The 64944-nt window shown below is 38.2% G+C and overlaps 2 protein-coding genes across 2 annotated transcripts; both read right to left on the reverse strand.

Annotated features, from left to right (window-relative positions):
* Positions 1-14317: 14317 nt before the first annotated feature.
* On the reverse strand, positions 14318-59717 carry POC1B (POC1 centriolar protein B). The gene is made up of 12 exons (XM_084205338.1): positions 59599-59717; positions 59273-59357; positions 51257-51428; positions 50304-50483; positions 48914-49021; positions 47941-48056; positions 47445-47578; positions 46624-46692; positions 43512-43664; positions 35926-36012; positions 16436-16615; positions 14318-15246 (listed from the first exon to the last, which is right to left on the reverse strand). Exons 1-12 carry the CDS (start codon positions 59710-59712, stop codon positions 15145-15147), a joined length of 1500 nt encoding a protein of 499 aa, XP_084061464.1. The 5' UTR covers positions 59713-59717; the 3' UTR covers positions 14318-15144.
* On the reverse strand, positions 54239-58802 carry GALNT4 (polypeptide N-acetylgalactosaminyltransferase 4; the record flags this gene model as incomplete). The annotated part of the gene is made up of 1 exon (XM_084205337.1): positions 54239-58802. One exon carries the CDS (start codon positions 58800-58802, stop codon positions 57051-57053), a length of 1752 nt encoding a protein of 583 aa, XP_084061463.1. The 3' UTR covers positions 54239-57050.
* Positions 59718-64944: the final 5227 nt, after the last annotated feature.

Consider the following 64944-nt stretch of genomic DNA (forward strand, 5'->3'; position numbering starts at 1 on the left):
GGAAAAATACTGAGCTGGACAAGCAGGGCAAGCAAGGAGGAGACATTGAAGACTTTTCTTTAAAGATCCCAACTATGGCAAAGTGCCTGGAAGCAAGCTTCCTGAGAGCAAACTGTTGCACTTAAAATGCTGTGCTACGATAGGGAGTCGATGATTATTGACTTTACAGGATTATTGACTTTACAGGTGAATGACCGAAGTACCAGTGTGAGAAAATGAGCTCTCGGTTTGCCATTTGTTAAGCTTTCATGTGTTGAGCAACAGGAATGCAAAACCTCTTTCAGTGTGGCGACAAAAGGCATCAGAGAAGTAGGAGTACTCATCTGAATTAAAAATCAACTTTTGCTATGCTGGTGTTCCTGGCAGGTTACACCTGCTTCCCACCCCATGCCTTGCTGCCACTCTGTCTGGAGCAACGTGCTCTTAACAATAGCTGGTGGCTGGAAGGTACAGCGTGTGCTGCATGCTCATTTCCCCTTCCTCCCACCCTGATTGTTATTGCAGCAGTCGGGAGCAAGAAGGGCTCTTTAACACCATTAAGCTGTGAGAAACCGTGACAGTGAGGATCTGACTTCATGCAACATGAAGTTGAAGAAAAATATTTAAATAGAGAAGATGCCTTCCTGTAAGAACTTTGTACTGTGAAGTGTGTGTATACACAAAAACACTCACATGCACATGCATCCAGGAGGAGGTGTGTGCCCGTGGGGGGAAATCCTGCCTGCACCACTCAGTGAACAAATTCCCACTGCCCTTGGCAGAGCAAAGCTTCAGCAGCTCTGTGTGCCTGTGGTGGGACGTGGTGCAAGCACTCAGGCAGGCACACTGCGAGCACCTCCCTCCCTGCACACTGGGGATGGCACCTGGGCCAAATAGGTAGAATAGTTTTTCAGGGTCAATTAGAAAGGCTAACAAGCCTTTGGATAACCCTGACGCTAGATTCACTGATTTAATCCAGTTTATTTTACCCTTGGGTCTGCCTTTGGGGAGGCAGAAATTCAAGAAACCTACATCTGACTGCATAGTGGTTACTGTCTTGAAAACTACTATTTTAAGGTTGATTATAATTCTGTTCCAGTGAATTTTTTTCATCTGTTTTGAATTTGTGCAGCTCTAAGCATATTTCAGTGATAATATAGATGGAAATTTAAGATACCAGCATAATGAATATAAATCTGGGTTTCCTTAGGTACTATTTGGAGATCCAGTAAAAGCAATTTAGGGCACCAAGGCTTAAAGACCTGCTTTAGAATGTTCAGCTACAGTGTGCCAAAACTTCAGTGGCTATTTTCACCTCAATCCCTGAGTGCAGTGAGCCAGCCACCTGATTTTAGCAACAGAAAATGAGTGTTCATAACAATCATTTTCTAATAGCTGGATTCTCTTTTTGGTTTTGGCCTTCTCTTGCAGCACAAGTATCACTAACCAGCATCACCATGAGTGACCAGCCCTTATCTGCCACCTTCATGCTGCCTGCCCACTCCAGCTCTCAGAGTTTTTGGGGCTCCCAAAATCAGAGCTGTGATTCCTGCAGGAGAGCATTATGTATCCATGTCTGGGACCAGATCTGGGGCAGTATGCCAAGCTCTTTTGTGAATTTGGCCTCAACTGTAATTACCATGACTGATGGCTGCCCGCTGCTGAAAATCTGCTGCAGTGTTACGGGCCCTGAACATTCGGACAATCCCAAAATAAAGGCCAGCCAGTCAGTGCAGTGCTGCCTTGGTTTGAGACATGAAGGACAGCAGAACAGGGGCCAGAGCTGCTTGTAAAGGAAAGCAAAAATGTGTTCAGAGTAAGAGACACTCCTTGTTCAAGATTCCAAATATCTGGTGAAACCAAACCAAAACAGGAGCATTACTGAAAAATGTCAAGCATACTATTTTTGTTTAACAAGTATGAAGTACCAAATCACTTCCACAATAATCTGTGGTTCCTTGAAGACTAGCATGTCCTCAGTTTCTGTGGAAGAGCTTTGAACCAAGAATCTTCCAGTTGCTCTAGACAAACACTTCCATGTGGAGCTGTGTTCCATTGGCCATGCTCTGCATTTCACCAGGAACGTTGCTGGGAACTTTGCAAGCTGATGAAGAAGAAAAAATGCAGAACTGCTTTGGAGCTCTTAGTGAGAGAAATTCATTACAATTTAATGTGTTTTTTTTCCCATTCATTTTAAAGATGTGCATGAACTACTTCCAAATGTCATTATCATCTGGTTTTTATTTTTTTTTCATATTCTAGACACTCTCCCCTTGGCACACCCTATATAGGGAATTTTGTACAGGATAACATATAAAGGACTGTGGTAACCACTCTGTAAATTGCAGACATTGCCACAGTACCTACAAATTATATTCTATCAAATTTACCTTCAAACAGTAATGCCAGCTGCCCCCAAGCATGTCTGGATGACCCCACATGTGTCAGCAATACACTGCAATGACACACGTGTTCCCACACAGCCCATCCCTGCACTGGCAGCACAGATTTCTTTGTTCAGAGTCATATTATGCATTTGTTTGTTATTCATGCTTCTGCTCCCCCAGCTTTCCTTTGATGTAAATTTAATACAATTTTTTTCCTTTTTTTTTTCCCTGTCATTATTTGCAACAGAAACTCTGGGACAATAGCAGCATCAAATATTGGATATATGGAAAAACATGGGGTAGTGTGTTATACTTTTTCTGCAAGTCTAAGCCATAATAAAAAATACACATTTCTCAAAAGGAAAATAATAGGCTTGACATTTTTCCAGGAGCTACAGAATTAGAGTTTGAGTCAGGCTGTGATGCCATGGCACTGAGGCAGAGTCTACTGCAGAGCCCTTGTGTCGGGGGTGCCAGGAGGAGACTGATTGCCTACAACACCGTTAGAGACATTTTATTTGAAGAGGGCATTGGCTTGTAAGTCCCTTGCAAATCCATACTGTGCCATACACAGTTTTGGAAAATGAATGGAAAGACTTATGTGAAGGTTGAGAAAGATGCTTAGCCTTAAGCTTTGCATTCCTCTTTAAAAGTTTCTGAGCAACACTTTCACCCATTATTAGCTTTCAGAGCATATGAAGATCCTGCTACTCTGAGTTTAACCTTTAAACGAAATTTCTGTGATCGCTGGCCCTGGTTCCCAAAGCGACCATGAGAAATGAACAGGACAGATGGTAGCAGCCTTCCCCAGTGGATGCTACAGAATATTTCTGTAATGATTTAAAGCCATGTTAAACAATAGCTTGTTCACATTCAAATGCAGAGCATCCCAAGATGCTTCATGAGACAGGGGAAAGAGCTGAAATTGCTTTTGTGGTGATGCTGGGCACAATTAAAGGCTTATGTCTGAATCTTACATCTATCAAACTGCTGCACAACAAGGGGAACAGCTCCCTAAGTAGCTTTTAACAAAACACTAAATATACTATCATAACAATAAAACCTAACTATCCAGTTGCTGGTGAATTATGTACATGTGGTACTGCGTCCATCGTGTCTCCTCTCCCCCCTTTAATCCATCCCTTCCTGCTACTGGAAAACAGCAAAGGTCCTCCAAGGAGCAGCTGAAAAGTTTAATAAAAATAAGTCAGAGCTGCCTAATCTGTGTTTGTGATCTGGCTGCACTTTTTCTGAAAATCATGATTGTTCCTTTGGCAAAGTTCAGCGCAAAGTGAGAGCTTTTAGTGTGGCCCCAGAAGAGGGGAGAAAACAGCCAGTTGCTGTCTTCTCTTTTGACATGGCAAATCAAGGCAAATGTGTGAAGCTATTAGAGCCCCACTGCAGAGCAGGAAGAGGAAAACAAATGACACCACACCATATGCCCCTAATCCCAATTAAAAGGCATTCAAACTCATTTCTCTTCTCCTCAGCTTACCTTTTCCACACCAGTGAACAAGCATGTTTGACAACAGAGTGTGGGAATTTCTAGTTCACTGAGCAGGTTTCCTTTCTCTTTGCTCCTGCATCTACCTGAGGCTGCAGCTCCAAACCCTCACCATGTGCTTTAAAGCAAACCCTGTCCCCCCTCACCACACAGCCAGGCATGCACACATTGCCAGGGACTCCAAGGGAGCAAATTGGGAAGCAACAGACACAGCTTGAGGTTAAACATTCTCAGCGGCCATGCTGGGCTTTGTAGGAAATCAAATCTTTTAGGCTCCCTGATGATGCTGTGCTTAGCTCAGCACTTTTCCCAGGTATGGAGCTTCCTGTGCTTGAGCATTGCAGCAGGAGAAGCACTGAGGAGGGGAGCAGGACCTTCTGCCTTCAGCAGGCACGGAGAAGCAGGCACAGCAGCCAAGGTGAAACCTTCTCAGTACCCCTGGTGAAGAAGGGGCCAGGGGGAAAATGCTGCAGGGTGCTTAGAAGACTGGAAAATACCTTGGAGTCAGTGGGGAAGTGAATACATGAGAGGAAGGCAGCATGAGCTACTTATTAGAGACTGAATGGATAGAGACGGGAGAGAATGTTAGTGCGGCGAATCAATCTGCAAGCACCACAATTATTTTGAAAAATGCAAAGGGATGCACTTGCCATTGTAAATTCAAATAGGAAGAGCAACAAATAAACATGGTCTATGATTCATAAAACCATTGTTAGATAGCAGAATCCTTTTCTCAGGCAGGAGAACAGGCAACTTCATCTGCAGCTTTTCTCATTTTTACTTTTCACAAGGTCCTTCCTTGTCTTCTTCATCTTCCCATTGACATAAAAGCTATTGACTGGATCTATAAGCACAGCATTGCTTTTCATTGTCTCTTGATTTAAACTTTGTTGCTTTCTTCCTTGTAGGGTATCTCAGATCTCGATGAGAATTCAAAACACTTCCTTATAGCATTGCAGTCTCCAGGTTTTGGGTTTTACATCCCCCTCCTTGCCAGCCTTTTCAGAGCACCATCCCACTGCTTCCTACACAGAGTACAGCTGCCAGGCTGATGATACAGATGCAGAGATAAAATTCTATTCTCAAAAGTTGGCTTAGTAAAATGATTTAAGCATACAGTTCCAGATAATTTTCTCTGTATGTATTTTCTTTATGCTTTTAGATTCATGGCATTGATCTTTGCCTCTTGAACAGGTAAAGAAATCAACAACACAAGCAGGGTGTTAACCTCCATGCTTGCTCATGCCACAGGGAAAATGAGCAGTTGGAGAAAACTCTAAGCAAGTGGCTCAATAGTTGTTTAGTTGAGCAAGAGGCTGCTCTGCAAAGTGCAAGGAAACAGGACCTAATGGTCCAGAGCCATTTCTTCCCTTTGCCCCAAGCCTGACTTCTCCCAACACTAACATCTCCTCAGTCCTTCTCCAGACTTCTCAGTGTCTTGTCCAGTCCCAATCCATTCTGTGTTTCTCAGATCTGCTCTGTCATCTCCTTACCCCAGTCTCATCTCCATCCTGAGCTAGTCCCACTGTAGTTGCAGTTGGTTTTGCCTGACTCATTTGCTGGGACAGCTTTCAGTGAGCTGCCTGCCTGTGTCCTCAGAAGAAATGTCTCCTGCACCAGTTATTCCCCATCAGCTGTCTTTATGCTTTCTGATGCCAGAGAGGCTCCAGCAAAGGTCTAAAGGGGGAGGTCATGTATTATCTTATTCTTTAAAAAGGCAGAGAATTTCTAGAAAAATTCATCCTGAAATGGATACCTAGCATGGAAAATTTCATTCAAATTTTGTGAAATGTATGCAAACAGCCTCTTGCAAGAAGGAATGCAGGAAAGGATGGCTATTTGTGGCACACCAAGTCTGTGACTGAAGTAATTATATGAGCTCTTGTCCACTGCTTTCCTAACCGGGAATAAGACCTTGCAAATGAGTGAAGTGATTCTCTATGTCAAGCCATATTAACACTGTATGAACTGCAATATTTATTTAAAATCCTCTTACAATGTCCTGATTCAAACTGGATTCCGTAGCTGTTGCAAACAAGGCCATTATTATACAGCTTGTTGTACCATGACAGCTGGCAGAAGCGAGCTTGGTAATTCATATGCAACTTTGAAAATGTGGCTACACTTCTGTCACCCACCAGAACTTCTTAATGGCTGCTTGGACAGGCTTCTACTGAACAGGATTGGTGCTGATGCTTCAGGCCAATGGAAAGAAACATGTGAACACGAGGTGGGTTTCTCCTGGCATATGCTGAGGTTATGCCCATGGCCACTTTTTGCTGTGTGACTGTGAAGACCATGCTGACTCTGTTATGTGAGGAACCACAAGAGAAATCTGCAAGAAGGCACAACATTTTGAGGTGGTGTCATGATATTCAGGGTTTGTCAGGCCCATTGTTTATATAGCATTAATACCAAATTGACGCTTTTGGGAAACTCCACCCATGAGCGATCCAGAAAATTTCCTGATATGCCCATCAAGACTTCAGCCAAGTGCACTAATTGAAGGTAGCAAAATAATTTTTCAGAGGAAAAGGACGGGAGAGAAGAGAGGGTGAAAACACAGAGCAGAAGAGATAAGCAAAGAACTGATGGGCTACGGAGGAATGGACAATACAGGCATGAAAAATGTTAGTGCAGAGAGAGGCAAAGCTTGTTGGCCCATTTGTGAAGACTGCACAACCATATTATCAGAGGCTGCATTTAAGCAAAATGGGGTTCATCTTTCTCCTCTCCCTATCTCTCTCTCTGCCCGCATTCAGGCTCTGCTGGCATTGTCTCTTCCTCTCACACCCTGAAAACTTGAAGCCTCTTCTCCTTGGAAGTTTCAAGGTCTGGCAGGACTTACAACATTGCCTAGAAAATTACACTGGAGCACATAACTTTCTTTCCCAATTCTTTCTATAGCTCCTGGTCATGCTCTGACAGCAATACAAGGCTGATCTTGTTGAGCCTGTTGAGCAATCCACTTTTGGGTGTAATGGGTCACTGATTGAGAAACTAAGAGGTCTGGAAAAAATTATACACTCTAATGCTTAAAGAGAATATCAAAATGATGCTTGCAGCTGGATTTTGTTGTTTGGTAACACCAAGACCAAGCCAACTTCAGAGGTTAAATCACCAGATCTTCTTGATATTAACCAAATGCTTCTCCTCAGTCAAATGCTTTTCAAAGCCAAGGCAACCCAGGTACACAGACACAATCAACATACTGGTGCTTATGAACTGAAGTTAAAAAACAGGTATAGGATGTTGTTAGAGGTTAAGAGTTTGGAGTACAAAGGCAGCTAAAAGTGACTGCCTATGACACGAGCCCTGAGGTGGAAGGGAAGTTATCTGCCTTCCACAGCTCGCTTCGCCCATTGAGCCCCCAGGATCCCAACACATGCCTGCACAAGGCCCTGTGCCCAGATAACCCCACACTGAAGAGAAGGAATGAAACATCTGACACCCCCAGGTGATTCAGACTGAAGTGCAGAGAAATATCTCTGGCTCCAAGGGAAGACGGAGCAGATAAATCAGGGAGCGGCAGCCAAACCACCAGCAGCTAGCCACCAGGGTGGCTTTCAAGAATATATCTGTGTCCCAAGAAACCACCTCACATCCACAATTCCAGCAGCCAGAGTGACCAGAAGACAGCCAGCCTCTGTCCCAGAAACTGGCCTGGAAGGAGTGAGTGAAGGAGATGGTGCTGAAGGGCACTGCTATCATGAAGAAACCACAAGGAAAGTGGGCATTTTAGAAAATAGAAGAGACAATATTGGCACTGGGAAATCTCCTGAAAATGCTCAGAAATTAAGCTCAGTATGATATGGAAAATATTTCTCTTCCAAGGCAATTTAACTGGAGCAGTTTCTCAGGAAGGGAGGAAAATGTGCCCTGGGTCTCCCACATAATAAAACATGGGACTGGGCTATGCAAGATCCTTACTTATCAAAATGTCTAATTCAAGACAATCAGAAAAAGCCAAGCAGAGCTGAGCCAACGTGTATTTCTGTCAAGACCTTTTCCCTCTAATTAAAAAAAAAAAAACAGTCAAAAAATAAGTAAAAGAAGTCAGGAAGAATGGCAGGTTCAGTCCAGAGCCATCCTGGAGCCTGGAGAGCTGCCAGGCAAGCTGGCAGGAAGTCAGGCGGGCTTGTGATGGAAACCTGCCCTGTGTTTCATCGGAAGTGCATTCAAACAGAGACACTTCTGCAAAACATTTTGCTTACGACAAATTGGCATTCTCTGACAAAAACCTGGGCTGACAGAAACCTCCCAGCCCCTGCTCCCGATGGCATAATCGTTCCTTACATAGAAAAAAAAAAAAGAAGGGGAAAGAAACTGGGTGTGTCATAGCTAACGTTAACAGGCTACATTATACATCGTTTTGTAAGTGACTCCTTATATGGAGTAAATCTTAAAAATGAGCTCTTGAACATTTCAGTCTGATCTTCCACAAGAGTTGAAGGCTCAGCTTTGTTACCCTACAATGTACACAAATGCAGAAGTAACGGTGAGTTTTGGGTGAAGATTAGGCAATTTTAGTGTATCCATCATCTTTCCTTTCTGAATAGCATTTTTCAGATATTACAGGTTGTTAGTTATTAATTCCTCCTTGTTCCTACCAAGTCCATTAGATGGGAATATATCGGTAACTTTTCCCCCAAACACAGATTCTGTAACAAGGGCAGAACTCTCTCACTTTGAAATTACTAACTAGAGCATTTAGAGAAAAGAGAGGAATGTAGCAAATATATACACAACTTGGGCTACCTGGATGATTGACAGCATTTTTCTTCTTCAAATAAAAAAAGACAAGATGAGGCATACGTCTTCTTTTATGGTTCTGAGTGATACTGGAAGCCTCTCTTGGTCTAGCATCTCTTCCAAAGGAGAACCCAAAAGGTGTAGGAGAAGGTCTGCATACAAACTGGGGAGCTGGTCCTACATTCTCTTCATTTACCTGAGAACCAGAGCCAGATCTGGGAGGCTGTAATTCAGAAGCTGTGAAATAAATAGCAAAGTGCCCTTTTAAATTAATCAGAAGCTCAAGTTAAGTGGCTGTATTTGGTTTTCATGTACCTTTAAAGGAAACAGACACCAGCTGCAATTCAAACTTTCTTTCTTTGCCCCCCAGTTATGTGAACACAGTGCACAAGATTAAGACATTTCCAGCATGTAAACTCAATCATGTGAGAAGTCCCACTGATTTCAGGCAGCGACTTCCTATTGAGTCAGCAAAGCACTTCTGCCTGCCTGTGATTTTAAGATGACTAATCTCCCTGGCTGCGCCCGCGCTGGCGGGGAGGTGCATCGGCAGGATGTCCTGCGGCCCTGGCCCCCAGCAGACGCCCTGGCTGTGTCCTGCCTCTGGTCTGGGACAAGATCAGTGTGACCACGAGTCCCCACACGCTCTGCTTTCGTCCCTGTGTCCAGAGCCAGCAAGAAGTGCACTGTGCTTTGTGAGAGCCTGCAGCCGGGCTGACAGGGATGCTCGAGGGGGCGTCACTGCCAAAAGTGCAGCTTTGTGCTTAGTCTTACCCACATGCTGAAACTCTTTGGTAATTTGGAGTGGTACTATATCAGCCCTGGCTAGAAGGAGACTTTCACAACTTCTCTAATGAACCTCTCACAGTCTTTAAATAATGCAGCTATTTATAGGCTAGGTCTATAGTGAACAGATCACAGACGCTGCACAAAAGCTCACAGTGTTTCAACAATGAAGCTGCAGAGAAACATCAGAGCAGATTGAAATCACTCAGTATGGTTACATACAATCAAATATAATCTATGTTTTGCATGATTAGACTCACTGCTTAACTGAAAAATTAATGGCATTTTAACACATTTAGATAATTTTCTTAGAAGTGAGAGCTGTTTTTGGGAAGTACAAGAATTTTCAAGTCTTAGACTAAGGGCTAAACCCTGCTCTTGCTCAAAACATCAAATTTTAGGTGTGGCATCACTGAAGTTTAACAGAATACCCCCAAGTAGTCAGAGCAGAAATTGGACATTGTCAGAAATCATCAACCATGTCATCTTTCTCTTTCAAATTACTCCTTTTAAGCTTTAGCAAATATCCCGGCTCTTGCAATCCCAGCATGTATCATGAAATGAAAATATTAATTAAAAACTGTTCAACCAATACACTCATGAGAAAGCATTGCTGCTCTTCTTTTTATCACCCAAGCCCATTTCATCTTAAATGTTTCTGAGATGTGCAAGATGAAGATAGCACAAAGCAGCAGAACTTTGTGCATATGGCTCACCTGAATCTTTCTTAGAAAAAATCAGAGAAAGAATTTTACTGCTTTGACCTTCCCGGGCTTTTGTTTCTCTGACACTTGTTCATGAAGTCCCAGTAAACAGCAGATTTACACAAACATGCTTTGCTTATGAATGTTACAAATCTTTTCCCTAATTCTAAGGGAGAATTGACATTCAATGCAGGTGTTGGAGTAAGCACTGCAGGCCTTTGGCTTTCACTACTGCGGTCAGAAGAGGGTTTAGTGACACCCTTTAGCATAGAGACTCCCAGCTCTTGCTACCTTCTCTGAGCTAGGGTTTTATCTCTCTAAAAGGAGCAGGGATTTCCTCTGGGGATTAGGAGGAGATAAAACCCCAAGACAGAGCTACTATCTCATTACATTACAAAGCACAAATGGATGAAAAAGACAGTCAGTGATTGTCTTTCCTTTTTCTCTTTTGGCAACTGATTCCTCTTTAGTGGCTCTGAAGAGAAATAAGATCCCTCTTTTTTACCCTGGTCTGTAAGGACACAGGCCATAGATGGACTTACAAACCTAACTGCTACTGAGAGCTGCAGAACTCTATATTTATATGGCATTGAGACTCTCAGTATTTCTTCTCAGTCCATTCCTACTTCTGCAAGTGCACTGAGCAGGTCCTTGCTACAGGCATGGGAACATGAGATAACCCCAGCCACCAGCAGTATCAGTACCCTCATTAATGCCAATGGGCCATCTTGAACCAGATTTTCCTGCACTGGTTTAGACTGTTGATACACCCCAGGCAGAGGAATTTCACATCCAGCCCTCCTCAGACTTTTGAAGGATGAGGTTAGGCTAGGCACGTGGATCCAAACCAAAGTTCCTGTTGCAGTGGACTTGTATGAGTAGCCTAGAAATTCCCAGAGACCCCTGAACAGAACTATTAAACCATCCAACAGCAGCTCTTTTGACACATCCAGATAGTTTTTTTTTCCCACCTGCTTCATTAACTTTTGCTTCTGAACTGTGGGAAAATGAAGCAAGGCAAGACAAAGACCTTGACCTGATTGTGTAGCTTCATGGAAGGAAATGCATTAGCGAAAAAGACAATCTTTCTGCTTTAAGTTTTATTTACAACTACACTGGTGGTACCTTGTCTAGAACTCCTGTCTTAAAAAGAAACAATCTAGAAAGGATGACACATTTTGTCTCATGTAAGGTACCAGTGCTCACCAGTAAAATTTGACAATATCAATAAACAAAGATTTTATTTTCATATTATTAAGATGTTCAGTTGTAGATACAATATTAAGTTATAAATATGCTCTATGACAGAAAATAAAAGCAGCTTATCACTCACTGACTAGTTTAGAAACTCTTTTTTTCCGCTGGATTTAAAATTTCTGGTGAAATTGGTGAGGAATGCGCTCAGCACTTCCTGTTAGCTGAGTCAATTGAAATTGCACCTGTTCTTGGATGCAAGTCCTAACAAATGCAACCCATATACATTGTAAAGAAAAGGACTTGTATGCACTTTTTCCAATTAACATCTGCCTTTTGGCAAGTCATTAACCTATTTTCTCACAAAGAAACAGCTTCAATTGTATTATGCATCCGAAGCGTGCAAAAGTCCCCGAGGGGGTACTCTGACAAAAACATACTGTTCCTGGATCCAATGTGAACATACATATTCATCAATTGTTTGGGGCAATCAGTACAGAATTTCTGATTTTTACAAGTCTTACAAGGTAAACAGGTTACATAAAGCTATGTCCCTGGAAATAGCCACATCCTGGCCACTGTCGCTCAGTAGAAAGATCAAGAGTGATTTTGTGCTGTAATATGGCAATTAAAATAATTCAGCAACACTGTAAAAAAAACTTCTAGGAAGAAAAAAGAACATCGTTTACCCTAAAACTAATATTGCATATTTATTTATGTATTTAAAGAGACATAAATAAAAATGGTAAGTTGTATTTTTCAAATCCCTCATTCTTTATGGATCTGTTCAGGACATCCCAAAATGGCAATGAGAACCTATTCCACCAATATTTTTCCAGCTAAAAGATTATATGATCAAAATTTAAAACTACAGATTTAGATTCCTCACCATGAAGATGATAATGAAAAAATTAATTATTATCTTACGTGTGTAAAAGCAAGAAACAACAATCCCCCAAAGACAAGGGAATTGTTCAGATGCATTCACCTCCGGGAACTGATTTTCCAAAACCCTAAATTTATAAAAAATATATCAATATCAAAAAGTGAATGCTGAAGTAACAATTGGTAGCATTTCTTTCAATTAGGAAGAGCATTTTTAGTTTGAAATGTCTGCAATGAGCTGCTGAGCTGCTGCACAGCACTCTTGACACTTGAGGAATTTGAAGTTGGGTTTCTCCAGAGACAGTCTCCCAGCAACAACTACTGCTGCCACCACCTTCTCTCTCTCAAACCTTGGGGATTTACTACACGTCATTCTTTTTAATAAGTAATTGAGCCATTTTTGCAGTAGCAGGCTGAAAGCTGGAAGCAGTCTTGCTCCAGCAGGGGGGCCTATTTATATTTAGTATCACAGGGATAATTCAGCCTGAGGGAAACTGTACTGCATCAGGTACATTGTTCAGCTTGTTTAGAACAAGTTTGGTCTATCAGTACTTCAATGCAGTCTCCAATACTAATATAATTCTCATAAAGATCCATGCAATTATTTTTTTTTACATAGTGCAAAAGCACAACTAAGACTAAACAGCAGTCATTTTCCTCTACTTTTATAAATCAAATTACTCAAGTCACCAGTTACTTGACAGAGTACAAACCCTAGAGTAAATGCTCCTGAGAGTTTAACAGCCTTGGCAGGTGCTTTCAAAGGAAGTATTTATGTTCCAAAACTTTATTAGAAATTTTATGGATGAAGAGAATAAGATAACTAGCCCAAATGAATGCTTTTTGAAAAGAAACATCATAGATGGTTGTGGCTGTGTTTTAGGAAAGACATCACAGCTTGAGGAAAATACATCCATCCTCTTTTCAACCAGCCATGACCAGACATCCTCCCAAGTGTTATCATGTTGAGTTTCGGGATCAACAGACCACCTGACAGAATGACAAGAACATATCTTAATTTGGGAATGTTATGCTGGTTCACCAGATGCACAAACAATGGAGGAATAAACCGGATTAAGTTGTAAATGCTCCAGATATTAGGTACTGAAAAGGTAGAGGGATTCATGACAGGAGCTAAGGCAGAAGGGAAAATTTCAGCAGAGATTTTATTTAAAAATATGGAAGTAAAAGAAATATCCAAATCTTATTGATAAATAATCCTGAAAAAAAACTTAAAAGAAAAATCTGCAGATATAAGACATATATATATAGTCCACCAAGAAAACAAGAAATCAGCAAAAATTTTAATAGCTACATGGTTTTGTGTCTTCTAATGAAGACAAGAAAAGGCAAAAACCACAAGAGTATTTGCAAATTCATAAAGTGAAGTACATTTCATCCAAAAGACAGCATTTACATAACTTTGTTATATAGTAGTATAAACAATTGCATCATCAATTGTCTGGAATATATACGACCATTCTTTGACAAAAAAAATCTGCGGTTAGGATGCTGCCTAGAAACAGTTGCATCCAAAAATTTTTTAAGAGACTGCTTCTTAGCCATAACCCGTAGAGATGAAGACTGAGCTGCAAGTATGGAGTACCTGCTGGTAAAAATCAGAGTTAACAAAGGAAGTGAGGTGATGTTTGGCTATTTGAAGATGGTTGCTGAGAGAGCAAATAAGTTACACAAGAAAAATGGACAGGACATTTCTGTGGCCTGAGCTGCAGTCATATTTACACAGTGAGCTTGTCTACTAAAATTGAACTCTGCTGATGTTAATGAGGTTCAGCCTGGGAAATGGGCTTTATCTATATACAGTCAGTTGCAGAATTGGATTAAAGTGCTTCTCCATTTCAAGTGTCCTATTTTTCAGCATACATGTAAACTTACAGAAATGCATGATTACCTAGTTTTGACTGTGGATTTACAACAGGTGTTCTGCAATTGCCATTAAAAAAAAAAACAGACAAAGAAAATAAATATTTTCCATTAAAAAATAAGACCCAAAATCATTATCTAAGAATTGCATTTTTATTAAAAATAAAACCCAAATCATCATACACAGCAGAGTTTTTCCTGACTTATGTCTGCATTCACAATGCATTACTTGATTAGGTACATTCACAGCATGCAAAGCTTGAGCACACGTGGACATTCTTATGGGATAAGAATCTTTTGTATTTATGACCTAGATTTTGCATATTTTTCTGTTTGGTTCAAATATATTCTTCAGAAGTATAAAGCTGATTTTTGTTTTTGTAAATATGAAAAGTGAATTTTGATGAGGATACAATAAGCAGAAGTGTTCAAGTGCATCAAAACTCATGTTTTGCAGCTGGATTCACATAGATGCAATTATAGCTTGAAAGTTTAAATGACTTCATTTCTGCATTTGTAGCTAAAAGTTTTCACACTACATCTTCTTGCAATCATTACTAAAATGTTTATAAGATATAGAATAGCACACTACTTTTTGGTACAACACTTGAGAATATGTAAGGGACAAAGAACACCTCTGGCCTTTTTGTATTATGTCTTACTTAATTTAGGTGTTTAAGTAATGTTTTCTTAGCACAAAGAACATTGATTTCACAATCATTGACTGAGTTTAAAAATCTGCACAGTGGTAATCTGCACAATAACTGCTATCCATCTAAAAATACATAGTTAGTGGCTTAGTTATATTCAAAGTTCTTATTAGGTTGAAATAAGAGTTCTGGAATGGTCAATGGAAATTATTTAGAAAGTACTAGTTTTGATTGGGTTACACTTCATTGAATAGATAACCAGAATACCTGCTTGCTACCAATGTTTGATTGTTTTGTTTTAAATGTCTTCCATTTTTATTACTTTGATTTGATGTTTCCGCTTATAGCAAAATCCAGTGAAGAAACATTCCTTGTGATTTTACGAAACATACTCATCAACAGTTCATTTTTGTATTTTATTAGTTCCATTTTCCGTTAACTAACATTTTTTGCTGATCTTTTAGGCATTCTTTCAATTTATCTTCTGTACAAGTAAGACGTTCTTCCAGGATTGAAATGGTCTGCATGAAGAAGAGAATAATTTCAATTGGGTTTATATTATTCACACAGTATTGTAAAAGTGTGCAATATAAGAAAAGTAATTTTAACTCAACATGAAAAAATACTATAAGATGGCTTCTCCTTAGCTATTCCACTATTTACAACTGTATTTAAAAAATATGGCTTTGCCTCCATGGAGATTGTCTAAAGGCTTTTGTTCTCACAAAACATTTTCACTGAGAAAGAGAAATACATGTATAATGCAAAGTACTCTGAAATACTATGTGAAAGTTGCATCCATATTCCAATAGAAAAACAGCCATCACTGTGACCACAAATGGTATCTTTCAAAAAACTAAAAGAAACTTTTAAGGCATCCGCAAGAAAAGGAAGTGAGAAAAAATATACTATTAAAAGGCATTTATTCTCCATGATATTATCTTCAGCAGAAGAAGTAGGTTTTTGGATCCAGGCTGGCAGTTTCTTTTACAACTTACTACAAAAATAATTACCAACCCATGACTTGACTCCATACTTCCCAAAACCTGTTTCTTCCTACTTAACATATACATTGCAAAAGAACACAGAAAAAAAAACCCTTAACTGCTCCAATTTGAAGTGATTTAATGTCAATATATTACAGACTACAAAGAACTATCTGAAAACATAAGCTAAATCTGGATTAAAAAGATGTATTGAGCATTTGCAAACAAGTGACAGAGTCACTGACTGAGACCAAGTATTTGTGCAGTTTCATTGGCACAAGGACTTACTGCACTGATTCCTGCCTAAGCCAACACCTCACACCCTAAGCTGGGAACGGGATTTAATGGTACATTTCCAATTTACTTTGCTCATCCCCTGCTAGTGCATGATTGTTCCAGCTGGAATGTCTGCTAAAAAACTGGCTTCTGACAAAACTACCCTGATCTTACTACTGAAAAACAGCTAATCTCTTCAGCCAGAGTTAAAATACAGCAACAATCTTTATGATTATGTACAAGGAAGCTCTCACTTTGGCAAACACAATACATACAATCAATATTTTCTGAAAGGAAAACACCAAAACAGTCACCTGACTATACAGCTATTCAGAATAACCCCATAGTCTTTAATGTTCTGATTTATGAACATGACTCCAGGCTACTCTTGCCCTTTGATAGCACTGTCATTTTGCACTGCAAGTGTCACCTGTTATTGCATACTTACTAGAGTTAACATCTCCAGCTGCCCCACAATGTGGTCCAAAGCACAGTCCACGGAGGAGGAGACGCCTCTGTGCTGTCCCACACTAAGCGCAGCTGACCCACTCTCATTCTCTGCCTTCCTTTTGGAACTTATTGCGGAGGAAGCAGGGGGACTCGGCAGTTCTTCACTTTTGCCAACACCCTTGAATACAGAAACATCATTTGAAGATTAAGCTGCCTTTGTCTTCACTTAAGTGGAACCACGTCATAAGATAGACAGGACAGCCAAAAGTCAGGCTTTTAATTTAAAAAAAAACAAAAATCTACACACACATATATATGCATACACAAGAGGACCCTCAGATTTGCTTTTTGTACCAGGTCCAATTCATAACACTTCAATTTGTTCTGACCTAAGAGAGGATTTGAGCTGTGATAGATGAGGCAAAAAGGGAAATCTTAGCAGTCTTTAGGTACATATGATTGAAGATCTATGTGCTGTTCCACTAGGGCTTGAATTAAAACTTGAATAAATACAGTTAATGAGGGACACTTTCTTTAAAAAGATAGCTCTGGTTGACAAAGAAATTCACTCAGAGTAGCCATACAGATGAAAAATCCATACGTGACTAGACAACCACAAGCGCTTCTTTCAACTTCATGGTATGAAACCTTTGTTTAGTATGAACTAACCTCTTATTTCAGCTTTAAAAAAAAGTAGTTTTCAGTTGTTTGTTCAGTGATGGTACTTTTTGAAAAATTGATTCCTTCAGAAAATGAGAGAAGGAAACAACAGAGAAGATCCACACAATGCAACGTTGAGAGAAAAAACTTTGATGTGCAAACTTTGCTTCAGGCTTGGTGAGAGAGCATGATCTTCCCCAACAATTTGGTTTTGTCTGTGCCTTGAAGTTCTTAATGGTATTTTGAGTCAGGAAAAGTTAAATCATCACTAATTCATTAGAAAGTCCTTCACAACAACTTTACCTGAATAATTAATGATTATTGAGATTTCTCTGAAAACTTCTTATATCTTCAGACAACTTTAGTTTACTAATACACTAAAATAAGTTGTGGTAGCTAAGTTTTACTATTTCTAATTACATTTGATATATCTACATTTACAAAATAAACCTTCATAATTGTTCCAATAAACTATTTCTCTGGAATTTATTGACGGCCCTTGAAAATATCCATTAGCTATGCAAAGGGGAAATTTCAGTCTCACCTTATGTATTTAAAATACACAATATTTATAATGTGCCCAAAATATATTTATGTTGTAAGGCTGAACAGATTTTCAAAACAGAGGGTATTAAAATCATTATCAAACATTAAAAGAAACAAACTCCTAAGTCTCTAAAATACTCTAGTAGAATGTAAATTGCTAGGCAGAATTATTAGCAGATGTTTACAAGATCACCTAGGTATGCTGATGAGTTTCTGTGAAGAATGAATTACATGTTGTTGACCCTGCCTTTAAATCACATAGGATCAGAGACCAATGGATTAAATATTGCCATGATGACAATGTAACTATTTTAAATTTAAGTAATACTAAGTCCTATCAATATTATTGTGAACTTATACTGCTGCATTATCCACAATAACATTCCTGTTATTCAGTACCATCCTGCACAGGCCTGTGTGGTGGGAAACAGCTGAAAGCAGAGACTGTGGTGAGGTAAGAGAGCAAAAAAGGAAGTCTTACAAGCCTCTCTGTGTTAAAAGTTTCATTGTGCAGTTACATTCTGCAAGGACAGGTCTCAAGCCCCCCAGACAAGAACCCATGAAACCCATGAAGTGCAGAGCATGACGTTAGTAGAGACAGGAGCACATACCCAGGCACGCACTTCAGACCTTAACTGATAATGCTACGAAGCCAGAGGGAACCCTTCTCAAGGTTTGATAGTACCATGGTATTCACTGACATCACTTCCACTGATTTCTTTTATCATAGCATTGTCAGTTGAGGTCTGAAGTAAGAGAGATTATTTCAACCCAAGGAGGAAAGCTATCAATTCAGAAAAGAGAGCAAATGATATGCTACTAAAAATCTCACCCCTTTTTTCCTACAGCAAAATTGATCCAAACTTCAATATATCAGACAAATAGACCTGAAATAATGTTTTGTATCTCAGTAAATTGCCACCAGCATTGCAAGTCAGAGTAATGGAAAATATTATTTTATATTTTATAGTTTACTTATAATTTACTGGGTTAAGCAGCAAATTAAGATTTTTCTGTTACACATTCAAAGACTTAGAAGCACAGTACAACATAAAAGCATTTATAGAAAGAAGGCAAAGACCTTGATGTTTGTCAAAACTCAAACAAGATAAGCAAATAACTGAGCTTTCAAAATTTATAAGAAAACTTAAAAAATACCATTTCAAATTTTCAACTTATCTAACTTGCATCCAAAATGGTTATTTTTATTATATTCTGGAAATTTGTAGAGAGTTTTTTAAACACTGTCAGACATCAAGTATGTTGCTATAATTTTAAGGTTATCTGCTTTATATTTTTACCTTTCCTAATACCTAACTTTACAATCTCCTCCAGCTCAGCAAAGGGTCCAAAATGGCTTAAATCTAACACAACACTCAAATGCCAAAACCTTGCTGTAAAGGACTGATGCTAGTCTCAAAAGATTTCCTTTACTTTTGGGTATCAGTTAGTTCATGTCCAATACTTTAATTCAGCACAACATTTCACTTTATATAAAGTTCCTTTTAAAGAAAGTCTTTATACTCAAAGTCTATTTCAAATGAAGAGTTTCAAGAATTAAATGTTGTCTTTCTTTCAAATTAGCCCCCTTCTAAAGTACTTGAAATGCTACCAATTCTTAAACAACAATTCCACATGTCACCAGCAATGTAGTAAAAATGTCTCACACTAAAAAAAAAACCCCAAACTATTGTGAGACTCATCAGAGCTATAGCTTATTTTGAGAGAATAAATTTTAATACGGCAATCAATTTTAGATTGTTACTTCTGAGCAAAGCAAAGAAGAAAATTAAAATGTGTACAGTGTTTCCATTCACAGACCATTAGTAATAGCATAAACTCACATTTGGGCAACTTCATGCAAGTTACAAATAAGGAGGAGAAGGAACAGATTTAATTAATCAATAGGAAGTTATTACCATGACATTACCAGCGGATGTTCAGCATAAAATTAAATTTAGCTTATAAAATGATGTCACAAGCAGCAAACCATAATTGCTCATCTTTGTTTTCTGTCAAGCAAAATAGCCAAAACGCTGTGGGTGGTTACTTGATCAATTTGTGAAAAATCCTTACACATAACCTTATCACCTCTGCCTGTTCCCAAACGTTTTCCCATGAAACATTCACACAGCACAGAGACACAAACATTGCATCCCAGTCTCCCTTTGCTTCGTAATTGTTAAGAATAGAATCTGAGTAAAATGCACCCATATATAAGGATGCCTGAGCAGTTTTATTTATAGAAATAAAGTAAAAAAATCCCTCAAGGGAAATAAGAAAGAAAGAAAAAATACGAGTCTCTCTCACACAATTGCCTATCAACAGGCTTCCATCCTCTATGAGCTCCAAATTTGGAAACTACAGACCAGAATTTCTAAAAGCATATCTTAGAGATCTTCTAATTAAGATGGGCTTATAAAAAACTGACATTGGTAAGCTTCCTAATGAATCACAAAAATTGGCATGGTCTGCTTTTTAAAAATAAACCTTTAAATTTTGAACACATGGTACATTTGCCTACTAATAGTAAAATATTTCTGATACTGTGATTTAAACAACTACAAATAATTAGTCATTAGTAGGGCATTAAGCTCAAACAGATCAAAGAGCAAAGGCATAACAGAGTAGTGTCCCACCTTACCAGATGTTGAATTCCTGTCTTATTTGAAATCATGGGAAATTTTTGTGAGAAACAGTACTACCACTATCACTACTTTTTCCTCCTCTTGTGAAGCTGCCCTCATATAAAAACAGTTCACTGTGGAAAGGCTAAATTTAACCATTCAAGAGTTGGGGGGTTTTTGTTTGTTTTTTTGGTTTTTTTAAATGTTTTTTTTGTTGTTGTTGTTTGTTTGGTTTTTTTTTGTTTTGTTTTTTGGGGTTTTTTGTTCTTGTTGTTGTTTTTTGCAGGGGGATGGGTTTTGTGTAGGATATAATTACTCACAGATCGCTTCTACTGCTTTGAAATTATTTTTTTCAGTCAATGAGTGATCCACATAAAACAGCTCTCTGATCTATTAGTCGAACACTGAGTATGTTAAATCACAATCTGTTTTATCAGCTCCTGAAGAAAACTTTCCTGTAGTTTCAGCTGATGACAGCACTTTTCATTTCCTCTCCTCTTGCACGCACATGAATCAGCACAGGAACAACTTGCCATGTGCCAACTGTGGCTTGCTGTCCCATGTCATCTGATGAGGTACCTCTGGAATCATTTATTTGCAAATTTTAATTAAGTTTTGCATTCAAGCAGTAAAATACAGAAAAAGTATGTGGTGCATCCAGAGCAAAGTTCTACTAGCATTTCTAGCTTGAGCAGTCCACTTTCAGAACTTGTAACACAGGCTCACACTTCAAAGTCTTTTATGTCATCTTACACATAAGAGTGTTTTCCAGCTTTTAAAAAAATGCCCAAAAATTGGGCATTTAAAATTTAAAAAATTTAAAGTGCACTTAACAGAAGTGCATTACATCCAGTCTGACATGGAAACACCTTAAGGACCACTGAAGGTAGCACAACCTTCAGTTTAGAGCCTGATCATGAGCAGTGGCACAAACTCACAGCCAATAAAACAGGCCAAACTATCAGACTGTATTCTTTAGCAAAACAGGCACTTCCACCTTAGATGGATGAGCATAACACTTTAAGTCTTGAAAATAGCAAATTCAGCCTGAAGCCAACTGAGTTTAGAGGCCAGAAGGCCAATACAAAGCAATGAAAACTCGTAGCTTACTTTGGTGGAGTTTTTTATTTAATTATCTGTACAAAATTAACTGAAATCCTGATGCACTTACAGCTATGGTCAGATTAATCAGATTTTTTATTTCTATCAGTATGACAGCTATATTGAATTTAGTATTTAGCATGAAATAATAAACTCCCCTGTCCATAGGCACATCTCAAGATATCCTGAAAGTTCTAGGCAAAGAAATTACATCACAATTTACAAGCAACCTTTCACACACATAATGAGAAACTGACTACATAGTTTTCTTATGTCATCTTTTTCCCAGAGTGCTGCTTCTGGTTTGAGGAAACCCTGTAAAACAGTACATCCAATGCGCTCAAGTATTTTATGATTCTACATATACAGATTCTAGTAGAGAACAAAAATTTTTTCTCTGTATTCCATCCATTCAAGAAAGCACTGCAAATGAACATACAATAACCTTTGTTTTCTTAAAAAAAAAGTTAAAATTATTTCTATTTCCCTAATAAAAACCTCTTAGAAGTCCGCAAATACTTAGTGCATCCAGTTAGAAATAAATAATGTTCCTGAAATACTTCTTTCTAAACTGTCAGATCATCAGTAATAAACTTTACTTAAAACCAGGTGATTTTTTTTCTTTCGAATTTGCCCATTGATGCTGATTTCTAATATTAATAGTACCCTGCACAGCCTGTATCAGTTTAAACTTTTAGAAAAAGCTAAGGATTTTCCCCCCAAAACCAAGCAATACTGATGAAAAGTTAGGAATTGATAATTTAAAAAAACTGAACAAAAAAACCCACAAAACAACAAACAAACAAAAAAAGCCCCCAACAAAACAACCAAATAAAAAGCCCCAAAGCATATCAAAAACATGCAAAACAAACCAGGCAGAAATCATTGGAGGTTCAATTTCCAAAGGTGAGAATCCCCTGTCAGGAAATCAATTCTAATGTAACAGTTCAGGAAGACTATACTCAAACACTTTCATAAGCTATAAAAACACTTGCACCACAGGCACCAAAATATAAAAATTTACCTTGTAGAAGAAAGGCAAAGAAAGGTAATCAATTACCTCCAGCAAGAAGCTTTGAAAAACTAGGGAGAAATAACATGACACTATTTCCTACTATTTACAATTATGAAATAAAATAGCCAAGTTTAATTTAGGCAAATTACTTTGGACTGCTTGCGTGCATACCCAAAGGGACATCTTATGGCTGAAATTGAAAAAAGATTCCATGATGGTTTCTTTTTACCTGCATAGAGTCCTAATAAAAATTGTATTGCAGACTCTGCTTGAACTTCTTATCCATTCCAGGGCAGAAAAAAGCTAAAGGAGGGCAGGAGGAATACTTGCAACAGAAACTGAAAATATAATTACACGCTTGCTAGAAGGAAGTAACAATAGAAAATTAATTATTCTATGTGGACAAGGCCTCCTTTCTACCACTATAAATAGAACATTCTGCTGTTTTTGATATTACAAATGTTAATGAATAAAAACAAAGGTATAAAAACCCTGAGACTTTCCTAGCATGTGGGCAAACTCCCTGTACTTCAAATGGCAGATTGTGGGGGTTCACAGAGGGCATCAAGTACATGGGAGAAAGGAGGCAGGGTGTGAGTGAGAGTAGAGCATCCTCACCAGGAACATACCTAATCAGAGAAATTACAACCATTCTTCTGGCTTGCCTGCTCATGACTCCTTTCTATCCTCTTTCCCCTACCTAAAAAAACTGAATTAAAGCCTTTAGACCAATACCTAGCTAGAAAAGTCTAACTGAACTTTACAAAGAAACAATACCTGGTAGCAGTGACTTTGTTGTACAGTCTTAAATTATATATAAAGGACAGCACTTCCTCTATCTCATTCAAAGTCACCTAGTATATCCATATTCAACATGAATTTACAATGAAAAGAGGTTGATCAACAAACCCAGAGGAATTTCTTGTTCTTGAAGACATGCTTACTCCTGAGAAAAAAATAAAACAAAAGAAAACACTTTACAACATGCAATTGATTTCTCCTAGATAAGGCTTTCATACTTAACCTGCTGGGGCAAAACTAATCTTGAACAACTTACACTGTATGTAAATGAGAAGAACTAAAGGAACACAATTCTGTCTCAAACCCCACTTCTCAATAAGAATGAACAAAAAAATCACTGAATAGACAAAAAGTCCAGAATAGACAGGCTCTGCCAGAACAAGAACTGAATGCTGTGAAAAATGTTTTCCTCAGCCCTGCAGAAAGCTGAGAAGGGCTGCAGTTCCTGGGCTTCAGCCAGGGGTCTGGTGCTCCTCAAGAGCAGGAGGCTGGCACAGGGCAGAGCTGGGCTGCAGAGCCTCTCTCCATGCCCTGGCACTGTAGCAGGGCCCCCTGCTGCAGGAGCACATGGGGGCTGTTCGCCAGCCCCTACATAACTATGTACTTATATGCATATCTACACACAATTTACTTCCAAAAAGTTACATGCAAATCTAAAAGAAATTCCTTTCTGACAGCACAGCTGCATCTGTATCAATGGTTTTTGTCAGGGTAAGTGTCAGTGCTATGGTACAAATTTTCTTATTTTGCTACATGATATCAACATAACTTGTGTTGTAAAAAAACTTTGTTGCACAGACAAACCTAAATTGTCTCCTGTTAGGGGATGCTATGGGGGCAGGATGTCCACACAAAGATTTCACAGAGAAGTCTCTTCCTAGCTGAGATCTGGCAGCTCTGATTTCCTTTCAGGGCAACAGTAACCACAGGTGGCTATACCACTGGACCAGGTGGCTATTGACAATGCCACGGAGTTTGTTTACTCCATAGAAGCAAGTGTCAAATCTCCTCTAATACAAATTACTTACAGGAAAATATCAAAGAGTTAAAAGCATTTGAAAAAGTTAGCAATCCAGCATAGCAGAGTCCAAAGTTAAATCCAACAGGGCCAGCACAACTGCTTGAACACTTTGCCAAAGAGACAGATACTACTATCTGCAAAAGAAAAAAAGAAGTCCAATATTTCATAGCTTGGAACTGAAATCCTCTGACTATAGCCATGAAAAATATATTTTACTATACAATAGAAGAAATATGGTTCTTCAGCATTTTAGCAAGGTTTTTGTTAATGAAATGCTACACCTATAGTGGATGGTGAAGGTTTCAGAAGAACTTCAAACATTTTAACAATAGTGCCACAAAAATACTCCCAAAAGAATAAAATGAAGCTTCAAAATTTTGATTGAAAAGTTAAATTTATGTGCTTTTATTAGATTTCACAAAATACCTGGAGAAAGTAGCAAAAGTCCATCCCTAGCTATTTCAGTGTTCAGCATTAGTAAATATTCAGAAGGTTTGGATAAGCTGTCCCATTTGTCAAGGTAAAAGTAAGATTCAGCCCTGCTTTGTTCAGAGGTGGGATTGTAAAAAAATGCTTTGGTAGCATTTAAGTCAGTTGAGGTTTACAATTTACTGTGATAGAATCAAATTAGGGAACAACAGAAACTAAGAAATTTGAAAATTACATACAAATATCCAAGAAATGTTAACTTTGGAGTGGTCTGACAGGCCTGTTTCACTCTTGAAAAATAATTTCTGTAACACAAGGATTATTTGTACTTTAAAAGTATCAGAAACAAAAGAAGCCCCAACAACAGCCTATTTATTAGCTAGAGATGTTAAAGCATTATGCATATTTTTAGGTGTTTAATGGGGTATTTTTATCTTCTATTTCAGAAGATAATAAATATTGTAATTGTATTTCTGGCAAAATACTTTCTACTCCAACCACAGCAAAAAAGACTATTGGTTTGGGAATAACTTCACAAGTCAGATAATTATACTGATTTTTAATATATCCTGCAATAATGGAGAAAATAGCAGGAGTGTGGGGAAGCTGAAATCCCATCAGTAATCACAAAGGATAAACAGGAGAATTGCGTGGTCACAGGTCACAGTCAGTATGAGAACTGTGTCAGAAAAAAGCCAAAAAATCAACTAAAAAGTTGACCTAGGACATATAGAGCAAATATTTAAGGCTTAACATCAATACAGTTTGAGGGAAGAAGAGAAATAGTTTTTCAAACTGAAGACATCTCTAATGAATTTTTTAGTCAAACTGTTACTGATAATATCATCCTTTTTTTTAATATCCATAATATGCATACTACAATTTTACTGATGCATTTTAGGTTGCAATGCATCATGAACTCAATTATCTTGTTAGTGTTTCTTCAAAAACAGTTAAATCAGAAAGATACGGCAGAATTATACTGGTTTTAGTGACTCCATTGAAATCTGCTCTTGTTTTAGTCCCATAAAAAACATAACCAGCTATCTGGAAAATCAAGTTTACAGGTGACAAAAAAGGCATCCTGTAAACCACTAAAACAGGGTGACTTGGCATTCTGACTTCATTCAACTGTCAAAATGCAACTTTATGTACACATGCAAGGGATCAGAGAAGAATACACTACAGAATAATACTCTACAGAGAGCAGAGGTGTTGAAAAGATCGACAATGACACATAGCTGGACAAAATGATAAACCTTTATGATAAGGTTACTGAGTGAAGAATAACAGTACCCTACATGCAACTAACTGAAACTGCTAAGGAAATAGTATTGTACTATTTCACTACTCTAGCAAAAAATTGGAAGTATGGACATGGAATTCCTTTCCCAAGAGACATAAGGAAGAGAAACATCTTGGAATATTAACGTTTTCAGTGAGGAACACTTGATACTGGTTAATCTAAGAACAGCTTCAAGATAAAGCAATTCTTTTAAATCCCTGTTGCAAGTAAGGAGTCTTCCTTTACAATAAAAATACTGCAGTATTTAACTCAGAGTTGCATTGCAATGCCTTCACTTCAGGATCTAACATGCAGAGTGGAACTCACACTTTGGTGTACAGGAAATATCTATGCAGTAAGAACATGCCAGAGGACAGCATCGCTCCCCTCCCCACCTCCCTCCTTCAACCAACCCAAACTGCTACAACCAGAGTACCATATGTCAGGGGATACAGAGAAAAAGAGAACAAGCCAAAACCAAACCAACCAACTCTTCGGAGCAGTAATGCCACATACCTCCACTGATGGTGTCACCCACAGAGCTACTCATGTTTTTCCCAAAATATTTTTTATTGCAAAGTGCAACAGAATCCAGTGTTTCTCTTCCAGAATCACTAACCATAGACCGTTTCTCACTTGCTTTCCTCTGATTTCATATACTCTCAGCTTTACAATGCTTCAAATTCAAGCAAAAAGGAGCTGCCTCCATTCAGTTTCAGTTACCTGCTGTTTACATTACAGCCATGCAGACAAAAAAAATCTGAATCCTCTCAGGCTGAAAAAAAAATAACTGAATCCAACATATGTACTTCCTGAACAAAAGGAAACCATTACTACCACCTCCTTTCCTCCTATTTTTTCCATGACAACTTAAGAAAGATATTAAACTGTTGCATGCATGTAACCCACCTGTGCGTATTACAGCACAATCATGCTGGATACATGGCTCCACAGACATCAGTCAATACAGTCAGGTTACAGCCAGCTCTGATCTACTCCATCTCTAAATAATTTTTTCTCATTATTTCCTTTGTGCTCCTATTAGTGTTTGGACAGCTGAACAGATCAAGGAATTGACGTGGATGAAATTAACCAGATAACAACAGCCATTAAGTTAAAATTACTGTGAAATCATCCTTTAGCATTGTTCTACCTAATTTCTAAGCCCCACACTGTTTTGGCGGAAGATACAAGCCAAGATGTTTTTCTTCATCAAACACCTATCTGCTGAAGAAAATCTTTTTTCCTTAGTTGCTGAATTTTATTTGAAAGGTCTCATTTTTTCAGTCTTGTTTTAAGCAACCTATGTAATCCTTGGATGTGACTCAGTGTTTCCATTATCTCACATTAAGCAAGTAACTACATCTCTTACTTCAAACTCGACAGTAATGCAGCACGGCTTCAAGGAGAGATGTGTTGTATTGGAACAACTAATATATTTGGAAAACACTCAAACATGCTCTTAGGCAGAAAGCATCCTCTGGGTTTAGATATCACTCTAATCTAAGTGATAAATAGAATTTGCTAGCACTTGTTTAAGCACTGTCATCTAGGAAAAAATAAAATATTGAAGCAGTATTCAAGTGTTTGCTTTTATAACAAACTTGCTTTAACAATTTTGAATAACATATGGGGTTTGCATATAAATAAATTTCATTCAAGTATATATAAAAATAAATTATACATAAATTTCAGTCAAGTTCAGTCATAATATATATAAATTTCAATCAAGTTTCTACCACACAGTTGCAAGCATGCTGTGCTAAACTTATACTCCAGTTGTATTTAGGAACAAAGAGTAATTCAAGGGCAGTATTTTAGCTTTACAATCTCGTTTTCTTACATATTTGATCTGTAGCTCAGCTTTATTATGCAACTTAAACAAAATCTTGCAGCCTTCTCTAAGAGACACATATTATGAGCTAAACTTTACATTCCCTTGCTTTTTAGTTCCACAAAATGTGCAATCTCAGAATTGTTAAAGTCCTGTGAATACTAAGAAGTTGAAAACTTTATTCATAATGCTGCATTAAAAAAGTTAAACTAGGTGCTTACAGGGTAACAGAACCACTGAATGATAACTTCATTGACTTCCATTAGGCGAAATGACTCACAAATGGCATTTAGATCAGTAGTAAATCATCATCTAGGTCAGCAGGAAGCTCATTACAGACTGACAATCCAAGTGACAGAAACACTTTTCTGCAAGTGCTATAGTAGTAATTTCCTGTGTGAAAGGCTTGCTGCTGTTCCTGCATTCCTCAGGGGACACTTCTTCTCAGAGGATGTTACTCTTCCCCAGGAAGAGGAAGGAACCAGTTGTTATTGGATGTGTGGGCTGATAGCTGTCGGGCATTTTCTGCATGCCGCAGAATCAGCTGTGAGAACTGTGAATACAGCTTAGATTTCCAGTCAAAGCAGAGGAAAACACTGCTTGAGCAGACAAGGTCAGAGCGTACATGTACAGTATCTCAGGAAACTGAGAGAGAAATAATACCTGGAACTTCCATCCCTCCAGTTCCCAGAAATGTGTTAATGTGCTAAAGGAACAATATACACACATGGATCAACTTGAAAAACATTCCTGAAACACAGCTGCCCCGAGTAAGATCCTACACAGAGTAAAATTTTGCCAGTTTTAAAAGGCCTGTCTTCTTACAAAATATTTGTGTATGTGTGCACATGTACATTTTTTTCCTGTTAGGTCCCTCTCCTAGGCTTCCTGTTCTATAGGAACTCAAGCTCTCTCCATATGTGTTGAGACACTGTTACAGGATGGGTCACCAGTAGCTACTCCATGCCTATTCCAGTATCACATCCACTGACTTTTTCTTAAGTGATAGCGCTAATATGTTTCCTTATCCTAACTGCTTATTTCCAAATTTCATTAAAGAGACAATCCACCAATTATTTGATTATAAATTATTAGGAAGACAGAACAGTGACAGACAAATAAACAGTACAATGTCATAAAGTACATTTCCTCAGGAAAGCGGGCTAAAAATAGCACAAGAAATATTATATTCTTGCACTCTCTAGTGCCCAAATTCAGAACTCAGTCTCTGATAAAAACCTGACTTTCTCTCCAGCTCCAGTTCACTCAGAGAATATAATCAAGACCATTAAGGAACATCAGGACATGTATTATTACTTAATTATGTAGAGGCACAACATACTTCCTGTTCTCTCCTTGTAAACCAGCATTTACATGCTGTGTTAGAATAGCATCACTGCAAAATGCAAGGACCACTTGGATCATATTCCTCTTTTATGACATCACCTTCAAGCATTTGATCCTTAAGCTCTATTTGATGCTAGTGGTGTCAAAGCATACTAATTTTATGTACACAAATCTTTTTAAACATGCCTAGACATCTACAGCAGCTCAAAATGCAAGTTTAGAAATTCACTGTTGAATATGCGAAACACTTCATCTTTTCTGCACTTGTGATGAATCATTTTGTTCATATACATCATACTTCTTTAGAGGGTTCTCAGCTGGGTAACAGAAAAAGCAGTCTGTACTGTTTCATGCTTCTTCCAGATGGATTAGGAGTAGCCTTTGAGGGGAATGGGAGACATTCCTTCTCTGAGAGCAGCTGAACATGCTTAGCTGCAGAGTTCTGGGGAGAAGGCAGCCTATCCTCTTGCACCAGCCCCACACATTCTACCTGTCTAGCATGCAAAGAATAGAAAGGTCTGTCTAAAGTGTACTATAAGCCAAGATAACACTAAAAATCGCCTGTCTAAAAGCAAGACTGGACAGAGAAGGGGATTAATTTGCAAAGACACAAAAGCACAATACTTATTTTTATTCTGCTGCACTGAACACTTCAGACTTCCTCCATTTACAGTATTTATTCTGTGTTTGTATAAGATTTAGCATGAGCCATTTAGAGCCTGTTTGAGAGTTTTTTGGTATGGTCATCTATGAAAAAGGTGCAGACAGCCTAACCTCAAAACTTTGGAGACACAGGATCTCTTCACACTATTTCCTAATTAAATTCTGTTTGTCATTGGGAGTTCAGGGAGGTGACAATTCAAATAAGCATTTACTGGTAACCAGAAGAATGGCCATAAATGAAAAAAAGTTCATAGCTATTCAGGGAGTGGCCTTTCTTATTTCCCTGTCTGGGAACAAAGAAGGTAAGGTGATGGAAGAGGCTGGGAACTGTCAATTCTTATCAAAGCCCTTTTACCCATGGGATCACTTCCCAATGCAGAGCTCAGTCTAATTGGCAACTGTATTTTGGACAAGGAACACAAGCGGGGCAGTGATTCCAGTCTTTCTTTCAAAGGGAATACTGCTGGAACTTTTCTTTGGTAGAGAAAAATGTATGCATACCATGTAATGATCAGAGTTTTTGTCCGAGGACATTTAGGAAAGTTGATATAATTGAATTACAGAAAGCTGTTGTGCTTTCAAATGATCTGTAAAAAACAGCAAAGGTAACTACTCTGCACAATGAAGTGACATATGAGTTTTGTTCTACCAGCTGTTCCCTTCTGAATTGAACTTAGGCCCCAGAGGAGACAATCTATGTATAAAATTGCCATTACTTCCTTTCTTCCTTTTACCCTCCCCTTAACCTCACTGAAGACAGTTGGTGTTTATTGCCTTGTAAGGCTGAAGCTAGGAAAGGATGCAAATCAGAATAAATTTGAAGTTGCACATAAGGAAAATATGAAGTGTTTTAAAAATTAGTTTTTAAGATACAATTTCTATTTTCATCCTCTCCTCCTGGATTCTGGGGTTATGTTAAGGAACAAGGAAGAGACATTACTGCAAGAGCTTTTCAAAGCAAATTTCCATGAAGAAGAAGAGCTGACTAAGCCTTCATGTATGCAGAAATGGAAGAAAACATGCAAATTTTTCATTCATGACTGCTGTCTTTCCAAATACATGGGGTGTTTTTGATTGTGGAGCTTAGTTGGTCTTTTGGGGCTTTTTTAAAATTCAAAACAAAGGCAGAGAAAAGTGTATCAAAAATACCTAAATCCTGAAACACAAACTGTGAAAGCAATGTGCACAGAGTAAGAGTACAGATACTTCTACTTTTTGCCTTAAGACACCTACTACAAACGCAGTACAGATAAACTTTCTATTTTAAAACTTGATATGTTCCTTTTGCTCCAAATGAAACAATCCTTATTTCTTTCCTTACCCAGTAATTAACCCAGTCTTAACTTTGCAGGAGTTGTACTGTAAATGAACAATAAGAGTGTCTTGTTTTTAGTGTTAAATGGCACTGGAAGAGAAAGAACAGCAAACATCTCCCAGCTAGTGCAGACATTCTGACTTCCAGATTACAGTACATTGCTTTGCTTCCTCCAAATCCTGTTTACATGAGCAAGGTCAGGGTATGAAACATTAGAGAGCCTCTACAGTGATTTCCTGCTTCTGTCAGTAAAAACTACAGAGACACCATCAACTTTCCCTTGTTTCCAACAGCTTTTCAGGGACCAGAGGTTACCAGTGTATTGCCTTGCAGAATTGAAAAGACCCAACCTCTCTCATGATTAAAACTAAAATTGAAGGATGAAACAGAAAGAAGTAGTCCTAAAGAGAAACAAAACTTCCAGTTTTTCTTTTTCAATAGTTCAGAAAACAAAGGCAATGTTAAGTTGCTTGACACATGGAGAAGGAGTGGGAGAGAGGCATTAATGCTTTCAGAGTCTTCAATGAAATAGAAAGGAGAAAGAAGCACCACCCCCAGCCCCCATATTTGACCCCAATTTAGTGAATATTTTCAGAGTGCAAAAGGCTAGAACACACCTAATTTCTGGTAACTGCAACATATGAGGACTCTTATCACTGAAAAAGTCAGGACATTACACAAGTACCAGTTTGTTAGGCATTCACAGCTAACTTTTACAGTGCTTTCAATAATTCACATGAGAACTGAATAAATGAATAATCAAATCCAAAGCTATTCCCTAACCATAATAATACACAGGAATTCTAAATGGCTTTGTAATTGTAGTCCAAAAGAAAGCAACTCCATACTGAAGATTTCACTGAAATTTTTCCACTGACACAAGGATCATACTCCCTTCACTAAGTTTACCAAAAAAGTTGCATCAGTATGAACCTTAGAAGAAAAAAGATTTTTCATTCACCATGTTCAAAACAATTTGCCTTAGTACTAAGCTAGAAAAGAAGCTGAAAAGATAAGGTGTTTATAATTCAGGCAGTTTAATAATGTGTTTTTAGTAAAATCCCTGTAAGAACATTCATATCTGCCTATCTTAGCTTAACCTCTGAAGCAAGAAAATACAACTAAATTTAAAAAAAAACAAACCCAAAGCAGGCATTTTAAGTGTGGAAGCTGTGATGGATTGTTGGTTTTGATGAAGCAAGAAATTAAAATTCCTTGAAAAGAAGAGAAGTAGGAGGAAGACATAATACTAGTATTTTCTTAGACAGCTACAGCTCAAAATAAATGAACTGCTAAGAAAATATCTAAATATATATTTTAAATTCACAATAAAGAATCAAGACTGTGATATTTTTAAATATTTGTTTTTAAAATTTCTCTAGGCAGACTGTTGACAAGAATAGATGATGGTGATACTTTGCTGCACCCTAATTATCTAGAGTAGTGTGTCCTCATTTGGGCTTCTTGATCCCAGATAGACAATGACATCCTGGAGCAAGTCAAGTTGAGAGTAAACAAGATAAAGGGGCAGGAACATGATATCAAGAAAAGGCAGAGAACCAGGTTTGTTCTCTGGAAGAAAAGGTACAGGGAGATCTTGCTGCTATCTCAGATATCTAATGGGTAGATAGAAAGAAGACAGACACACGCATATTAGAGGACCACTGTGAATTCAAGGCAATAGATATATTGGAACATAGGATATCCTAGTTACATATTATGAAAAAAAAAAAATATTAGTCAACCAAACATTAGAGCAAGCTGCCCAGAAGGTCGGTGGGATCTCTATCCTTACACATTATTAACAAATGAACTGGACAAGGCTTTATAAGAACTTGATCCAAGCTGGTCTTGCTTTAAGGGGAAGGCTAGATGAAATGACTCCAGACATTCCTTCTCAATCAATACTCTATCACTTTCATTTACAAATCTTCAAAGAAGGAAGGAAAAAGAAAAACCTTTTTGCTTTGTCACAAATCATCTTAGGGGCAGTAATAATGTATTTCCCATAAAGGAGTAGGAGAACACACAATTCAAGCTGAAGAAAAGATTTTCAATAAGAAGAGCATTTTCTTCTATTGTCCTTTCTCCTGGACTAGACTGAGACTCCTAGAAGTTTTTGACCACTTACTGTCAGGAATTTTGGTAGTTATTCAACAAAACATTACAAGGTTTTGCATTGCCTTCAATCTTCCTGAAGGTATTTCAGGGAGCTTTAAGAAACTCAGAGATCCTACAGAAGTTTCAGTGTTGTTACTCACCCCGGAGAAAGGCTCTATTTAAAGACTCCCATTTTCGTGGATTGCTGTCTCAAGTATCTCTTTCCTTCAGCAGAAAAACTGAAGTAAATATGTTGATTACCAACTTCCAGTGGTCTAGGGACTTGCCAATATGTTTTGTAAATAACTCTTAAGATCCTGCTGTGTTACATGTGTTATAAATGCATTGAACAAGAATGCATAAAGATACCTAAATGCAGACTACATTTTTCTCTCTGCATGTCAGAAGGGCAGAACTCCTTAAGGCAGAGCCTTAAAAGAATAAGTAGGTATATACAGGACATGTGTAAATTAGCCTGACAATCTGATCAAAAATTTTTGTTATTTGAACAGCATTTTTTCAGTTGATTTAGTGCCAAAAAGCCATAAACAGGTTTAAAACGTGTCTTGAAATGTTTGCAGGGGAAAAAAATGCACAATGATAATGTCTTTGACAACCAGTAGAAAAAAGAGCAACCCATTGGGGTTGGAATCAGGGATATGTATGAAGTAGGATGATGAATTAGACTAGGACTACAGGATGGCAACCTCAACTTGAAAAAGGACTAAGGAAAAAAATGCACAGAAGTAGTATCATTCAGTTGAGGACTGTATCAAGAGGAAACCTGTCAGTGAAGGTGTGATAGAAATAAAGAGAGCATCTGCCTTTTTCTCTTTGTTTCTTATGAAGAACACATCAAGCCTCTATTAGACAGAGTCTCCATACATTAGGGAAACTGAGAAAGCTTCAGATAAAAAGGTCCACGTCACTGAGATCCAGAACCCTCCAGAAACAAGACAAAAAGGTCTAGGTGGCTGGCCTGATTAAGAAACAGGTGATAATTCCACAAATGACAAAGCTGGTAATGTGGCAGACAGACACTGGACAGGAAGATGATACCAAAGGATGAGCTGACATTAGAAAGCAGGGAGGACCAAACTGGTTGGCAAAAGTTGAAGAATGTTATTCACTGTGGCAGAGGAAGGATATTAGTGGCAAAGAAAACGTGTAAATGATTCCTGCATTTGTGGGAACAGTAGCAAGATTAGGGTTAAACTGTGTTGAAAAGGACAGTTACCCTTAATGCTACAATCCGAGTAACAAGGTTATAGAAATGTTTCCAGATGGAAAAAGATGCTGATGGGGAATGCTGAAATGCAACAGTGGTGAGAACCAATGATAACTGGTAGATTGAGATGCTGGGGGGAGGAAAAATAGTGATTACTGACACAGTCAAAAAGCAATAAATTCTGAAGCAACATTTTTATACTGAAGATTGTAAAGCCAGACAGACAGCAGTCAAAAAATGCTGTACTTCTTGAGTCAACGTATTCCTTTGAGTTCTGGGCATAAAATTTTATAAGCTGCTTTCATAGCAAAAGAATTAATGAAGACTAAGTGATTTGTAGATATGTAATAAAGAATTACAGTGCAACCATACATTTGAACTCTGTGATGTGCAGAGTAAGTAATGAACACAGAGTACTTAAAAGTGATAGGTAGTCAATAAATTATATCTACCAATATATCTATACTATATCTATACAATCCACTGTCCGTGAAGCCTACTAAACAGATGTCTGTAAGTCTACAAAGAACCATATTTCCATTATGAAAACATGACAACTGATAAACCTTAAAATATAGAATGTTATTACCTCTCAAATATAAGTTATTATATGATTATTTGTTTTGAAGTAAAGGTTTCTCATCAACCTGTGTATCATGATCTTCAAAAATGATCTTAGAGAATTTTACATAGTACCTTCACACTATAGCTTTCATAAAGCATTCATCACAAAACAGAACAGCAGAAACCACACCTGCTGCCTTTTTGTATTAACCCTTCAACCACACAAACTTTTTTTGGTAACTAAAATTGCTCAAGACACAGTTTGTGCCTTCACAGGAATGGATTCAGAGCTAAAAGAAAAATTCTCATTTTAACCTAATTCTAGAACAGCATGTCTTTTAGATTTCATACCAGGAGAGCATATTTCTCCTCCCACGAAACTGCCGCTAAAACATTGCCTTCCTCTCCTCCCACACGCCATACCAATGTCACATGTAAAACCAACACTAGAAGACTCTAATCCTATCACTCTTCCTTAAAATGTATTACTTTCTTTTTTTCCTTCTAGGGAACTATTAAATGCCTTAAAAGGAGAAATAATAAAACATCACTTTTAGAATTGTATCAGTGAGACAATCATTCTTTAGTACTACCATTATTTGCAGATAAAGACAGAGTTACAAAAAGTGTTTAAGAATAAGCCAGGAATTTTAACAGTAATATTTAGATGTACTTAGCATGGGCTTATAAATAGAATTTGTGCTTAGTATAGCGGCAAAATTGCAAGTATAAAATGAAAGCTTTGTTATCACACCATCTTCTGGTTAGACTTGGGAACTGTGACAGAAAGTTTAAGTTGAGAATTTAGGATATTGAGCTCTGAGCACTTGACATTTGCTAAAAAATCTATTTCATTCATATGGACAGTAAAAGCACATTTCCAGAACATGTTAGCTATACCTTACCCTTTTTCTATTTTTTTGGTTTTTAATACTTTTTTTAAGCAACTTACAGGAGTACTGATATATGAAGATGTTCCAATATCAATGATAACTGGGTCAGGTGTTTGTGTATCAGGCACATCAAAGGCAGCGTTGACCTGTTGAAAATAAATTCTATCATTATTTCAGAACCAACAGAGAAAAGGAAATAAGACTGAAATAAAAAGTGAGAACACACTTAGCAGCCCAGATCAATTGGTTCCCAATCCCTATTCAAGTCCCTTAAGTCATCCATTACTAACAGACTGTCAATATGCTTACTTCTTCTGTACCAACACTGATTGCCAAAATAACTTTGAAAGCACTTCTGTGGAAAACAGGTAGTAGGTAACACTGAAATCTGTGATTTCAGAGGTAGCAGATCAAAGACAAAAGATGTTGCTCCTGAAATCACAGGAAAAACTGCTTTATACTTGGACAATGTCAGAAGCTGATTGATCAGATAGAATGACAGATGACAGAAATGTCATCACAGTATCTGCAATTTTGCTCTTAATATCACAGTTACTACTTGCTTATTTTTGGCTATAGGAGTTAATCTATAACTTTAGCAATATTTTGCTAATGTTCTTTCCTGAAAATGAAGCATTAAGAAAGTATCAGAGAATATGAAATTTGAGAAAGCTGCTGCTTTTATCTTATGGTTTTACCTAACTATCAGAATAACCTCCCTATAAAAATCTGTGTGCATATTATCCCTATCACTCTATTATCTAGGTGTATCACAGCCTAAAATGTTTGCCTTCTCAGAATGATGCATGGAAGTGCTATTCTTAATACTTTATGAACTGGCAAAATTTACAGAAAGACTAGATGACTTTCAAAGCACCAAGAAGTCTGATGCAATATCATCAGTAATCCAGAGACAGTATTAATTCCAACCACCTTACTGAAAGCAGAAAAAAAATCCCAGAATCCCCAAAGCTCACACTTGCCTAGTGACAGGGTTAAATTTAGCTGAAAGTTTCTTAGCTACAAGGGTCATTTTATTTTGACTTCTCAAGAGGAAGATCCTACTGTTTCACCCAAAGACTGTCAAAACTCTGGGTCAGCCAGAGCTGCTCAGTCAGCCAGTAACTGCTTCACTGCCATTTCCAAAAGGAAAAATCCCTGATGTCCATATATTGGTATAAAGACCTTTAGGTCAGAGACATGTTTGTTAAGTAGCTAGAATACAATCTTATATCTGGCATTAATAGTCAGGGAAGGAGGGCAGCAACACCTAGTACTGCCTGAAAACTTTTCATTCAGTTTATTTAGATTGCCATAAGTTAAATGCAGAAATTTAGGTTAAAATTAATAGAAGCAAGATCTTCCTTAGTACATACAAGCGGAAGAAGATGGACAAAGTTTACTAGCAAGCTGGAAGGTAAAGAAACATTTAAAAACAGATGATATTACCTGATTATTCAAAGTGAAAGTGGTTCTTACACTTTGCAGCACTTACAAATCAGAGATGACAAACCTTCCTTAAGGTGAGATCTTAACACTGTTTTTAAGCTTCTTCACCCCTCGGAGTAGCAGTGCTTAGCTCTTTATTGGATTCAGTTTCAACAAACCATTCCTCATCTATGATCTTTTTTTCTGTCTTCTGATTACAGGTACGTCAATCAAGAATGAGCAGGGACTCAGGGACAATCAAGAAAACCCATTCAGCTACATGGTCATCACAGCTGAACACTTTAAATTCTCCCTCATTTATAGATATCAGGATCAAGTCTTGTTTTCTTTCAATTTTGTCAAATAGGCTTGGAGGAAAGAAAGGGAGCGAGGAGAACCAAAGCCAGGTAACACGGTCTATGTAATAACCTTCTATTTAGCTGAAAATTCTACCAATTTTAACTGGACTTCTCCTTTAGCATCTCCTCTGCAGAAACATGATTAATCAAAACCTGCTCTGACTACAGTATTGCTTACCACTTTTTCACTGTTAAGGTGAGCAGGAGAGGAAGTGCAAATTTTACTGTTTTGATTCTATACACATTATGTCTATTGAGATTACACAGCAAATTGTCCACAGAGTTTCCATTTGTTCAGTGCCCAGGATAATCAGGATCATTTGCTTCTGACATTGTCAGCCCTGCATTAAATATAATTAATGCATTATCCAAGTGCCAATCACACTAGGGGCAGGTAAGACTAAAGTCATTTTCTGGCATGCATCATTTGGGCACTGAAGAGAGGACAATGCATCTGCAGGATACTGCAGATGAGGAACAGTAGATGCCTACTACCTATCAGTACTCTAATGTGGAGGAACCACTGTAGTGTTATCACTAATAGCTCTTGAAACATCTTCTTTGAGATAGTATCTCTTTGTTGCATACATGGAGATACTGCAGAATGAGTTACATTCTTGATATAGGTTGGTAAATAAATACATGGTATTATTAAGTTTAAAGAAATGCTCTTTTTGTAGAAGTGTCACATCCTGGAGCTAGAATGAAAGTTCCTCTCAGTATACTTCTGCTTATTGCTTTACCAGTGATAAGGGGAGGATGAGGACCACTGTAAACATGGACTGGGGGTGGAGGAACTGTTATAAGCCACACTAAAATAATTAAACATAACATTATTAAGCAACTAGTCAGAAATAGCATCTAAAAGGTGTTTAAAAAATGCACAAAAATATCAAGGCTGTATCTAAGTCCCTCATACAAATATTAGTGTTTAATATTGCACCAAAAATCAATGAGATAATGGAATGAAGCTAAAGGTAAAAGTTTCAAATTACTTGACATTTCTTAAAAAGGTGATGTGGTTAGCTATAAAATAATCTTACCAAGGGAAATCTTCAAGGTAAGCCTTTGAAAAGACTTAACTTTAAGAAATATGACAGAAAAAACAGAGCACAAAAATGCAAGGTTGGGAGTACTGTCTTGTATTACAAGTTTTCAAAAACACTCTTTCAAACCCTTGCTTTAATTACCTGGTAAACTGATACATAAATATTTTCAATATCATCTTCTAACATGATAATGCAGTTATCACATTTTGATCCACAGTACAAAAAAATATATTTGAAGGGAAGGTTTCTACAGAATCTTTCATGAATTAGAAAAATAAAGTTAATAAAATTAAAAGAGGAAGTTTTAAATTACTCACAAAGCATTTCTTAGGAAAGTGATTTAACCACTTGTGAAATAGTCTCTCCAAACACAACAAGAGAAAATTAGCTTTCAATTTGATTAAACACTATTCTTTGCTCTAGACTGGGGCCCTCAAACCAAGCAAGCCATATAATCTTTTTTCTACTGCCACCTAGTGTATATTTGAATTTCCTTCATCTGAGAAAATATTTATAACTGAAAATACACAGAAAATTTTAAGATTAAATGAAATCAATAAAAGCTCTTTGTGCACAAGAGATAAACTCTACACACCTTAATTTGTTCAAACCTCAAAGCTGTTTTGAAAGAAATTCATTTATTTTAAAGAAGTCTTCAGCACATGAAAGGGCAATTATATACAAACATGGCAAATTCAGAAATACAATTCTCAGCAAGTGGAATGCAGTTTTTAGTATTTTTGACTAAAATTGCATAACTGATTAAAGTACTATTTTCAAATAGCTCCACAAGGTCCTTATGTCAAACAGAGACAACAACTGGGATTTATCTCAGCTAAATTTAGACATACTGCTGGACACCTGTATTTGAGCTGGTAATCACCTAAGATTACCTCTGTGACCAACAGAAAAAAATAGGCACCTTTAGAGAACGAATAATTTATATACATTTCCAAGTTGTCTGAAAAACTAAAATTATTATAAACATTAAAATTCTACTTACTCAAATATTCAAGAATCACATTGATGATGAGTGCAGTTGGAGAACAATTATAAAGTTTTACAACTCAAGAACATGAAATTCAACACTGCATTAAAATTCAGGCTACTGCTGGGCTGAGAAGACACAACTAATGATTTTTTTGTAGAAGTTAACTGTGCCTCAAAAAAAGGTAGGTAGAGAGAAAATAAAATAGGGAAGGTATCTGAAATTTTACTGGTTCAATGTATAGCTTTGAGGAGTGAATAAGAAAAAGTAATCAGAAAAGGCAAAATACACTCAAGCCTCATCTTTCTGTCACTATCCTGAAGGCAAAACACCAGATGATACCTGCAATTCTTAATGCCCTTGTGCCAGCTGCTTTATTCAAAACAGCATTTCCAACAGGTGATGTGTGAAAACATTGCAACACTGCCTCTGATCCCAGCTGAATAAATTCTAAGCCTGCTCCATTTTTGTGTATATCATTCCCCCAGAATATAGTTCTGGAATTACAGGGACTTTGCCACACTGAGACAAGCAGGAATAGAGAAGCAATAGCTAACCAAAAGCAGTTAAAGAAAAAAATCAAGGAAAGGTGTGAAACATTAGAAATTTTTAAAAATAGGGGGCAAATTACTATCCTTTTGAGTTCTGCCCATACATCTGTTGAACTTTTTGTGTTCTAACACCTTTAATTTTATCCTAAGGCAATCCCTCTTCAGTCGTGTTGTAGAGGTGACTAAACCAGCTGAGCATAACTCAAGGCAATGTATTACAACACATCTCAAGCATTTAGATCACATTGTAGTGGCTTGTAGCAAACCTTAAGCAATCACTGATACTTTGAAAAATCCCATCTCCAAACTGCCTCTTCTGCCTGCCTGTAACTCTTGTTTATGTTGCCAAGTCTCATAGAATACTCTTACTTCTGTTTAGTTAAAATGAATTATCTTTCCCTGTTCACATAGAAACATGATGAGAAAGGAAGAAAATAAGAAAGGAAGCAGTTCTGTTTATTATCTGAGGTGTAGATGAGATAACAGGAAAAAATTGTAATTACAACTGCTATGCTGTGGTGGAATAGATCACACAGAGAGACAGGAGAATCTCCAAACCTCTTCAAGACCCCCTAACCAGACACAGCTGAACAGATGTACCACTGATAGGAAGAACAGATCATCTCTAGAAGCTCCTTCTGACAGGCCTGTGACTCCTTTCCCTTATATATTAGAAACATGATGAGCCATTGAAAGATGACGGTAGAAGTGCAGTGGAACAGCCTAATGCTAGAATGCTCTGTATTGCCTCTGCCTTAGAAAGAGGCTGGCAAGTGAAAAAAATAAAATGTTTTAACTGAAGAAGGACAAAAATACTTTTTTTGTCCTTTTCTTTTTGTACTTTTTTGTTTTTCTTTTTTTCCAGAGTACAGGACAGTGGGCCTAGACATTATGCTTTTTCTCAGTTACAAGAGGAAATAGTTAAGAAGATGGAGCACTGAAAAATTTCAAGCACAGTGCTACCTAAGAATTAGTGCATGCTAACTAAAGCACGTTACTGCTGGTAGTAACCTGATACCAGTTTTGTCTGTATAAATTATGGTTTTGTCCAGTTGATGAGGTCTATTCTTCCTCATCACAACAAAAATCCCACATTTTTTGTTGAGACAGGAGGAGCAATAAAAACAAGAAAATACAAATTGAGTGAGAAAATGTGATAATTTCACCTTAACACCATCTCAATTATTATATAATTACATCAATTCTAAAAATTAGCTGCAAAAGCGATTCTAATCACTATTACTACATTATTTAATTTACAATATGAAAATATATTATATTACAATAATGAGTTTTGTTGAAACTGCCAGACACTGTTTGGTCTCTAAGAATATAATGTATGTGATGTTTATTTGAGAGAAAGATATTCTAGTGACAATATAATGTTAATAGTAAACTAAATACAGCAACTCTTGTTAAAATCCTGAAATCAGGCCAGAAAATATAACACAAAGAGTCCAAACATTTGCTATGACAAAGCCATAAAGTTCTTTCACTAGTACAGAGCAGCCCAGGAGCCAATCAGCTGCAGCCATTAATAAATGCAGACATAAAGCTAAGTCAACTTGGTCAAAGCTAACTAATAAATAATTTCTTGACATTCAACTAGTGAATTTCCTTGATGAGCCTTTTCAGTATTGATAATGAGGCTTCCTACCTTATTTTAACTTTAGCCTGAACTCATTAATTCTTTTCCAAGCTTCTTAATTACCCAGGACCAGGAACAAGAAAAAAAAAATTGAAAAATTCATTTAGAGTATATTCACATCTTTACCAGGCATGTAAACAGCAAAGAGGTCTGGAAAAGCTGACCTGAAAAGAAGACAATGGACCTCTGCAGCTATAAGCCATTGTGTTTGTTTAGTACATGTTATAACTGAGTGCAATTTGAATGGTCTTGAAACAAAATGTTGTTCCAGCAAGACTGGCTTGAATCTGCTGGCAAATGTTGTGATTGAGTTTATTCTGGCACTGACCAACTATACTGAAGGCTGGTACCAGTAAACTGAATGAACTTCATTCATTTACCTTACAACAAATATCAAAGTCCAGCACAGAAGTTTTGTTTATGAAGCTTGCTCATTAATGAAGCTTTTGGTAAGAACAGGATGCAGTCATCCTGTTCTGACCAAAATGCTAAGCATTAGAAAGCTTCACATCTGACTTGGCAATAGAACCAGGCACTGAAGAAATCTTATATTGTCAGAGTTCTCTTCCTCCAGCAAATGTTCTCAATCTTTATACCACTCATTTGCATGTATTTGTATTGCAAACACACCCACCCACCCCAAAAAAGGCTCAATATCCCTCAATATCAATGTTTTAAAACTCTGAGCAGGAAACAAATGCCATGGCAGCAGTATCTATGTTTTCTATGTAGGCAACCAGGCAAGGGTGAATTTCTATAGTACTCTGATAGCATATTACAGCAATCAGAAAGTTCTGATTGCTGTTGTAGATTTATCTCAGGTAAGTTCTTCAACACTAGAGGAACACTGGAGACTATCAAAAAAGGAAAGAAAATATAGGTAATCACCATGCAAAGCCAGCCAGCTCTATCAGGGACTGTCACAAATAAAGTATAAACGATGGCCTCATTGAAGGCATAGCACTGTTTACCTATTGAGCATAACTTTCAGACTATCTGACAAACACAAGATTTTTCCTAATACTCACACAGAACATTTGACATCGCACTTTGATTCCCTAATTTCCAACACTTTCAATGTATGCCAGTTGATAGTTTGACAGTAAAGTAGTGCAAGAATGAAATAACAGGAAATCAGACTTCATAGTGCTGTAAAACACACTGATAGGCTAAGAAGTCTTCTAGATAGACATCAAGACCTTCTCACAACACCTGAAGGTCTTAGAAAGAGGGACAGCTTGTGACAAGGAAGTATTTGACTTTCAATAATTTCACCACTTTGTCCTCCTTATAATGATGTATTTTGATACGTATTGTAAAGCTCATGACACCTACTGCAACACTTGCAGAGTTATTTCAGAAAGCAGATTATCATGTATTTTGCTTGAATGAGATGTAGAGTATAAACACAGAAGAAGCATGAAAGTCATTTCAGCATAAACCTGCTAGCATCAGCTTGCCTAATAACCCTAATGAGGATTCATAAATTATGGCTGCTTCAAAAGTATTACACATAACAATAAAAAGCTCCCTGGTATACATAAAACACATTTAACTATAAATGTCAGACAGTGCTCACAGAAGCTTCTTGTTTCCTATATTAGACAATTTACTGCACTCACCTCAACTGAATTAAATTTTTCATCATGGAAATGAGGTGACCTTGGGTAAATATCAAGAAGATGAGGAGGATCATCAATATGTGTTCTTCTAAAATTGTGTTCAAGAACTTCTTCATAATCCAAAGTATCAAAGTTGGTTTTCCATAGTAATACCTATAAGAAATATTTAGATCAGTAACTACTTGAAGGCTATTCAGTGCTCAAAACCTAACTATTCAGTAGCCTGCTATTACTAGTAGATAACTGCATCCTAACAATACGGCAGTGATGTCTTAGTGCGATCTCTACTGCAACACACACACTTCCCCAGAGTATCTTTACTTCAAATCTAAAAGATGCGGTTCAATCTATTTAAAAAGTACCCTCTAAAACATGTCTATAATTACAAAACAAAGCAAACTCCTGTCCCACTGAACTGTCCCAAGTTACTTTTCTGCCAAATTATGGGATCATATACTATTGAATTTCTGCCCCCTATAAAGGCTTGCAGGTCTAACAAGAAAGTTACTAGGAATAAGAGAAATGAGAGATCTCTACAGAACTCTAAAACACCTGGTTCCAGTGTTTTAGCAACAGGAATCTCTTTTCTGAATTTTGTCTAATTATGTTCTAGGTAGAAACCATATATAAGTCACACAATGACCAAATGCAGAAGGTCACAGGATACAGAAGTAGTCCAAAGATATTCTATCCAGTCTTATGAGTATTCCACATAGGCTACTACTTTTCAAACAAATAGGTATAACTTTGCTCTTTAACATAAAAGGTGTTATGTTTTCCATGGCAACAGTTTAATGAAATAAATTGCAATGTGCACATACAGTCAAAAATGTGAGGAACATGACAGAACAGTACACTTTGAGATCTTCATTGTTTGAGGAAAGAAGCAAATAGAAAGAAACAAAAGTATCCACTGTTTGTTTCAAATATTTAACCTGCTTCTAAACAACTGTCAGCTGGTTCTGCACCAACCAGAAACTTGATACAAGAAGCAGAGATACCGGTTTTCCTTCTTTGATGGAAAGGTATGGAAGGATCTGTTGATTGACAATGCCTTGAAATAATATACACATGAAGGAAGCAATCTTCCATAAACTTAGAGTGTATCAGCTGCCTCCAGCGCATGCTGTGAACAGACAATATATTTTGGGTACTGCATGAGGGGTAGAAGATGATACTTTTATGGCCAGCCTCTGCTCATAAGCATGACATTACCAGCAGAACTTTTCCAACAAATACACCCTACAATTACAGTAAACCGATCATCACAGTGAGTTGAGAAGTCCTGCTGGCACACCTGAAAGAAGGCTGTGGACAGGTCAGCAAAACAGGATGTTTGAGAAATATGTGTGTATACACCAGGAGAAAACGGATACTGAAGAATAAAGGTCTTATGTTTACTACAGATAAAGACATACAACTTGGTAGTTACCCAACAGTGGTTAGCACACTTTAAAACTTAGAAAAGAAGTTGGAGCAAAGTAAGTACTCCTCTTCCACCAAAATTTTCATAAAACAAAGGGAAAAACTTCAACAAACACAGGAAGGCCTATTTTTAAGGTAATTTAAACAGTTATTAGACGACTACTTTTTAATTCAACATTGAACTAAGGAAGTGTTTCCTCATGAAACTGGATCTTCCTTCTCATATATTCAGCATGAACCCACTATATCAAACTGCTGAGGAACATAAGACATAGATTTTTACCTACTTTTTCCATGCTCTCATGCCCCAGAAGCTTTACAACGGAAAATCAGGGCAGGAAAAAGGCAATGACATGACTGCACTGAGCATACATGTCATTCAGGGGGCCCCAAGTTCAAAGAACTTTGAAGTAAGACAGGCATTGCCAAGGTGTGTTGGCATTCAATGGGGAGGCTGTATTAGGCCTAATACTGCAAGTCCTTGCCTTCATTGGAGCTTCTCAGATTAATCTTCTGTCATGTGAATACATGAACTTTTGTTCCCCTCAAGTTAAGTATAGTATACCAACAGTCATAAAACTCAAAATAAAATACTAATGGAAGGCAAGGTCAACAATTCAGAATCACATAGGACTAAGCTGCATTTTGGGACTTAAAATCTTATTTTAAACTTCAGTATAGAAAATCAAAGATCATACTAGTGGGTCAAGAAATACCTTTCCCCTATTCTCAGTTGGTTTTTGTGGGGTTTTTTCCCTGCTTGTAAAATTAATATTGGATGTTTGATAACATTTTCACTTTACCAATAGCTTCAAGTCTTGGCAGTATTTCTTACTTAACACTTTCTGATAGAAAGAAAATTTTTTTTTATTTCCCAAGATCTTCTCTGCTACTAGCTGAAATTTATTTCCAACTCCACAAAACAGAATATAGCCATGAATTATGGTAAACTCAAAAAATCTTAAGTTCAACAGCATAGCTTCATATAGCTACATTGAGCTTTTAGGTTTTTGTAACAGAAAAAAAAACATTTCATTCTGAAATGTTCATAACGAACATTTCAGACTGAAAATTTAAATCTTGTGCTACAAAATTGCTTTGTTTTTGGAAACTTTACAGACCTGATAGAGATGATTCCAAGCTTGATAGTATTTGTTCTTAATTATGAAATTTATTACAGACAATAGAGATTAATTATAAGACTTACTGTTTAACTTTTTTTTAAAATGCTCAAATGACTCTTCTTCCCTTTATAAAATCCAGTACTTTACTGTTTCACCAAAGTAAATTAGTAAAGGTAACACAAGAGGTTTTTTTCCCCAATTTTAGCTAAAGTTTTCACAGTAATACAACTTAATACCTACAATTACAGAGTAAGGACTTTAAAAGCAGTGGAAACCTAACAAAGCAGGTACAACTTAATATTAATTGCAACACAACTACTTCATCGACACTGAATTGCAACACTTTAAATATTCATAGTCAAAAAACATTCCTTTATTAAAATATGTAAAATAGATGTAGTTAGTCTTCTCCTCATCATAACATCCAATGGAAAGTCTATATAACACACAAGTAGCCAGAATGCATGTGAGTAATTAGCAAGTTATTGTGTCATACTATATTTAACTCCCATTCACTGTAACAAATATAAAGACATTTAATTTAATGAGACAATACCACAAACCTGAGCATCCACTCCACCAGAGGCAAAATTTTCACCACCTTTTGAAAAAGCCACACAAAGTACAGGTCCCTGGGAAAAAAAATAGCATACAGTAAAATTAGGCTATTACTGTAATCATGATATTTTAGTGCAGAGAAAAACACTGATGCCATTACCTAATGTAATAGATTTTTCAACAGTAATAAAATAAGGAACAATTTTACTGTGGTGAAATTTCTGCAAAACTTTATTGAAAAGTTAATATTGCACATTTTTGTAAGATGCTACATTACAAATACAACAATCTATACTAGGAAAGTAGTGGCATTATCCTTAGATTTTATACTTCAGCTTTGCAATGAAAAATTATATAATATATATTACATTACTCAAGGCAATATGTTTGAATGATTTATTATCACAAATAGAGTTTGTTTGGCATTGACAGGAAAAGGAGGAAATGTCTGCCATTCTTCACAAAAGTTATCTTCTGTAAGCTTCCCCCTCCATAGAAAACACTGTTTTTCAATAAACAATAGGACTGAAATGCCAAATAATATGATTTTGAAAATCAAGTGAATTATTAATGAATTCAGAACATGAGCTTTTACTTAACATCAAGTGTGCAATATTGACAGATAAAAAGCATGGTTACAGGTAAAAACTGATGCATTTCCTTAACCACTTCTGACTAGGTGCATTAACACACCACCTTGCTGTCCACTAAATTTCATCTGCAATTTGCAAGATAAAAGACGCAATGGCATAAATGTTACTTTCCCTTTGTAAAGATACTGAACAACCTATTAAGATCTCCAGTTAAAGAGGATTATTGTGTATACCTTGTGTCCATGAAGAGTGTAAATAAGTCTTTCTCCTAAGAGGTCCAGAATCTTAAGGGTACCGTCAGAAGAAGCAGTGATGAGGTAGTTACCAGAAGGATGGAATGATATACAATTAACCCCTGCTCTGTGAACTGATTTACAGAAGACAATATTCAAAAGCTGTAGATATCTACTAAGAGGATATGTACACTTTATTTCTTTGCTCTTTTCTACTTCCCAAAAAAACACTTAATTTAAGGGAAAAACAACAAAAGTGCTGAGGCATAGAAGACTCGTCAGAGTATTGGCTTAGTTCAGTTCTAAAAATTAAGAGAAGCAAAGAAATAAAAAGGATTCAGACTGGATTCTTGGGGTTGCTAGATTACAAAAAGATACTTACAGCATGTCAATATGACTTGTTTGTCAACTTTCCCCAGTAATGCTCTTAATGAATCACATTTAATTGCAGACAGTCCCATTGTAAAGAAAATAAAACAAACTACATTGTTTTTACCTTTGAAATGCTGCAGTAACTTGTTTGTTCGAATATCCCATAGTTTCACTGTGCTATTGGAACTTGCAGAAGCTATACATGTTCCACTTGGGTTGAAGTCCACGAAAGTTGGAAATCTAAATAAAATTAATGAAAACAGATTTATAATGCGCTCCCACAAAAATATTTAGGCATGTGTATATATATAAAGCCCATGATATAACACTAAGCTGCCACAAACTTGTGTGGAATCTACACGCATGGAAACTCAAGGCATTTCAAAAAACTGAAATAAGCAGAAGAAAACAAGACGTATGTGATAAATCATAATCTCACTTTTGTTGAAAACACAGTATAATTGATCCAAGTCAAACTTCAGAGGTTGTGCTAGAGTACAAAGTTCCTGGAAGATAGTGCTGCAAAGAGTTCAAAACAAATAAAAAAATTTTGTCTAAGAACTTACAACACTTTGGACTCCAAAAAGAATGAAGGCAGCCATGAAATCAGCAAAGCACATATACAAGATAAATATTCCACTGACTTGTTAACTAAAACTCTGGATCCAAGATGTTTAAGAAAACTGCACATAAGCAAAAGCAAGTATTTTTAAAACTTAAATAAGGTAAATCACTGAAAGTAACAAAATACTGTTTTCATCAACAGATGGAAAAGTCTTGAAGCTTTCTTCTTGTTGAAGCATGCAATATCAAATAGCATTATCAAAATTGAGGGAAAACATGAAAACATTCAAAAATCCAAGAATAATCTTACTTCTGTTTGGATTATCTCTTCATTGCTGGAAAACAGCTGTATAAGTGCAGCCAGTTAACCTCTTTAGAATAACATTATATGAATTATTTTAGTTGACATGGGTTGTAGAATTCTGATCTGTTTTCAGATTTAACATATATAGATGTTAATACCACAGAACATTAAATTAATGCCAGTAAAATTACCCTCTTACATTTCTCCTTTTTTTTCTAGTAAAACTTACCCTTCATAATCTGAGAAGGTATTAATGCAAATTTTATTTCTTGTATCCCAGATGTTAATAGATTTGTCCTCAGCACAAGATGCTATTATTCTTCCATCAGGTGAAAACCTGGAACACAAGTGTATACATTACTTAAGAACTGATACTGCCTATATTAGCATTAGAGACATAAGTAACAAAACACCAGAACCAAGGAAGCCTGTTTGAAATAAAGATGCATAGCATTTAAAGGACATTTGACCTTCTAGTATTTCCCATGGACTAATAAAACAGAAAAAAAAAGCTTCTCCCCTATTCCACTCTGGCCCATTTCACAATGAACTACAATTAAAAACAGAGCCATAAGCAAGAGGAAGAGAGGCGGTTGAGGGGAAGGTATCAGCAACCTAAGGATGTCACTACAGATGACAAAGAGATTATTATAGAAAACTGTAGGTGAAAAGACAAAGAGGACACAGTTGAATCTTGTGTTCAATGTTAACCTATATTTATGTTCTCTGAGTTCTTTCTAAACTTACAAATAGTGGACAAAGCATTCACGATTATTCCTAGACTAGCAGATCAGATTTTTAAAGAGGAAACTGACTTGTCTATAACTTCCTCGAGCATTATTATTTCACTTATTGAGCAACTGCACAATGACATTGAAAAACTGTTCAAGAACTTTCACATGTGATTTCCTAGAGCTTTCCTTTTTCTTTTCAACAATCAGATACTTTGAAACATTGCAGGGGTCTGCACTTCAGCAGTGTTCAATTCCTTTCTCAAGAGGCTTATATCTGGCCTCTCTTAGCTGCAGATTTTCCATTAATATGCAGGAAAGGAAAAAATTTTTAAAAAGACCAGCAAACAATCTTTTTTTTTCTTTGAAGAGCTATCCTGTCTTTAAAGAGTATGAATCCTAACTTGCAGTCCAAAGGCCATTTCTTTTACCTTTTCCAATTATGTAAGCTTAACTCATCTGGATTCATGACCATTCTTTAATGCCACTACTCTTCCAAGAATAGTTGATAAAACCACTACAATGCATGATAAATCTAGACATGAGTGCTGGGAAATAAGTTAATACAACAAAAAACCAAACAAAACTGGGGAAAGACAGGATGCTGACTGAAAATAAATACAGAAGACCCTATTTGTCCTTGAATGTAGTAGAATGAAGATAGCAACTGATTTAGTACGTACGCATATCAACATAGAGCAAGCTTTCATACTTCAGCTTGGCCTACACAAAACTTGTGTGCATAAAATTCCTTTATTAAAATTTAATTACTGGTGAGAGATCATTGCTTGTCATTCACAGACGTTTCTTCTCTTATTTCTACCCTGGGATATAAAATCCCCTTTGTTAGGAATTCTACTTTACCAAGAGAATAAAAACAACACTTACTTGGCACAACAAACCCAACCAGTGTGTCGGAATAGGGTAAACAAAAGGCGCTGATAGCAAACACTCCATATTTTTATTAATTTATCATTGGATGCTGAAACTACAGAGTAGCCATCATGGGAGAAGCTCACACTCCGAACAGGTGCTGTATGACCTTTCAGTACTGATGACTCTCCATGACTAGGAGGGGAAGCAAAGAAAATGAAACAAAACCCCAAATACCAAGTCACAAATCACAATTATATTAAAGAGCTTACATCCCCATAAAACTCAATGTTGGCATATTTAGAATCTTACCCAAATGAAAAAGCAATATACAGAGGCCAAATCTTAATGTCACCTTATTTTCTTAATTATTTAAATATTATTAGAATAGCATTCCTTAAATTGCGTATAACATGACCAATTTTACAGAACAGTGCAATTAAGTAGCATCACTGGCCTTCAGTCTCATTAGCATTAGTATTTGAAAGAGAATTTTTTTAATATAGTAATCTATAAAATGCTTAGAAATTCAAGTAACATCAGTCTAAAATCATACTGAATTACTCATAATTACTACTACTCAAGAACAGTCTGATAAAGCAAGTAAATTAATTTTTTTCCCAAAAAACCCTATTGTTTTTGTCATCACTTGTCTCCCCAAAATGAAGTACAGCCATGCAATCCTTATTAAAATATAATCTTTAAGCCAGAGAAATATTACGAAGCATAGTTCTACACCCATGAAATTGTGACCTCTGAGTTGTTATTTTTTTCTTTTGAAACTACATAATATTCAGAAAACAACAAAGTAATACAGTAAAGAACTGTGTTGCTTGTGGTCCCCAATCTCTGTTTCTGTCAAAGCCCAGGCATGTGGGAAGGAAAAAGAAACTTTTTTGAGTAAAGCCTCCAATATTCACACTGCACAATAACGAAACACATATCCAGCACTGCTCAGTTATACTCACATGCAAGGAATCCATAGCCTGACAGTGTGATCCTGAGAAGCTGAAGCCAGCACCTGCCCATCTGGTGAGAACTCTACACTTGTCACTGCTTCCGCGTGGCCTGAAAATCTGTAGGCTCTGCAGTGTGTCTTCAGCTTCCACAATATGAGAAACTTATCCACAGAGCAGGTAACTGCAAGAAGTGAAAGACATGAAGAGTCTGCTCACTGTTCTTAGGAAAGTCAGAGCTAACGACTATGGATTTGGATTCACCAGAGAACTTAATGGCTAGTACAGGAGGGAGGAGTTATTAGGCTTTAATGGATACTAAGCCTAGGCAGAAGCCTAGTAGAAAGCAATGCCGACACCAGGCTTTCAGAAGAACGTCACAAGACTGGGAGAAGTAAAAGATAATTCTTAACAGGTAGCTCTCCCACATACTAAGCCAACTGGCTTACAAGTACTTTGATGATAGAGCGCAAAACGTTCAAAGCCAAACATCATGCATGAATCAGTAAGCATGAATACAGTTTTGGTTCTACCAAATCCTAAGAACAATAGGGCAAATTCTTCAGTAATCTCATTTTGATCTCTGAGATAGAATTTGTTTCAAGTATCAAGTGTTGAACTCCAAAAAAACATGCCAACTTAAACTGAAGACATGACTTCTAACACTTGAGAGACGATATAGATATATGATAATTCTATAATCCTATTTAAGTACCAATTTTATAATACTCACATTTGTCTAGTTCATTCTATAATACTAACATTTGTCTAGAACATAAAGTTCTCTTTTGAACTAGACAAGTCTGAAAATAGAGCATGTTTAAGGGTGGGTTTTTTTGCAGTCACTTTATAGGTGAACTATACTATCTACAGTCAAAAAGGCAAACCTAACTTTTACCAGAGCTTGATCATTTTAAGGAAACTATAAGAAGCAAAGATAATAAGCAGTTTAATTCAACTGGTACATGTGATTTTCCTACATCCCTACCATCTTCATCTCTGCTAAATGTTAGTATATAGACATAAATAAAAACAAGGTATTCACACTCCCATCCCTGAGTTGTCAAATTCCCCAGTAGAGAAAAGAAGGGAAAGGAAAAACAGGGGCCTCCTGGAAGTTGTAAAAATATGTGAAGATGGCTTTTCTCTTCCCAGTTTCTTTCAAGCAGCAACACAGAACAAAGAAATTGAATTTCCTCATTATTGCATGTCAAGGCAAGCCTCAAACAAAATATTAGCATATTCAAATATTAAATATTAACTATTAAATTCCCTTTATGAATTTTCTACAAAGATACTGTTTTTATTCCTAAAATACTAGCTTCTGCTAAAAGACATGAGACCAGACTATCCCTATGTCCATATCAACAGGCCTATATTTGACAAAGAAATACAGGATATTTTTCCCCCACTTCAACTTTTCAAACCCCTGTTTTACAGGAGGGTCTTTCTAATTGTACTTGAAAGAATTCCATTTTCCCTTTGATTCTGAAAAGTGATCTACAGTGGAGTAAAACTAAAAGGAAAAAGTGAAATATAAGCTAAAATAGATTTTGAAGGCAGAGGGCTGGAAATGTGAAACAGACAAGACTGATGGCTTCTAAAACAAATCGTTGATGAACTACCAAATACCTGTGGTATCTTATGAATTGCATGAAGGCTGTGCAGTATCAGATTTCAGTTCTAAAAACTGAGGGAAGTATTCCTAGAAAGATGACGGCACCACTCATTCAGAGCCTGGTTTCTTGTAGCTTGCTGTCTCATAGATGGGCTGCCCCAAGGTAAATGAGACACAAGCAGTGATCTGAAGTTCTCCTTCCTGTTGGACACCCATGACCATCTTCCTTATTTTTCCTCTGGACTCCCTGCCGCCTATGCAATACTTAAATATTGGATTGGAAACAAAAAAAAAAATAGAAGGTCCACAAAAAATTTTTCAGGATCTGCCATAGCACAAATAGGCCTGTTGCTCCTCAGAGAATACATGACATAACAGAACCACATTTAGAGGTGAAAGACAATTTGCCCTTGCTATGATCAACTGAAAAATATAACTAAAAGTAGAAAGCTGAAAATTCACACTGAGCTGATTCCAATATACAGCTTACTCCAGTTTATAACCTGAGTGCCTTTTCTTCTTTAAACATCAATGCTTCTGTACACATCCACATATAGCAGACACATCACTGGATAACTTGCTTTTCTGCTGATGAGTCATTACAGAACTGAACACCAAAAAATAATGACTTGGCCTTATGCAAAGGCCAAGTTGAGAGATCTACAGCAAAGTGGTGTGTAAGCAGATACCTAAGCTTCATACATGCCATGAAAAAGATTTTATGGTATTTGCAATGAAACAAAGTTCAATTTATGAATTGTGACTATTGATGGTATACATTTTTATATATACACACACAAACATATGAACACAAGTTGCTGTAATACAGAATTACCATTTCGCTCTCATTTCCCACAATAACAAAGTGGTGACTGAGAAAGTTGTGCAAAGATCAAAAGAGACAAACTCAGACAGGCTTTAACAGCTCGATGTACATCTCTCACTGAAGCATCTCCAAAATAATTAATCACTCAGTGCAAGAATTACAGGGCAGATGGAACAGAGTGCACATGATGGGTGTGTGAATATTCAAACCCTACCACTGCCAACAAACCCCTACAGTTTATAGGAACCCTGCAACTCTCAATGATGCAGTACAACATCACAATGTAAACATATTTTGCAATGAATTACAAGATTTCCTACTTGGAGAAAATTATTATTAATTGAACCTCTGTCAAAAAAATCTGGAATTCTAAGCAGAGTGGATAAAATCTGAAGAATTTTTAATAACTACCATAAATTCAAGTTATTGGCAGTTTTTGTTGCATTCTGTATGCATGTACAAAAGAGGAAAAGAACTGAGAGGAATCAGGACACTAGCCATCATTTAATTTTCTGGATTTTATTTTTTCAAAAGAAATCCCAAAGCCCTCCACATTTATTCAGTGTAAAGTTTACATTCAATTTTTTTTTAAGTCACTTAGAATCAGTAGTTTAAAATATATACAAGCATTCACCAAATCTTCAAAGTCTAACAGAATAGAAAACTAATTAGATTTTCAGATTTTCCAGAAATCTGTACATACTGAAAAATAACTGGATAGGAGTATTGAAATGGTAAGGTGTTTCTTTTCTCCTTCTTTCTTTCTCTCTCTTTCTCTAGTCCCTCCTCCTTTCGTTCACATGTCTTTTATTCCCATTGGGAAGGTTTTTAATTTTTTTTTTTTCTTCTTTTTTTTAGGGACAGGTAATTTAATTTTTTTTAATTTTTTTTTTTTTTTTTCTCTCCAGTTTGTTTCTACATAACTCCAAAAATAGAAAGGGAGGTCATGGGTAGGAGGAAGGGTTCAGATACATAGAGAGAATAACTTTTCAAACTCAGAGGCAGATTCACTTATAATTATTGCTTAAATAGATAAGGAACACTTTGAATGTCAGGTTTAACATCAAGGTATTTCTTAATACAAAAAGCAGTTTTTGCCAAGTGCTAAAAAATTAACTGTATAAAATTGCATAGTCTGTATTCATATAATTTAATTACTTTCTTCTGAAAAAACATGCATTGCACATACTATTTATGATCTGCCACATATGAGAACCTAGGCCTTTTTCCTGTCATTTCTATTGAATGTAACAGCCTACAGAAAGTTTTTCACAAAAGCACATACTTTATATAATTTATTGCTCCAGTACATAACAACTGGCTGCCTTTTAAAATTTGGTAAATGGTTCATAACTTGCAGGTACACAAAAGAATTCATGCTGCAAAGTGGAATGCAATTTTTCAAGAATGCTTCTCTTACATAGTAAAAAGTTCCCTTTCTTTTTTTTTAACAAACAAACAAAAAAAACCACCACCAACAAAAAAACAACTTAGGGGAAAAAGTAAGACAAAAAAGGGAAAAAAAATCAAATTGCAATTAACTGCCTAAAAATAAATTAAAGTCTTAAAAGAATCCATGCCACACAGTGGCAAGCATTTTTAGCACGATTCAATGCTGCATTCCAAGCTACAAATTTTCTTCTGTTCATATTCTATGTTAACCTGCTTCCACCCAAACTTCTCAAAGCTTTCAAGTCACTACAATTTAAGAATATGTTATAACTTAGTCTTACTTTATTTTTGGCAAAACTTCAACTACATCAGGTCTCACTTGTCCCTTTTCAACCCTACCTACTAACACCTGTAGCAAATGTACATCCACTATATTCCTCAAGTATCCAGGTATCTAATGCTCACTAGCTTAAGTTTCTACTTACCAGTCCCATGTAAAGACTTACTATACTATGGCTAGAGAAGAACATTTATCACTTCAGTGAGAGCAATCAAAACAGCTGGAAAGCCCAACACACTAAGAAAAGTGTCCAACTTAAATCTTACAAAACTAAAATACAGATATTAACACAAGATTTTTTTCAAGTACACAATATAATCTATCACATCTACCATCTATAATCACTATCAAAACAGATTAGGGAGACTATTCGAGAATCAGTATTCTTCAAAAACTCATAACAGAAAAAAACCAAAACATTCTAAATAAGTAATTCTTTGAACCACCAACAAATCTTAGTTTTCTCCTTTGTCTTCTCAACCCCCCTCAGGTCAGAAGCTTCAGCTTCCCAGCCTCACACAAGGTCTCCAGTGGTATTGTTTTGACTAGAAACAAGCAGCTTATGCTGTATTATTTCAAAACTTTTCCTAGGGCTGACCCATGCCAGCTCTTGCTAAAACACAAAAAGCAAAATAAAACAGCCCAAATGTTCCTCTATGTTACCCTTCTCTACCCTGCTGACAGACCAAATGAAAAAAAAAAAAAAGAAAAAAAAACCCACCCAAACACGGTCTAGATCACATTAACTTTTGTGTCCCTAGGGTGTTGAGCTGAACATGGAAAAGCTTACACAGAGGCAATGTATACATTAAATATATAGCTAAGAAACAGCAGGAGCTAAGGCAATTTTGTGATTCCTTTCCTTCTCCACTGCCTTTAAACAAAATTCTTACTTGCAGCCATTCCTATTTCTTCAGTTTCTGGTATCACCAACATGTCCTTGGTTCCACTGCTACCACACTCTCTAAATGCACGAGACCTCCTGACTAAGCCCCATGGGGTAAGATTTTTACAATAGATACAAGACTGCAAAGCAGTGCCAAGGCCCTTCTAGTAAATAAACTTCCTATTCTTCTGTATAATATAGTACCCTTAACAGCATGTACATTCCCAGAAAAATGCAGACCATTATAAGGCTTAGATTCAACTTTCTACATCAATGTTCCTTCAATCACATGCTACTGTAGCATTACTAAGAGTGTTAGATACATATTTTATAATGTATCTGCAACGCAGTCAGCTAATACCACTGCAAGAACCTTAACTTTTACTTCTGTACCTAAAAATTTTTTGTTTACATGGAATGTTATCTCGCAGGATTATTGCATAATTTTAAGATTTAAAAAATCCTGCTTCAGTCCCCCCAGAAGCCTTTGTTTTATAATCAAGACTGAGGAAAGTAATAATGGACCAAAATTTTACAAAAATAAAAGGCATTAAATGTTCCAATGCATGTTTTAGAAACCAAACTCCCATATTTACTTTTGCTTTCCGTACAGTTCATCATAATAGACAGTTTCTCCACCACTACAGACAGATGTGAAAACATTTCAATCAAACATTGCTATCTGCTCACATGTGTAAAAAGCTTGGAGATCACAGTCCATCCGATTTATACTACCAGTAGTGATTATTTTTCAAATTTCCAAATCTGATTTTTATCTCCAGCATTACAAGTTCTCATTTGCACATCAGCATGCCCCTCAGTTGTACGATAAGCAGTAAGGCACTTCCCCGAATGAGGATGATAAATAGTCCCATCTTCTCTGAAGTGCCAGATAATAATTTCTGGAACAGGAGATCCATCTTTTGGGCAGCTCCTCATACCTATGAAGTCTTCACGCTCAGGGACTTCAGCACATAGCTCAGTTACAGAGTTAAATCTAATCTCCTGATTTGATGTATACTCAAAAAATTGGTTGCCTCCCTGACCATGACAGCCAAAGAGAGACAGGTGAGACCCAGTAGGATTATGTTCCTGTAAGACATAGTCAAGGCACTCTGAAGGTATTCCTGCGCTACGGATAGCACCATGCCAGCCAGGACGATCTTCTGGTACATGCAACTCAGCAAATACATTTTTTAAATACCAGTGAAAACTCTTGCATTTCAAACGCTCCCTAAGAATCTTTCTTTCAGAAATGTCTCCATAGTTTTCTTTCCTTGCTGAAGGATTTCTGTTGTAAAAGTGATCTTTGAACTCATCCATCCACACCTCAGCAGCACGTGCCGTGTTCTGAAGGAAATTTGGTCTAGCATAGGGCGCACGCTTTGGAAACACATGGCCCACGTGGGAGCACGGATGAATTTCCAACATCCCTCCACACTGCCAAACCCTAAATGATAACTCTAAGTTCTCCCCTCCCCAAACATCCATTCCTGTATCATAGGTTCCCAGGTACTCAAAATACTTCTTGCTGACAGCAAACAAGCCCCCAGCCATAGTTGGGGATCTGATGGGGTCGGTTTCCGACTTGCGCCTGAGACGTTCGTGTTTAGGCACCGAGTGCCACTGGAATGTCAGCCGCCAGTCAAACCCCCCAATCATGGGCTCTGCCGTCTGCATGTAGTATTCAAATGTTTTCCAGTCAATAGTGTCAATGACAGGACAAACAATAACAGTCTCATTCTCAGCAATCCTCTCGAGCAGTGGTTCCAGCCAGCCGGAAACACATTCACAGTGACAATCTAGGAATGTGAGAACATCACCGGTGGCAAAGGTAGCGCCAATCAAGCGTGCACGAACCAATCCTTCTCGTTTGTTGGTTCTTATCAAGCGAACTCTTTTCAGACTGCTTATGTATTTTTCCAGCTCAGCCTTCAAATACATTTTATCACTCAGGTCATCCACCAGTATAATTTCTTTCAGAAGCACTGAAGGTGATGTTTCAAGAACACTATGTATCGTCCGCAGCAGCGTTGACCAGGCTTCATTGTAGAATGCAATTATAACAGATGTAGTGGGCAGTCTTCTGTAGTTGTAAGATTTAGTTTTACAACCACTCAGTCGATTATCTTCAATGTGCCGGTGGAGAGAAATTTTATCACTTAAATAAATATTTATTGCATACTTCTCAATCAGCTCTTCTTCCTGTTTCTGTTCCTCAGGACTCAGCTGGGGCCGAGAGGGTTTACCCCATTCTCCTGGAGCATAAGGATCAGGTGGGGGTTTGTCATAAACTGGACGAGCCAAATCGACAGCTTTTTCTGCTCCATCAGAAAAGCGCCTCTCCCATTTCCCTTTAGTGATGCTCTTGCCGGCGAGGGAGGCACCGAAGGAAGTAACCGACAGCTCGACCACAAAGTAAGCGATCATTAAGAAGCCGAGGAACACGCAGCTTTTGCGGATCCACGTCCATCTTCTCGCCAGACGAATCCTCATCTTAGATAGTTAAAAGCAGCTCCGTGAACTCCTGCCGGCTCTCCCCACGCCCAGGGAGGATGGGACTGCAGACACTCCCAGCCTCAGGCTCGGGACGCCGGCAGAGTTTGCAGCCAGCCCTCCGAGGTGGGCCCGGTAGATTCCAGGGGGACCGCAGGGGAGAGGGGCGGCAGCGGAGGGACGGAGCAACCCCTGCCCCTCCGGCCTCGGAGCTCCCCTCAATTACTTCCTCCTCCTCCTCCTCTCTCTCCGCGGGACAAACCCCTCCTCCAGCCTTGTGGTTTGCTCAAAAAGTTGTCGCTTAAGGAAGGGGAAGAGACTCCTTAGCCCGCCCGAAGGCGCGGGAGCCCGCCCCGCCTCCGCGCCCGGACCTGCGCCCGGAACCGCGCGGCGGCTCCGGGGAGGGAAAGAGGGAGGAGGGAGCGGGCTGCCCCGCCCGGAAAGCAAACGGCGCCCGGCCCCGCACTCACCCAGCTCCGCCGCGTTCGCGTCGAAGGCGACGCCCGTCACCGCCGCCGTGTGGCCGCGGAAAGGCCGGATCAGGATGGGGTCCTCCTGGGGAGAGGGTGCGCACCGTCAGGCTGCGGGCGGGGGCGGCCGCGCTCGCCCTCCCCCGCCCCTCAGGGGCCACTAACGCCCCGCGCGCGGCGGGAGCCGCCAGTCCCGGCGTCCGGAGCGTTTCCACCAGTGGGGCCGGCGGCCGCGGCCGGGCAGCCCTCGGCACCGGGTGATACCCGCCTGCCGCGGCTCGCCTGCCCGCCGTCCTGGCTGCCGGGGGCCGAGGCCGAGCCCTTACCAGCGGGGAGGCCATGGGCGGAGCGGGGGGGAGCGGTCCGTAAGAGCTCCGCGCTCCGGGCGCGGCCTGCCGAGCCCCGGATTCATCCGCCGCGCCAAGAGCGCGGATCCCCATCCGCCCATGCGCGGCCGCGCTGCGCGGGGCGGGGCCGCACCGCGGGCCCGGTGCGCGGATCGCTCTTAAAGCCGCAGCGCCCTCGGCTGCCCCGGCTCGGCGGGGACGGAGCGGGCCGGCGTCGAAACGGGAAAGTCAAACCCTCCGAGTCTGTCCGGTGGTCGGGACACGGCGGCTTAGGGGTTGCGGGGGCTGAGCTCTCAGTGTGGGGCGCGGTTCGGCGGAGCCGCAGACATGGGTGGAATGCTCGGCTAGCGGAAGGTCTCGTCCATGTTACCTCGATTTTGTGACTTATAAATTCATGCAGGACGGCTGTGTTTAAAAACTCGGACTAGTTTTGTATTAAGCTACCTTAGGTAGTTTGGCCTCTTTTTCTTCAGTTGTTTCTTACTTTGGTCGGACTGTCTAATTTCTAAATTGGCAATCGCGTCTGTATCATAGAGTGGTGTTTTAACAGACTTTTAATGCGGTAGCAAACTACACCGACCTTAAACAAATACTAAGAAAATCGGAATGCTGCAACGTTGGTGATAGTAATGCTGAGAATGTTTATGCAGCTCCATGGAAACCTAGGTGAGGGAGCCAGCCTCGCCGGAAAAGTGCCGCTCCCATAGCTTTGCTAGTAAAAACAGGGTTTACAGCAATTAGCAAAATCGAATGGCCGTGATGTCAAAGCTGTCATTCGATACGCGAGTGTTCCTGAAGAAGTAACTCATACTGCAATTACCCTTCCTTTCTGTTTTAAATCCAGTCTGCCTTTTACTGGTTGTTCTGACATTAAACTTTTACATCTACAGAATCAGGTCAGTAATTAGGCCAGCATATAAGGATTGTCACTTATAGGACAGTTCCAAATGAATTGTGTTTAACCATGAAATGGGCATTTAAAATAATAACTTTGGAAGTGGTGAAAAAGTAGGATTATCACACGTATATAAGGAAGTGTCCATGACGATCTACTAGCAGTCCTTACATTAAGGTTATGTAGGCTGATAATTTGCCATTATGAACCCTTTTCAAAAATATAAGTGGTGGGATAGGACACATTGACTTTAACTTGGACCTAGCAAAAGCTACAGCTTTTTTGCCATTATTTGTTTTTTGTTTGGCTTATTGGTGAAGTTTTGGTTTGGTTTGGATTTTTTTCCTTCTACACAGCTCACCCTCCCATCCTTTTGTTTTAGTCCCTATGATTTAGATCACAAAGTAAAATGTAGCTTTTATAAAAGTTAGTAATGATAAGACTTAAATGTTCTGCACTCTACCCCACTGCAGGAACAGTAAGTTAACTAGTTAAACTTAAATTGACCTCTTCACCATTACTAAAGTCTTCCAGCCTTTCTCAACTTTTTTTCCAACTATCTTCTTTCTGCCAGGTTTCTTTCAGCTGTGAATGATGTGTCTCATCAGGGAGACTACATTTAGATTCTATTCCTCTGGGCTACTACCAAACTTTGTGTGATCTTAATTTATTCTGCATCTTCTAATCTCCTGAATGGGAGAAAGTACCATATCCGCTGCTTTAATTGTGTGCTGTATGCTTTTAGTATTTCTTGTATTTTGTGTTTTCAGGTTTAGATCTGTTCTGGAAGCTGCTTAAAACCCAGAGGTAAGAAACATTGTTACTTATTTTAGAAACTGATCTGAATGACAATTCCCAGTCCTACTGAATCCTTTTCCTTTTGCCTTCTTTAGAGCTGCTATGCTTCCAGCAGGTGTCATGGGTTGACCCTGGCACAGTGCCAGCGCCCCCATGAAAGGTGGATTTCCAAAAGGGTTACCGTGAGATGTGACCCAGGAACAGAACAAAACAGGCTCCAACTTGGGAATGGAGGGAAAAAAAAACCAACATTTTATTAATCTACATAGACACAAAAGGGGAAAAGGAAAAATTACACACAACAATCCACAAGGGAACATCTTCAAAAAACACTTCTCCTCCCCCCCACCTCTCCAACAAACAAATCCCCTCTAAACACATCAATTCTCAGTCCAATACCCTCCTTCACACACGCTCTCCCCAGTTCATCAGGAGAGAGAAGTCTTCCTCTCACACCATGGGCCTCCCCAGGAAAACACTGCAAAGTCCCCAGTGCTTCCATGTCACACACTGCAGCCGCCCAAAGAAAATCTGTAGCGGTGACCATCTTCCTTCCATGTCCAGCGCTCTCACCACTGTCCATGGATCCAAACTGCTCCTTAGGTCCTTTTAAGAATGCTTTGCCCAGTTCCAAGAAGTGGCCGCCTCTCACCATTTGGGACACCTGTCCCCCCCATATTCTCTCCCCTGGGGCCTGGGGCTCTCAGGAACAGAGATCCTTCGCTGGAGGCAGAGGGCTCCACCACACCCTCCCCCTCAGTCTCTGTTCTCTCCGCTTCTCCTCGCGGCCTTGTCACTCCCGGCTTCTAGCCAACCGCCTCCCCCAAGGAGCAGTCTCTGTATTATCAGAAGAACTTGGTTTCGCCCGTGGCTGTGTAAGAGAAAAGTCCAGCCAAAGCCACTCCAATCATCTCCTCCACCTAGGGCACTCTCATCTGCAAGCATTTCTTCACCTAGTCAAACTTCTTCTTCTTTCCCATTCTCCGTCCCCTCTCACTCCTCAGCTGAGGAGGATCAGTGTTTTTACAGCTTCCAAAAATTCAAAAAAAGGTTAAAAGCTCGGCCCAGTCTGCTGGCAGCTGGGCACCTGCCGCCCCCCCACTTTCTCTTCCTGGCTGTGCTCCCAGCACAAGATAACAAATTTCCAGCCTGCACGGTCTCTATCATTCTCTCTCCCAGGGGGGGCTGCCCAAACCATCCCAGGACTCCTCCACCCCTGCACCTTGCCGGGGCTCCGGCCTCCCTTCCCAGGCCGCATGGCCTCCCCTCCCCCGCCCAGACGCAGCTGGGCAGGGGAGAGGTCAGAGCAACTCACCGGCCGGACTCCAAAGAGAGAGTTCTTCCCTGAACCCTCTGCTTTTAACCCCTGAGTGTGTTCTCGGAGGCGTACCCAAGTCCTCAGTGGCCACACCAAATGCCAATTTCACATCTGGCCACTGATTGGTTTGACCATAACTTTCCAAAAAAAAACTCACTTCCGGGTCAAACCATGACAGCAGGTCAATCTGTTTTACTAATTTTGGTATGCTAACAATAAACTGTAATCTCTACCTGCCCACAAAACTCTTGGACTATAAATTGCCAGGTGATAGGCATAAAGCAAAGGAAGGACTGTGATTTTGGAGGGGAGGAGGCTGACATCTCTCTTTCTACAAATTGATAGATGAGTGTTTCTCAAGTTGTAGGGCTTACGAAGTTAATCTGTTTCTTGCTGTTTCTCCTCACGTGAGAGTGCTTTGAGGATTCCCAAATACACATAGGAAGCAAAGTATTCCTTTACTGCTGACATGTAATTAGCTATAGTAACTGTAGTCATAAAGCTGGCGGGTAATAGTTTTTATGATGATTATATTCCCTCATTAGTATGTATAGATTTTATTTTAAAACTTATTTTAAGATTATTGTCATTTCCTAATAACACAGTTATGAGTTGGCATTGTCTTTTTTATGTTGTGATATGCTAGAGCAATTTACTGTAATAAGTTGTTGTGCACTGTGATGACAATGATAAATGGTGCCTCAGAAAATATGTTTCAAGCATCCTGTGTCAGCAGGCTGCTGTTTCAGCAGCTATGGAGTTGGTTTTTCCTCAGGCACTGTGTTAAGGTAGTATATGTCCAAACAAAAATTGTATCTAGAGAAGAACACTTTAAAATGGTAATTCCAGTTTGTGCTGACTGCATGGTCACTGCAGGAAAAGAATTAGTCAAAGGATGTGTAGAATTCAAGGACACGTGGACAGACATGATAACCTCAGTGCATGAATGCTGCAATGCACACATTAATTGCACTAATCCCATATGGTTTCATAATAACAATTGATGCAAAACAATACATGAGCATAAGGGGTAAATATACTAGCAGTGTAGTAGCCCACCAAAAATTCTTTCATGTCTAAAATAAGGTATTTTAACTTAGTGTTAATTCTACTTCAAAATAAAACTAAGAGCCCCAACTGTAACTGTGTGGGATCCTATTGGGAGCAGCTGTGTTAGCAGCAGAGCTGTCCAGGCTGCCGAGTGGGCTCAGGAGGTCATACTCCGTCACTAGAGGGGAGTGTGAGATCTGCTTTGCCAGCATGGTCTTACTCCACCACGTGAGGATTCATCCACCTACATGCAGGGAGAGAATGTAGTTCAAGGGCACAAAGATTTAATTGCAGGCTGTCTTGCTGTCGTAGAACCATTATACCTTATGATCTTTCTCTCAATCCTCTGATCCTACATTTTTTTTCTCCTCCAGCAAAATGGTATGAAAATAAAATAAATATTAAATCTATGAAATAACTTGTAAAGTAGTGTTGGTTTTTTGCTTCTGTCGAAATTTTCTTATTTAAATCCCATTAAAGTTTGTTTGCCAACAGCAGCAAGAGAATGGAAAAGAAAAGAATATCAAGTAGGTACATAAGGATTTGAAATACAAGGATGATTTGGAATACATGTGCTGTTACTTTTAGCCTAAGAAACATCCTGGGGTGCCGAGGGAATTGGCAGTTGTAATGGCAGAGCCATGTCTCCATGATACTTGAAAAGTCTTGATAATGGGACTGTCATTCAGTGACTGGAGTGACAGTGACTACCTGTAACTATCTCAGGCACTGGAGGGAAGGGATTATCACACCCACACACTGGGAACTGCTGATCAGTCAGCCTCACCTTTGTGCCCATCAAGATCATGGAGCAGATCTTGCTGGAAGGTATGTCAAAGCATATGCAGGGTGATTGTATGAAGGTGATTAGAGACAGCCACCATGGTTTTGCCAAGAGCAAATCATGCCCATCTAATCTAGTGGCTGCCTATGATGGAGTGACTGCATCAGGTGACAAAAGAAAGGTAAGTGATGACACTTTGTAAAGCCTTTAATACTGTCCCTTCCCATGCTTTTACCTCTAAATTGATGTGGATTTGATGGATGGCAAGGAATTGTGTGACTTTAACCAAAGAGTTACCAGTGGTGTCCCCCCAGGGGTCTGTTTTGGGGCATATGGTATTTAATATATTAATGACATAGATAGTGGGAATGAGTGCACCTTCAGGAAGTTCATGGGTGACACCGAGCTGAGTGGTTCAGTTGGTACAGGGGAAGGGATGCCATCCAGAGGACCTTAACAGGTGAGAGGAATTGGCCTGTA

This window comes from Fringilla coelebs, assembly GCF_963513975.1.
Source record: "Fringilla coelebs genome assembly, chromosome: 5".
NCBI classification, from domain to species: domain Eukaryota; kingdom Metazoa; phylum Chordata; class Aves; order Passeriformes; family Fringillidae; genus Fringilla; species Fringilla coelebs.

Bases quoted from the DNA above. Each gene is read 5' to 3' on its own strand.
- POC1B (XM_084205338.1), bottom strand. From the start codon at position 59,712: ATGGGGATCCGCGCTCTTGGCGCGGCGGATGAATCCGGGGCTCGGCAG. The intron at 43,665-46,623 runs GTTTGTGGTATT...TATTTCTTATAG, and splicing joins CTGGTGGAGTGGATGCTCAG to GTATTACTATGGAAAACCAA. The intron at 16,616-35,925 runs GTAAGTTGCTTA...TCTGTATTCAAG, and splicing joins CTTCATATATCAGTACTCCT to GGTGTTGGCAAAAGTGAAGA.